Source organism: Lathyrus oleraceus, chromosome 5 (genome assembly GCF_024323335.1).
Source record: "Lathyrus oleraceus cultivar Zhongwan6 chromosome 5, CAAS_Psat_ZW6_1.0, whole genome shotgun sequence".
NCBI classification, from domain to species: domain Eukaryota; kingdom Viridiplantae; phylum Streptophyta; class Magnoliopsida; order Fabales; family Fabaceae; genus Lathyrus; species Lathyrus oleraceus.
The window spans coordinates 300,350,928-300,423,016 of record NC_066583.1 but is presented as its reverse complement, the minus strand read 5'-3'; the positions used below and the strand labels follow the sequence as shown (position 1 = coordinate 300,423,016).

The 72,089-nt window shown below is 34.8% G+C and overlaps 2 protein-coding genes across 4 annotated transcripts; one reads left to right on the top strand and one right to left on the bottom strand.

Annotated features, from left to right (window-relative positions):
• The first annotated feature begins 23,379 nt into the window (after positions 1–23,379).
• Positions 23,380–25,157, top strand: LOC127084116 (uncharacterized). Its single transcript, XM_051024508.1, has 2 exons — positions 23,380–24,368; positions 24,458–25,157. The coding sequence occupies exons 1-2, from the start codon at positions 23,609–23,611 to the stop codon at positions 25,096–25,098; spliced, it is 1,401 nt and encodes a 466-aa protein (XP_050880465.1). The 5' UTR covers positions 23,380–23,608; the 3' UTR covers positions 25,099–25,157.
• An 8,655-nt stretch (positions 25,158–33,812) lies between these two features.
• On the bottom strand, positions 33,813–37,592 carry LOC127084114 (pentatricopeptide repeat-containing protein At4g08210). 3 transcript variants are annotated; one of them, XM_051024507.1, is made up of 3 exons: positions 35,169–37,592; positions 34,773–34,871; positions 33,813–34,330 (listed from the first exon to the last, which is right to left on the bottom strand). In XM_051024507.1, exon 1 carries the CDS (start codon positions 37,343–37,345, stop codon positions 35,276–35,278), a length of 2,070 nt encoding a protein of 689 aa, XP_050880464.1. In that variant the 5' UTR covers positions 37,346–37,592; the 3' UTR covers positions 33,813–34,330; positions 34,773–34,871; positions 35,169–35,275. The 3 variants fall into 3 exon arrangements, with proteins under 3 accessions (XP_050880464.1, XP_050880463.1, XP_050880462.1); XM_051024506.1 differs by having other exon boundaries at positions 33,814–34,330; positions 34,773–34,991; XM_051024505.1 differs by having other exon boundaries at positions 33,814–34,330; positions 34,773–37,592.
• Between the last annotated feature and the right edge of the window lie 34,497 nt (positions 37,593–72,089).

The following is a 72,089-nucleotide window of genomic DNA, read 5'->3' as shown; positions in this document are numbered from 1 at the left end:
TGCTTCGCCTTGATGAGTTGGAGTCGCAAGCGGGTGTTTTCTAGCTCGAGCTCACTTATCTTACTGGTGAGTTTATCGACATCCTCTTGTAAGATGGGCTCAGGCTCAGGCACTAGAGGGAGAGATGTGGATTCGTAGTAGAAAGGCATCTTGACTACTTGGGCCCTCTCTTTTGCCCATTTCACATACGGTTCTCTAGTAATGACGTTCTTCTTGCCAAGCTCCGGACCGCTTCTAACAATCTTGTTCCAGGCTTGCCTTAATTTTCTCACTGCTGGGTTGAGTGGATCAACCGTGTTAATGACGAAAGGGGATAAGTCTTCCTCTTTAGGGGGCCCATTCATCGCGTGCCCAAACTGCCTCATACACAGCACATGATTGTAATTAATACATCCATGTGTGCCGAATAAGGGTACATTCGGAAATCCTCCACACCTGAGAATGATGTTTTGGGTTTTCCACTCCCTTTTATACCACTGGACGGTACTGGACGAGAGTAACGCAAACTTCTGGCACCAAGAGAGATCTTTAGACACGAAGGGACCGGTTAGCGGCATGTGAGTCTTCATCCATATGTGCAACATTGGAGCACAGCATAGGAAAGTTCCACCTTTCTTCTCATGGAGAGTGTGGAAAGTATGGTAGAAGTCTGCCAAGAGAAATGGCACTGGGTTACCGGATAAGAAGATATTCACCGCAGCCTGATCTATGAAGTTGTCGATATTCGGGAATAGAACGATCCCATAAATCAACAAGGCTAACACTGCTATACAAGAATCCCACTTCTTCTCTTTGGAGAACCTCCACGCATGACCTTCCAAGAACTTTCTGGAGAATACTTTGTCAGTTCCCTTCGGGGCCCAACTGGCTGCCAATTCACCTACCTCGATCCCTAACACAGAAGCTAGCTTGGGCATGGCAAATTCTTCTTCGATCTTGGGGAACAGATTATGATCTTTGATGGGGCGGTTTAAAAGCCTTTCAAATTCCTCCAATGCGGGAGCTATCTGGAAGTCAGGAAAGGTAAAACAGCGTATTGGGATATCATAGTACTGAGCCAAGGCAGTGAGGGCCATGTAGTCCACACTCTCGTTCACCAAATCCAGAATGTTCCCATAGGCCGCATAGCATTTGTACTTGGCAGGGGATATCTTGGAGCTCAGAGCTTTCAAGCTATCCAATCTGGGTTCCTTGTACCTGAAGGAGAATGTACTTTTTCTGAGGAGGGAATTCATGATTGCTTTGAAAAGTCCTCGTAGTTTCCTACAATAAACATCAAATACTAAGAGCCTTGCTTTTATTGTCTATGCACATGATGCATGAGTATATGAATGCATGAATGACTTGGTTCATAAGCATGGCCTTCACAAGTTGTACATATAAACAGGTCAGGATCAAAGCCTCAAGATACGGATGGAGGGCAACACTGATTGCTTTCCTCAACTGGGATCTCGCTGGTCGAAGTCTAGGGTTAGATAGGGACCCAAAAATCATTGATTCATTTGGCTGTTTGACGCTTACGGTAAAAGCTTACCGGTCGTCAACTCCCTCAAATGAACCTCTTCTGGGTGAGATATTCGTACCGACCCACACGAGAAAAGCTTCTCGAGGGCCCGAACTACGCGACCATCGACATCGGGTTCTAGACGAGGGTCTCAAAGTCATGGACTTCCTTGACTGTTTGCCGCTTACGGCAAAAGCTTGCCGGTCGTCAACTCCATCAAGAAAACCTCTTTTGAGTGAGATCTTTGTACCGACCCACACGAGAAAAGATTCTCGGGGACCCACACTACGCGACCATCAATCTTAATAGGTTATAGGTTTAATGTTCTACAAAGGTCCTTAGAGTCACGGATCCTAATGAAGACATTGATCGCTTACGCCAAAAGCTTGACGATCGTCAACGTCTTCAAAAGAATCTACTCTAAGCGAGGTTCTCGTATCGACCCTTACGAGAAAAGCTTCTCGGTGGCCCATACTACTCAACCTCTCCTATCTCAAGTTTACGCTCTATACTCGGGTAGAAAGTCTTTCCCACAAGGTTACTTGCAATAAATGTGCCATCCATCGATACCATAGAACCATGGAACCATATAATATATTACAAAATTTAAAGCAAAAGGCGATAAATAAAACAAGCAATATCAAAAGGATAAGCATACACACATACGAGGAATCAACCTAAGTTAGGCTTGACTTGCTTAGAGAGGTGTCCCCAGCAGAGTCGCCAGCTGTCGCTACGCGAAAAATACAGAGTCGCCATCGATTTTTATTTATTCCAAAGGAAAGGGAAAATATCGAGAAAACCCCAAGTATGGTCGTCGCAACCATGAACAGGTTCGGAAGTCGGTTATGCAAGGGGAAGGTATTATCACCCCTCACATCCATGGTACTCCCTGGGAACCATCTAGGATGTTTGCGCTTACATGTGTATTGTTTATCGAATGCTTGCTTTCCAAGGTTTGCGGAGATGAAGGTAGATTTTAAATTAGTGTGCTCGCCAAGGAATGGATCCTCGTGCCTACGTATGCCCACTTGCTGAAGTGAGAAATCAGAGCTTTCGTAGTTCGTGGTTTTGAAATTGTTTGGTCGGTTTTTTCAGTTATGTTTCGGGTTCAAGTATGTAACGTGCAATGACATATGTAATGGGCATTGAAATTGTAGCAAAATTACCCATTATATGCTATGTACAACGATTCCTATGCAAATGAATTGTAAACCCCCCCTTTTTTTAATCAATTTTAAAATCTCTTTCTAGACATGCTTGTATGAGATTGTTATATAGACTTGTGTTTTACTAGATGAATTCATGTAAAAAGGGAACAAAATATCTTTATGAACCCAAAGAATGCCATGGCCTAACATGATAAAAAAAATGGCAAATGGGAGCTTGAGGCTGAGATTGGGATAGGGATTTAGGATGGTCATGGTAGGTTGGTTGACTTTGTTCAAAGTTGACCAAAAGTCAACTGTTGACCAAAGTCAACAATTTGGTCAAAGTTCAATTTTTTTTGCAATTTTCTCATGTAATGGACTTGTTTATGCTTTCTAAGGAAATTTTCTATTCTTGAATGAAATAAGATTGGTATGGAATTCATATGGACATGACTTGAATTAATTGATATTTAGAATGAATTTGAACATGGCTATGAATTAAAATGTGAAAGCGGTATAGGTTTAGAGTGGTTTATGAAAATGATTAGGAATGGTTTTAAAATATGAAGATGATTAAGAAATGGTTTTTGGTTAGAAGGTTGACTTTGGTCAATTGGTTGACCAAAAAGTCAACAGTTGACCAAAAGTCAACTTAGGTAAAAATGTTTGTTTTCTTGTGGAATGGATGTGGGTACGACCGAAAAGCCCAATGTTCTTAAACCAAATAAAACAGTTCAATCCAGGATTCGAAACCCGATCAATCCAAGTCAACCAAATGATATTCGACCAAGCAACAGATTGTGACATCTTGAATGAATGCCCATTGGTCCAAGCATGAAGATCATGGACAAGTAGACTTCTGATGAATTGTTGACCAAGCCAATGAAACTCCAATGAATGACCAGATGGATCTTAACCTTGTAGGCCCCATATTCAATGCCACGTGTGATAACACCCTTGAACCCATGATTTTATGTCCTTTCAAATGCAAGTGGAATGTGTTATGATACAATGGACGTATAGATGAGATGAATGCTTATCAGGATATGCAAATGCTTAGGGTTAGTGACCTAGATGAACTTGTGAATGGTAAGGTGAATTTTGGGGTATGACAATACTCACTTGAATATGCAGCACGATCCTGCCCCTCATGATCCTCCTCATGATCGTCCTGATCCCTCCACTCATGAACCTCCTCACGCGTATGTATTGTGTGGTGGGTGAGGTGTGAGGTACCCTAGGATGCTTGGATGATGAGGGTATGTGTATGGTAGGTGAGGAGTGGGGTCTCCCAAGATGCATGGATGATGAGGGTATGCGTGAAAGGTGTGGGATGCGGGATCCCACAAGATACGTGGATGGTGAGGATATGTGTGAGGGATGTGGGGTGCGAGATCCCCCAGGATACATGGATGGTGAGGGTATGTGTGTGAGATAATGAGGCTATGGATGCATGAAGGATGATGGTACCTGTGTGGGATCTGGAAATCTAGATCCCCCAGTATGTTGGTAGGGAAATCTCGATCCCCTAGTCTACTGGTATGGAAAGCTAGATCCCCCAGATGTTTTAACGAAAGCTGGATTTCTCATATGGGAGGTCCCAAAATATACTTATTTTTTTCCAATTGTGTATGACCCCATATCCTTGAATTTTGTATGCTTTACCATTATCGGTGAATTTTGGTAGTTCACAAACATTGTTCCATACTTTGCCTGGTGACAATCGAGGGGGAGACAAATATGTTACTCGCTCGTCTTTTTTGAAATCATTCTTGTTTCTTCTAGACGTGATGTTCTTGTAGGAATTTGCGATGACAGTCAAACCACGAAATCCCCTCCCCCCTTTTTCCAACGTAAATGCCTTGGTGTATTCCATGCAATGTGGACAATCCATTTTTCCATGTGTACCCTAACCAGACAACATGTTATAATGCAATAATGTCATTAATAGTCCATATCAAGGCAGCTCGCAAAGTAAATTTTTTTTACAAGATTTATCATAAGTCCATTCTCCAATTCATAACCTCTTCAAATAATTCTGGCTTTTGGACTCGACGGTCCTGGAATGAGGCAAGTAAAAAACATGTATTGTTTTTTCATGCACATATCATGAGGGAGATCGTAAGGGGTTACAATAACTGGCCAACAAGAATATCCACTTTTTGACGCTTGGACATATGGAGTAAAACCATCATATCATAATTCAAGCCTCACATTTTTAGGTCCTGCAGCAAAATTAGGATGTATTCGATCAAAGTTCTTTCTTGCCTCTCCATCAGATGGATGTCGCATAATGCATGAACTTGTTATGTTTGTATGATGCCATGTCATTTGACTTGTACTGTGCATTGAAGCAAACATTCTTTTTAACCTTGGTATTATTGAAAGAAAAAACACAGACTTCACTTCTACATGTTTTTGCTTACGGTTAATGGCTTTATTGCGAACTTTATATCTTGGACTCTTACAGAACTTACATTCCTCCAACGCTCCATCATTAGTACCAAATTAATTTTCATAAAATAAAATGCAACCACAAATGCAACACTCAATCTTTCTTACTTCTAAATCCAACTTCGACACCAACCTCCCTGCGTCATAAAAACATGTAGGCAAATTGTTTTTCATAAGAGTCGCGTCTGACGTCATTTTTGCGAAGAATTCCAAACATGGTCAGGAACATTCCAATTTGACTTGGCGATCAATAATCTCACACAAATTGATAACTTTGAGTCTGATGACCCCTCAAACAATGATCTATTCATTATTTCAACAACTGATAAAATCTTTGTGCTTCCATATTCGATAACTATTCCCCATCAAAATCTTCAGGTTCATCATAGGTCACATTCACTCCAAAAGCACCGCCAACCATCTCATCAACAAGATTAGATTGTTCATCATATTCCATATGTGATTGACTACTTGAAACATGTGTATTAGTAGTCTCTTGTACGTTACTCAACAGTTCTTCTACATTATATGTCCAAACCCAATAATTTTCAATGAAACCTCTTTTCTTCAAATGATGTTTTACTTCCTTTGGCTCACTAATTATAGGCCTACATTCACATTTAAGACAAGGACATCTTATTTCTCATTCGCTTCGACAACATTCTTGAGTAAATGCCCACGTGATAAACCTTTTAACTTATTCATCAAATTTTGGTTTAATTTTATGTTGTAACACCCTAAACCCTGAATCTTAATATAAAAGAGGATATTCACAACTTATGATGCTACTCAACACAAAACACGCAACCTCAAAAATATTTTTCAAAAACTTCACAGCGGAATTCAAAATATCTCAAAATATAAAATAATTATGTAAAGCAAATACTCAATGAAAGTAACTTCAAACAATAACTCCAAAAAAATATTACGTCTCGTTTCCTATGTTACAGACCAGATCATAACGACCAACTAAATAACGATAAATATGAAAATAAACGAAGAAAGCTCCAAGGTCATCTTCTAACTCACAAACAACTAATCATGCTGAGTATCTGATTGTTTGTACTCTAGAGGAGCACAGACGCCACAACAACAAAAATGGGTGAGAATACACCTTATAAATTATAATGGTGAAAAATAGCAGTAGGATGGTAAATAGCGACAATCACAAAGGTATCAATCACACAAAACACAATCACAATTAAAATAGTAATACAAATGCTAATTCTACCAACTCCTTCATCAAAATTCATGTGGTATCAAGTTTGTATGGATATCAGAGGAATGTTACTGATTTCTTCCATGGTCTCCGGTCCCTCACCTGAACCGACGATCCCCGCGAAACGGATTTGAGACCCACCTCTAGTCTCTCAACTAGACCAACAATCCCATCAAATGGATCTGAGGTCACTGAATAGACTGAAGTCCCGCCTAACTCCAATATATGCATACATGATCATATTTAAAAGAAAGCACGCAACTCAACAATCATCACAAATCGTCATCAAAATCACCATCCTCAAATTATCATCATCAAAATATTATCATTAAAACATCATCATCAAAATATCATTAACATCATAAACATCCTCAAAACCATCATCACAAAGTTCCACTTTTGAACATATAGGTTGTCAATCATAGGTCGTCACTATAATCCTTTCAGATTACTAATCATCAAACATCGCCAATTAAGGTCGTCACTGTAATCCTCCAGATTACTAATAATAAAAAATCGCCAATTAAGACTGTCACTGTAACCCATCCGGATTACTATACTAAAAGATTTATTTATTTATAATAAAAAAAAGAAAATTTATTTTATTACCCAAAACTCCAACTCATCAAAAATTCTCAGAGAAACTCAAACCCTCTTAATATCTCTTTGTTCTAAAAAATGACTCTAGAGTACCTCAAAGTACCCTAAAGTATCCAAAATGCTACAAAGGTGAAAGTTTCACAGGTGATAACTCTACTAAATCTAAGTGTCAGAAGTTTGACTCAAATTACTCAAAAGTGGCCCTAAGGGTACCAAAAGGTCACCAAATTTAAAAGTTTCTAAAAAATTATCGAAAAATCCTCGAACTCGAAAGTTGCCAAAAATATTTAATTTATAAATTTATTAAATAATTAGTATATTTGAACATATAATTCAATAAATCTTAAAAACAATATTTTTTTAAATAAAAATTAAAGAGAGTATTATTTAGATATTAAGAAAATAATTTGATGTATTAAAATTATTGAAAAGAAGATTAAAAAAATAATAATAAAGAAAGATAATCTTGTAATGTCAATAGTGCTTCAATCTCAGTTCAAGTGTATCCTATATTATGATATCCAACTCTAAACAACTCAAAAGCTTCTCTGACAACTCTATAGTAACTCTAATAAAATAGGATCCTTAAACTCATCAAAAAGGTAACGAAAGGTCACCACACCCAAAATTGCTCAAAACTCTGGACCTAACTCTAAAGTTGTCTCACCTCAAGATAACACAAAATATTATAGACTTATGATAAAATTATAAAACTCTCTAGTTTTAAAGTTCCTTAAGCCGTCTTTCAAACACACTTTTTAAAATTTCAAACGGAGTTACAAAACTCCAGTTTTATTCGTTTCAGTTCAACCATATCACGACAATTCCTGCAAAAATTCTAAAATAGAATGTCTAACTTCAAAATTGCATGAAACATTATATACTCATGATAAAAATATAAAATTATCCAATTTGAAAGATCATTAAGCTCTCCTTCTAACGCAACAGACGACATCCCAAAAGGACTTACGAAACAAGTTACGCGTGAAACATGCAAGACTGCAATTGACTACGCTTCTGGTATAAAAACCAGCAAATTGCTATTGTTGTAGAGCCTCTAAACCCTATTTCTCTACTTAAAAAGGAAGATTATCGCATTAGTTTTTCAATACAACTGACGACATCTCAAGCCGACTTACGAAACTCAAGTTATGTCTGAAATAAGACGGTTAACCCCCTTCTATGTCAACCTGCGATTTTCTTTGTTTTTTCTATTTTTGATTTTGTTTTTGTGAAAAAGATCTAGTTTTTTTTTCGAAAAATTAGATTTCTAACGTTAGAGAAAATAGATAGTGAGTTTTTACGTAAAAGTTTGGAAATACACATGATAAAATTTTGGAAAATATGATCAAATAGGATCGCTCAAAATGACAGACATCTCTATGAAGAACTCTAAGATATGAACACCACATATATGTACAATTCAACAACAATGGCATCACAATCAACAACATATGATATTAAATCAAAAAATAATATCACTACAGTGACCATAGGGGATCTATCTCAAACCTCATTTGGTTTTTAAAGAAACTCAGACAAAATAACTCATTCATCGATTGTTGTCAATAAGATTCTGCTCAAATCTTTTTTAGCCAAACATTTCATGCATCAATACCAAATACGGTGACCATATGAGATTTATCTCAAATCTCAATTGGTCACCCACAATATTAAAACAAATCACAATGATATTCGTCAATCAAAGCCAATAAGGTTTTGCCCAAACCTTATTTAAGGAAAAATAGCATAACCTTTGGTGTCGATGGGAAGGTAAGGACCCCTCACCACCCTGAGTTCCTATTATCACCCATAAATAAGAAAATCTCCCTCTTACCTTAAAATTTAAGCTTTCAAACTCTTGGCCATGACTTCCTTGCTCTCCGTCGTCCAATTCCTTCGCTGCCTCTTTTCTCCCAATTTTCAATCACATGTACTGTCTACCTAAATTCCCCTCAAACTTTCCTATTTATTTTTCCCTAATTTTAGAAATATTGATTATTTCACATTTTGTCCTAACTTAATCAATTTCTCACCATTTCACCTCTTATTCTCAATAATTTTTAGTTTCTACCAAAACTTCTGAAATTCTTATTTTTTAAATTTTAGTTTAATTAAATAAATTTTTTATTTAAATAAATATTTAATAAAATTCTCTAAATTTCTAATTCCTCAAATTATTACCAAATAACTAATTTATCTAATTATTTCTAATAATTCAAATAAATCTCATTTTATTTTTCTGCTATCAAATCTTATATCCCCGATAATTATTAAATTATCAAAATATCTCTAAACACCAAATAACACATAAATAAACATGTCAATAGTTAAATAAAATGTTTAATTAAAAATCGGGTGTTATACATGTCTTCCTAAATACATCATATTGTACATCCAACTACGATAATACCATAATATTTATATTGAATATTTGTACAATCATTATCATTTTAATTACAAATGTGATTTTAATATGTTCACTCATTTCAAGAATTTTGGTAAATCATTAACTACAAAAATATTTTATGTGAAATGTTTTAATAACTATTCTTAATAATATTTTTGTATACATTGTTTTAAACACAAACTTATATTAACTACAAACAACTTTTCATACAAATAAATTTTATACTATTTTATATATAATATATACTCACTTAATATATTAACTACAAATAAATTTTATAACTATTCTTAATATACTAACTACAAATAAGTTTCACACCTTTTTGTTTTTAATAAACTTATATAATATATTTTTTAAGATAATCATATTAGACTGTTTTTGTTTTAAATAAACATATAATATTTTATATTTTTAATAAATAACTGTTATGTTCTATTTAAAAAAACATATATTAAACATATAATATATAATACATATAATATATTAAAAAATAACTATTTTATACTATTTTGTTTTTAATAAACATATAATATAACTATTACATACTATTATTTTTTGAATATTTTTTTTTATTAATTCAAAAAACAGTTCAAAACAAAGCGATCACAAGGATCCAACCAACTACAAAAGACAAAACAATAAGATAAAGAGAACACACTACATCAGCAAGTTGACTATGTGTGTTCTTAATCTATTATTATACCACCTCATATAAATTATGATATTTATAATCTCGTCTACTATTTTTGTATTATCTACATTATTTCCAAAGCATTTGTCATTGCAATATCTCCATATATCATAGCTTGTTTCCGTAACAGCCAGTCGAAGGACAACAACTCTCCAATCCTTTTCTTTACTATGCATCAAGATCCACTTCATCTCTTAATGCCAGACTTTCAGCTCAAGGGTTACTTGGATCCAAGCAAACACTTACTTCCAAATATTCTTCAACCCCACGTACTCAAAAAATAAGTGCTAAATGGTCTCTAACAAAAACAACATATACTGATAGGTGAGCCACAAAGTCATCAAGGCTCGAGCTCTCGCAACATTGCCATACAACAAACTCTTCCAAATCATCAGTTCCGACCTAATGTCTTTCATCTTCAGGTATATTTGTTTCATACTGAATGGATCTATTGTATTGCTTCATTTGGTCCAAAACTTCCTTGTTTTAAATAAACATATGTAATATATTCTATTTTTTATAAATATTTTGTTTTAAAAAATTATTATTCTTTTTAAAAAATATATAATATATTATGTTTTTATTTTTGTTTTTCCATATATAATATATTATGTTTTTAATTATATATTATAAAAATAAAAATAAAAATATAACATATTTTGTTTTTAATAAAAAATAATAATATATTTTATTTTAAAAAAATAATATATTATGTTTATAATAAAAATATAACATATTTTGTTTTTAATGTATTTATATATTTTGTTTTTCATATATCTATATAATATATTCTGTTTTTAATTATATATTATAAAAACAAAAGTAAAAAAACAATATTATTCTGTTTTTTAAAAATTATATAATATATTATTCTGTTTAAAATATATATATATATATATATATATATATATATATATATATATATATATATATATATATATTATATTTTGTTTTGAATTATATTTTGTTTATACATATATAATATATTCTATTAAAATGGATTTAATTGAAATACACTGACAATGTAAAAGGATTTTACACCGTCAGTTAATCCTAGACGTTGGATATTAAAATAAATTTGACTTTTATTTTAAAAACCTATAAAGTAATGCAAACGGGTGATGGTGACGAATCGACAATGTAAATCTTTTTACATTGACAGTGCATAATAATTAATCCCATTTCTAATTATATATTATAAAAATAAAAATATTATATTTTTAGTAAAATATTCTATTTTTAATAAAATATTCTATTTTTAATAAATCTATATTCTATTTTTAATAACAATATAATATATTATGTTTTTAAAAAATAATTTATTTTGTTTTTAATAATATATTATAAAAATAAAATAATTTTCGGATCAATTAACTTAGTAGTTTATATTTTAAAAACCTAATATATTAAAATATGATTAAAATTTGAAAAAATTGAAAAACAACAACCAACAAATAATCTTAAAACTATAACAACAATCAACAACCCAATAATTTTATATATTAAATCCTGGAAAAAATAATATAGCTAAAATACCTCAATGACATATCCTGAAAAATCTTCTTGAGTTTTGATGAATTAAGTCTTGAATCTTGATGAAGGTCTTGAATCTTGAGTAAAAAAAAATCAACAATTTAAAAATGAAAATCAAAAAGAAAATTAACATGAAAAAAAAATCAACATGAAAAATTAAATACTTTTAATTGAAATTGGAAGAAGGTGGAAGAAATGGTTGAAATTGGGGAGAGTTAGAAGGCGGAAAAGTGGAAAGAATAGGAGAATTGAAGAGTCGGAAAGAAGAGGGGAAATGAGGAGAAGAAAGAAAGATACTGATGCGAGGAGAAATGAGTTGGAAAGAAAGATAATGATAACTTGATATTTGGAAAAATATTCTGGTCATTAAATATGCACATCAGTGTCGTGCTAATCACATCGCAAAAGAAAATATATTCGTTGAGTAACGACGTGAATAATATGTCAGAAATGTGGCACAATCATAACGGTTATTTAAGTTGCGATGTGAATATCATGATGTTGAGTAGAGACGTGAATAACACGTCGGAAACATGGCACATCCAGAACAATCATTTAAGTTGCGACGTGAATATCATGTCGCTACTAAAAAATTGTCAATCAACTTGCAACCCTATCAATTAGTTTAGTTAAACCTTCTCTCTGATTTTGTTCTTAATTTGGTTTGCGACGTGATTTACACACCATAAATGAAAATTTCAAAACCCCCTTTTAAAATTTGACATCTTTATTTTTTGTTATATTTTAAATATTATAAATTGATATATTGCGACATGTTTTCTATGTCATAATTTTTTTTCTTCAAAATTTCAAACTTTCTCGATGTGATAACCTAACTTCTCCGGGTGAAAAATACTTCGCAACAACCTTTACTTCCCACATGTTAATTATGCCACAAAATTATATCATTGGGGATAATTTTCTTATAGTGTTAATTTTCTTATCTTGATTTTTAACCCACTCAAATATAAACTACATAAACATTATACGATAATATTTAGACTAATTGATCATATATTTTTGTGTCAACAAACAATAAACTCATACACAATATGACACAATTATTATATTCTATCTATGTTGTATCAAATGAGTCCTTAACATAGATAATAATTTAGAGAGAGAAAATAATAAGTATTCTAATTTACTCCAAAAGGAAAATATTTTAAGCATATAGATTGATTACATTATTATATTGTGGTTGATGTTTGTGTATGAAGAAACTTATATAAACATTTTATAGATCTATAATTAGAAATCAATGAATGAAGAAGAATGTTATAATTTATTTAAAATATTTTTTTTTGGGTTTTGAAATATATATATATATATATATATATATATATATATATATATATATATATATATATATATATATATATGGAAATGAGCCTATTAATTGTTTTCTTTAAATATAGAATCTTTTAGAATTAAGCAAAAATTGATTAAAAATATTAAATTTGCTATTGATTATGATTATTAAACATTTAAAAAAACAGGGAGTTAAAGGTTGTATTATTTATTGCAGAAGAAAAAGATGTATTAGTAAGTAATAAATTAAATTTTAAAAATATAAAGAGTATCTAATTAAAAGGGACAATTTTTTTATTTATTTAAATCATATTCATATTTAGTGTCTAATATTGTCTCAAATGAAATTATTTCTTTTTTAATGGATGAACTTAAATTTCTTTAATGTGATATACAATGTATTTAAAAATACATATAAATTAAAAATGGATTACTTAATTATAATAATCAATAATAATATAAACTTGATATTAAATGATTATACAAAAATAAAAAAGAACCTTGTAAAATAGAGAAAGAAAAAATTTGATATTTAAAAACAACAATTTTGTATCTTAAATAAAAACAATTGTAATTATAATAAAATAGATATTTTCTTGATAGTAATCCATGGAAAAAAGAAAAAATTTAATATTTAAAAATAAGAATTTTATATATTAAATCAAGATAATTGTTAATTAAAATAAAAATGAGTATTTTACTGATAGTGATTATTAAGAAAAAGAAATTTTTTGATATTTAAAAAATAAGAATTTTGTATCTCAAATAAATACAATAGTTAATTAAAGTAAAATAATTTTTTTGTTGATAGTGGCCCGTGAGAAAAATATTTTTTTTTCTTTTGAAAATAAGAATTTTGTGTCTCAAATAAAAGCAATTGTTAATTAAATAAAATAGAAATTTTGCTGATAGTACCATGTGAGAAAAATAGAAATTTTGATATTTAAAAATAAGAATTTTGTGTGTCAAATAAAGACAATTGTTAATTAAAGTAAAATATGTATTTTGATAATTAGTGACCGGTGAGAAAAAGAGAAATTTTGACATTTGAAAATAAGAAATTTGTGTCTCAAATAAAGAAAATTGTTAACTAAAATAAAATAGGTATTTTGTTGATAATGACATGTGAGAAAAAGAAAAATTTTGACATTTGAAAATAATAATTTTTTATAGTGATATGTGAGATAGAAAATTAATTGTGTGTATGGCTATTGAGTATTATTCAATTTCATAAAATGAATTCTTAATTTTACTAAATTTAAAAATAGATGAATTCAAATTTATTAATAATAATAAATAAATAGAATTGATTAAATATATAGTAAAAATAAAACTAAATGTCAACGTTGTATACATTTATACACCAATAAATATTTAATATGATAATCATATACTATAATTAAATTAGGTAGAAAAGATAAAACAATGAAAAGAAAAGAGAAAGAAAAATAAAAGAAAAATAAATTTAATTTGAAAGTAGAATGAGATGGTTAGTGAAAGAGTGAAATTTGAAAAAGTGTCGAATAGAAACTTGACACTTGATAGTATTTGGTTGAAGTAGAATAAATTAATTAGGATAATAGTTTTTTTTACTATTTTAACCTTTTACAAGTGTAAATTTTTTTAAGTAAAAAACATTATTGATAGTTTGAATGTATGTTTTATTAATAGATACTAGTATATATAGTTGATAATTGATTCAATGAAAAATGAAAAATGCAACATTAATAAAAACAATGATAACACAAAAGAACTATTGTGTAAATAGACGAATAATCAAATCTCATAAGTCATAGTATTTGCACTAGTAAAAAGTAGGGGTGGCAAAGTGGGCGGCCTGTCCCGTTTAAACTCGTCCAAAAGAGGAGTTGGGGTGGGACGAATCAACTTAGACATCCGAACTCAAAAGTCAAGTTCGTCCCATTTAACAACGAGTTGGCGAATTGACCCGTCATATCTTTTTACAACTTGATTTATTATAGAATTTACAAAATTGTTAATCATTATCAAAGAGGTCGACAAATTTTAAGAGCAAATAATAAAACTATAACAATTCTTAACATAAATGTCATATTCTTTAACATAAACAAAATAACGTAATTATAATACCAAAAACTTAAAACAAACCTACTAAAACCCAAAAATAATTCATTTAGTTCAAAAAATCCACACACACAACCTATTTAAGGACATCTAGGAACACATGTCAACAAAACAAACTAACACAAGATAAATAAAGACAATCAAGAATCAACAACAAAAAATCTAGGGGTGTATATGGTCCGGTTTGGATTGGGTTTGACCAAACCCAATACCCAATCCATATAGAACACTCCGGTTTTGATGAGGTAAACTAACCACCCGCTATAAAAATGAGTCAGTTTGGATAAATTCACTAATTTTCAAGTTGGATTGGGTAGTGGATTGCCCAAATAAAATTTTCTATTTTATTAATATTAAATGACAAAATGATGAGTCATCATATTTTTTCATAAAAATTATTCAAGGTTTTTATTTTCGTAAAAAAATTAGATAACATATTTTTACTATTTTTTAGCATCATAAAATAATAAATGATACATCAACTAATAAAAATTAGAATAAAATACTGGTAACAAATTAAAGTTACATGACATAAAATCGTATTAGTATCAAAATAACCAAATAGTGAAAATACAAAATTAATTAAAGTCATGATTCACTAACATAGTAAATATTAAAGACATTAAAATTGCAACAACTAAGTTAATATTCATCAAAATAATTAAAATTGTAATAATAAATATTTGATTAGTGGGTCAATGAATTTTTTGAGTTTCGGTCGGTTTTATCCAAAACTCAATTTTTTTAATGGGATTTTTTTTAATGTGGTTATGGAAAAAAGGAATATTAAGGTTTGAAGAAATGAGAGTAGTTTTAAAAGTAGGTCTCTTAGAGACCACATTAGTATTGTTTTAATTTTAAATAAAAAGGTAAATTTCTAACAAAAAGTTCACGGGTACATGGGCCGGTTTGAGTTGGGTTTGGAAAAACTCAATACCCAACTCATATAGTACACTCTGATTTGAGTGAGGTAAAATAACCACCCGCTACACAAATGGGTTGGTTTGAACAAACCCATTAATTTTTAGGGTGAGTTGGGTTGGATAATTGGTTGCCTAAATAATTTTTTTTATTAATATTAAATGACTAAATGATGAGTCATTATATTTTTTTATAAAAATTATTCAACGATTTTTATCTTCTAAAAAAAATTAAATAACATATTTTACTATTTTTTAGCATCATAAAATAATTAATGATATATCAACTAATAAAAAATATCATAAAATACTCGGAACAAATTAAAGTTACATGACATAAAATCCTATTAGTATTAAAATAACCAAATAGTGAAATATTCAAAATTAGTTAAAGTCATGATTTACTAAAATAGTAAATATTAAAGAGACTAAAATTACAACAACTAAGTAGTAATATTCATCAAAATTATTAAAATTGTAATAATAAATGTTTGATTAGTGGGTTAATGAATTTTTTGAGTTTGGGCCGATTTTATCCAAAACTCGTTTTTAATGAGTTTTTTAGTTTTTAAACCCATATCTAACTAATTACCCGACCCAACTCATTTTTATGAATTTTTTGGGGTGGGTTCGACCGAGTTTTGTAGGTTGATCCAACACATGTACACCGCTAAAAAATCAATCTAAAATGTTCCATGACAAACACTTGATCACTTATCATCTATGTCATAAACATATGAAGTTTCAGTTGATATTGTAGCTATTGGATGGAACCTTTCATCATCTCTCTCCTTATCGTCACCCACTATTTAATAATTATCAAGATCAACAACATCAAAATTAGTAGTTTTATCAATGAAATCGTCTCAAAAATGAAACCATCCAAGGAAAATTAAAGCTTTATTATTTAATAATTATCAAGAGAAATAATAAACACATAATTGAGGATTTTAGTGTCAAAAAATAAATGAAATGAGAACTCAAATAGAACAAAATACAAATCAAAATTTTATTATCATAATGAGAAACAAACTCTCATGTGCAAGAATCCGACTCCAATGATAACGAGTAATAGAAAAGAGAAAAAAATGTTTTATCTATGTTTTGCAATAAAGACTTTTTCTATTATGAGTGAAGATGGAGAATGAAGTAGAGTCTCGTTAATGGATTCAAAATTAGGTGATAGTGGTTATGTGAAAAATGAATATTAAAGTTTGAAGAAATTGGGGTAGTTTTAAAAGTAGGTCGGTTAGAGACCACATTAATATTGTTTTAATTTCAAATAAAAAAAATCTAACAAAAAGTTCGCGGGTAAAATCCGCTCCGCTCTACCCTCAGCTCATTTTAAAAGCGGGTTAGACGGACGGACCAACTTAAAACACTGAGTCGAAAACTTCATCACGACCCGTCAAAAATAGTGGATTAAACGAGTGTGTCTGATGAATCCGATCCGTTTTGTCACCTTTAATGAAAAATAGATGATTGTTATCTCACTAAAAGTATACATACCACTAAAAAAAAACAATTGCTTTTCCGATATTGATTTCTACATTTAAAAATTGCAAACAAACTTTAACGACCATACTTGCATCACATGTTAATTTGAAATTTAAATCTTAGCGAAATGCTGAATCCAGCAAAGTATAAAGTTGTTGTCTTAATGTCCCATTAAAAGAAGTAAACCAAAGTTGTGTGAATCATAACCTTAGTGAGTAGTACTACTAATAATCAAGTGTTAAAAGATGGTTGGTTCTTAATTAGATTAACCTTGACACCTCTTCCAACGGCAGACAATGTGATGAATATCTCCAAAAACTTTATGGTACACATATTTGAGAGTTGAGACGATGCATTTTTGTTAGTAAGTACTAGGTGGGGGAATCTTTGTTTTTACGTTAATTAATTTAAAAGTGCAGGGATTTATTTGAATATGATTTTGAGGAAAATGGAATCAAGAAATCAGCCTTTTCCCCGGAGGAGGCACCATTATGGGGTAATTATTACTTGAGTGCCTTGCAAATGGTGCAATGTGTTTAACCCCAAAAACTCTACATCGGGGTTAGAGTAAAGACAAGCCTAATTAATACTACTTCCATGGGTAAGCTAGAGATAGTACTCTATCAAATTAATCACTTCCTCTTACACCTTTACTAATTAAATGGATGCTTTAAAACATTATCTACACGAGCAAAATAGATATGGACTTACACATGGTGCGATTATTTTTAATCATACTATAATGTTCCTGTTTCACAAAACAAGATCCGGATAAATTAGTTTTGATAATAGTCTTTTGTTTGATAATTTCAACACACAAAGAAATTGTTGATGAATGGTAAAAAATTAAAAAAGAAAATAATATATATTAAATTTTTTCAATTCACCATTTTTTACAATAGAAGTAATATATTACCTCAATGATTTTAGACACCGAAGGAAAAATTCCCTAATTTATTTAATTTTTATTTTAAAAAAATATTTTACCTCAGCTTTTTTCTCAACCGAAGGGAAAAGTAAGTCAGTTTTGAGAAAAAGTATATCTTTGTCGTCTATTTATTGAGTATCAACGCTCAAGACACTGTCAACACATTAATCTACAAGAAACATTAGTGATTCGCGTGAAACCGTCACGACAACCATTCAAAACACTAACGTCATACTATATATCTGAATCACAAACATTATGAATCAACAACATTGAAAATGAAAACATTAGGATTGAAAAAAGTGAAACTTAACGGAAAGTGAAAACAGTCTTTGTGATGAATTGCAAGAGAAGAAAATAATATTGATTGAAGGTTTGTGTTCTTTACATAATCTTTTGTCTTTATACATGATAAATTATTTTTCCTATCTAACCTTTGTTAATTTTATATTAGAAATAAATAAATTCGAAACAATAGAAAACAATTGCAATATACGGATATGCAATAAATTCCAGTATTTTCTCTTCACCAAGATTCACAAGGATGATGATAAAGATGTTTCAGAATTCTTATTCAAAATTATAATCATAGATTTAAACAAAAATAATGTAAAGTTATGAAAAATTATATTTAAATGGTGTGAAGTCATTAATGTCATGTTTGCTTGTTCTTCCTTTGAGAATGAACTTACTCCATTGTTTTTCCATGCCACTTATACTTTTTTTGATTTCCTATTCTTTTTGTTATTGACTTTGATCTTATTTTGAATAGTATGACACTCACTTTTGACATGACCTCTTATTCCACATTAAAAACAAGTAACTTTTTTTCCTTGAAGTTGATGTTTCTCTTTGACTAATTTTTACTTTGTCTTTTTCTTTCTTAATTTTTTTTCCGAATTTTTCGATTAGTGCATCATTTTTAGATTAAAATTCTTCTTCTTGATCACTATTATATATATATATATACACACACACATACACACACACATACACACACATATTTCACCTTGGTTAATTTTAACACATTGAGGTAAGATTGTGTGTTTTTTAATAAAATATAATTTTTTTATTGTTGGAGTTCGAATCCATGAGTAGTAGTACACTTTTTCCCTCGGTTGATCCATATATCCGAGGGGAAAAGTGAAAACTTTGTATGACTCCTTTCGTGACCTCGCATTTGGAACCAATGTAAAGTCCCTTTTTGTTGTAGTGTTCTTCATTTCAGTATGTGAATTAGTTAGTTAATGGGTTGAATTTTGGGTTTGCTATAAATATGTTGGATTTTAGCAATTATAAATATGTATCTTTTGCATTATTGTTATCACAACCTTCATAACTTTAGAGATGAAGACATAGAGAACAGTTTGAGAATCTTAGTGATACTCTTATAGGGGCTAGGGTAAATTCCTAATAGTATGTTCTTGGAATTTGAAAAACTTTTGGAGATATCTAAGGGGGTTGGGATACACTTCTAAATACCTTGAGCTTGCGTGACTCATATATAGAGAGTTAGAGAGATTGTGAAAAAAATGGGTAGAATATAGGGTTTGTTCTTGAGAACTCAGGTGACTATTTTCTTGCAATATATTTTTAATAGTTTGTAACAACTTTTAAAAGTATAGTAAATCAGAGAAATAATCTCTCCTTATTAGTAGATTGTTTGATCGAATTGAGTAAATAAGTTATTGTGTTTAGTGTTTTTACTTTATCTTCTTCTGTCAAGTTAAATGGATGTCTTATTGCATAGAGATTTATTTTTCACTGAAGGCCATTTATTTTTGGTGCCATTGTTTTGTATCCTCACACATCAAATTTCTTGGTGTGATTGAACCTTTCAATTTCGCAACAAGTGGCGCCACCGTAGGATAAAGGGATTTTATTTACAAGTGAGCACAACTGGTTCTAAATTATAGATCAAGAGGTTTTCTAGAGACAATGATTTTGGATTGTGGAAAGTGAAGATGCAAGCAATCTTAGCTCAAGAAAAGTGTATTGAAACATTGAAGGTTAAGGCACCAATGCCTGCACGCCTAATGGAAGTAGAGAAGACCAAGATGGTGTATAAGGTCACAAGTGTCATTATTTTGTGTCTTGAGGATAAAGTTCTGAGAGAAGTCGCCAGGGTAAATACTGCGACTTCGATGTGGGAAAACTTGAATTATTTTATATGACCAAGTCTCTGGCTCATAGGTTGTGTCTGAAACAACAATTCAAGTCATTTCAAATGGTATAAAACAAATATAATGGAGCAGTTGACAGAATTTCACAGGACTATTGATGATGTTGAGAATATTGAGATGAAGATTGAAGATGAGGACAAGACTCTACTCTTGTTGAGCTCATTATCCAGATCTTTTGAGTACTTTAAGGTGGTCTTCTTTATGGTAAAGAATGTACTATTACTTTAAATGAAGTCTAAACGGATGTGAGATCCAAAGAACTTTCAAAAGGTGAAAGATTTAAAGATTTATGATAATTGTGAAGGCTTGAGTGTCTTAAGAGGAGGAAGTTAACATAAAGGGATGTCAGAATCAAAGAGGTTTGACAAGTCCAGGGAAAATGCTTAACTTGTCAGAAAATCAGTCATTTCGCGAGGGATTGTCCCGAAAAGAATACAATGACGATTCTGTTCAGATTGTAGTTGTCTTCGGCAAGGATAAATATGAGATTTTTTGTGCATTAGTGATGTCAAATTTGGAGACTGAAGAGGATTGGGTCATGGACTCGGGTTACTCTTATCACATGTTTCCAAGAAAATAATACTTTGAGACTTTGAAGCTAAAGCAAGGTGGAGTAGTTTTCCTTGATAATAATAAGGCTTGCAAGGTTCATAGTATTTGTACAGTCAGACTTAAAATGTTCAATGATCGTGAGTTTCTTCTTCACAATATTAGGTATGTTCAAGAGCTTAGGCAATTTTTTTATCTATATGCATGTTTGACAATCTAGGTTATTTCACTAGAGCTAGACATGGGGTGTTGAAGATTTCGCATTATGAAATGGTCATATCCAAAGAGTCTAAAATATGTGGTTTATATATTTTATAAGATTTCAATATTTTCGTTCATTTATCATCAACTTGTGAAGACTTCCTTGATAAGAACAAAGTGAGTTATTTGAAGTCTTCAAGGTTGTTTTATAGCACTTTAATGAGTTTTGTAGAAGACAATGGATAAAAACGCATGTGACCACTGAGTTATCACCGAATTTATGGGGTAACGCTGGTGCCAAAGCAGCTTACCTGGTTGGTAGGTGTTCATTACAAGAATAGACTTCCAAATACTTATGGAGAATTGAAATAGATAGATTCTAACCTACTATATTTTGAAGGTCGTGAAAGTTTTTCATATTATAGAAATCCAGTTGATTCTTCTTGTATGAGGGCTTATGAGTTGTTGAGAGTGGAACATGGAGGTTGAAGTTCATCAATCACAGGTGTATAACATTAAGTGAGTCCCGTCAGGGGAAGATGAGTAACGACCTAGGGATGAAGCTTTTAGAAACTATAGAGGAGAATACTCAATTTGAGATGGAGGTTCCTACTATGTATACTAATAGTAGTGAAGGAACAATTACACAAGTATCTAACTATCCTTTGACTCGTGATAAGGTAAATATGAAGATTATACCATCTCAAAGGGACGACGAAGAAGGCAATCGTCAGAGTGTCAAACGAAGATGGTCCGGTGGTCGAGGCTCGGGGCGGCGGCGCCATGTCAGAGCTATGGAGGGCGGTTGTCCGACGATAATGGTTCAACTCGATCGATTGCAGTTTCAGTTTTCGATTACCGTGTAAGATTTTCTCGATTCATGTGTTTTGGGCTTCTTCGTTTAGGTATATGGATCCATTTATTAATGAGTTAAGTTTTTAGCTTGTTATTAATATGTTGGATTTATTATGTATCTCTTGCATTCTTGTTATCATCACCTTCAGAACTTTAGAGTTGAAGATATAAATAAGAGTTTGAGAATGCTAGTGGTTATCTTAAAAAGACAAGAGTAAATTCCTATGAGAGTGTTCTTTGAAATTTAGAAACCTTTAGAGATATATAAAGGGGGTTGAAAAACACTTGAAACACTTTGAACTTGTTTGATTCATATATAGAAAGAGTTTGAGAGATTGAGAAACACTTAGGTAGAATATAAAGTTTAGTTTAGGAAACTTGATAGACTATTTTCTTATAACTCAGTAATCTTTTGTAACAATATTTAGAAGTATAGTGAATCGGAGAACTACTCTCTCTCATAAAATAGATAATTTCGTATTTATTGTCTTTACTTTATCCTCTTTTGCCAAATTAAATTAATATTTTATTACAAAGAGTTATCTCTGTTGAAAACAATTTCTTTTCATTATTATTATTTTTTATCCTCACACATCAATTTTTTTGGATGTGATTGAACTTTTCAATTTAAAAAAAAAAAAAAAAATGGGTGATAAGGATGTAAAACTATAAAAATAAGGATGCAATTTTTTTAAAATTCAAAGTGACTCAGTGTACACCTTGAATATATCTGACCTAAGATAGCTTGTTAGCATTAAGTTTTAGAAGACTCTCAACTCAAAATCAAACTGCAAACACACTTATGTCATAGGAGTAGTAAGTTAAGTTTCTATTGTTAGAGACACCCCCCTTCATCTCTTCTCACTCAAGCTAAATCTTAACTACTGAGCTGACTGAGGACATTTAGAAGTTTGCAGCCAACTTAACAAAGGTAACCCAAAAGAACTGTATCAAAAGACTAAACTGTCATTACCCATCAAATTCAAGTACTTTACACATCGTGTGAGAGTTAGGAAACTCATGGGGTTAATAGACTTTATCAGTCTAATATTAACAAAAATGCAATACTTGTAGTATTCTTTTGTACTATAATACTTGTACATATTACAGAAGGAGACACAACATAAAAAGGTGAGGGGGACCTTAGCTCATGTCTCCTTACTTTTCCCACAAAAAATTACAAAAGAAAAAAAACAAATCTAGAGAAATATCAACGGTCAGATACTCATCTTAAAGTATATATCTTCCCCAGAGAAAAACTAAAAGTTTCTCAAAGCTTATAATAATACACTCACTACCAGTAATAATCAAAGAGCTTAGAAGTAAGTAATAACCATAAAGAGACTCCACTCACATTCCCATCTCCCAAAAAACCAAAACCAGAATCATTACCTATCATATTCTAGTTTTCTATTATAAGAAAGCTTCTGCCTCAAATTTCCTGGTCATAGAAACACCATTTGCAAGGTGAAACAAGTTCCATCTTTGTATTTTTTACGATGAGCAAATCCAAACCTCAAAGAAAGCCTACTACTATTACTAATCATGTAAGCCAGAAAGAAAACCAAAAGCCTCAGAAAACTGAGAAACAACCCTCTTGGGCAGTTGTTAGAGGCTTTTTGGCTTGTAAGAATGTTGAAATCCAAAAACAGCAACAGCAGAAGGAAGCAAAACAGCAACCACAACCTCAACCACAACCTCAACATGTAGCAGAAACAAAACAACCTAAGAAGAAACAGGAACCGAGAAAGCTGAAAGAGGAAAGAGTCTCAGAAGACAACAACAAGAAATGCAAGAAAATGAAATGTTCAGGTTCACTGTGCAACAACACTGGAATGATGTCCAAGCCAGAAACAACAATAACAACGACAACATCAGCAGCAGCCGCCACATCAACAACAAGAACAACTACAGATATTCACAAGAAAAAGGCATCACTTGGTGGCTCCAAAACCAACCTGGCTTCAAGTTCTAGCAGATCCATGAAAGCTCCTCTTAATGAACTTAATGGAAGAACCGCTTCAGCTTTGTCGTCTTCTTCGCAATCAGCAGCATCTTCTAACTCATCCGGCGCTGGTTCTTTTAGAGGAATGCCGTTTAGGAGACTCTCCGGTTGTTACGAGTGTCGAATGGTTGTTGACCCTGTCCTTGGTTTCACCAGAGACTCTTCTCTTAGAAGCTCCATTTGTTCTTGTCCTGATTGTGGTGAAGTCATGAAAACTGAAAGCCTTGAACATCATCAAGCTGTCAAACATGCAGGTATATCTATATGTTAGACACACTAGTAACTGTGATTTGTAGTGTGTGAAAATCAATCTCTTATTTTTGTCATTGTTTGTGCATATTAGTTTCTGAGCTGGGTCCAGAAGATACAAGCAAGAACATAGTGGAAATCATATTTCATTCAAGCTGGCTAAAGAAGCAATCTCCGGTCTGCAAAATCGACCGCATCCTTAAAGTCCACAACACACAGAAAACCATAACAAAATTCGAAGAGTACAGAGACTCAATCAAAGCGAAAGCAACCAATCTCTCGAAAAAACACCCCCGCTGCATAGCAGACGGAAACGAGTTACTAAGGTTTCACTGCACGACCTTTGTTTGTTCTTTAGGCCTAAACGGTTCCTCGAATCTCTGCAACTCAACACCGCAATGCAACGTCTGCAGCATAATAAAACACGGGTTTAAGTTGAGTAGTGGAGGGGAAGGGATATTGACGACAGCGACGAGTGGCAAAGCACACGACAAAGCCAGTAGTGTTTTAGATGTTTCAGGTTATGCGGGCAATGATGAGAAGAGAGCAATGTTAGTTTGTCGGGTGATAGCAGGGAGAGTGAAGAAGAACACGGAAGGTGGTAGTAATGGTATGGAAGAGTATGATTCGGTGAGTGCTGGTGATGTTGGTGCTTATTCAAATTTGGATGAGTTGTATGTCTACAACCCTCGAGCTATTTTGCCTTGCTTTGTTGTAATCTATAGAGGCTTTTAAATTTGATGATGAATCATGCATGTATGTTGGATTTAGAGATAAAATTTCTGTGAATGTCACTTGATGGTGTTTTTATGTTTTTATTTGTAGTGTCTGTCTTGTAGCAAAATTTGGATCTTTATGGTTTTTTTGGGAAGTAGAACTACATTTTTATATGCATTTGATTTGATGGTATCATAGTCTCAGTCCCTCAAAAATCAATGGAGACACTTAATCTAAGATTGTATAGCTGAAACTTTTGTTTCCATTCAAACAAAGGATGAAGCATATGTTTATGTGTATATACATACTATTTTAATTAAGTCCACCTTCCTCACGGTCCGGTGTGTGAACTAGATTTGTGTGGTGCGTTTCCATGGAATCCGGGACAAGTCATGCTTCTAATTGACTCTTGTTTTGTACTCATTCTATATCTGTAATCCAAAATTTAGACCAACTAAGCATGGGTTTATTTTAACACGAAAATTGCGGTGAATATCAAAACACAAGTAGAAAGAAAGCACTTATAATTGTTTATCTTTTACTTACAAACACAAGCTTTAGTATAAATAAGAAGCCACGTTAGCATATAATGCCACCATTTAGGTCTTGTTCATCATAGCTAACTAAAGAAAGCGCGAAAAGAGAGTGGGAAAAAGGAATTTTGGCGTGGGAGTTACGCGGCAAATTTTTGGACTGTGTGCAAGGCTAGTTATACTGAAAAGCGTGAAGGAATCACAAGATGGCATGTCATGGTTGTGAAGATGGAAACAAAAAGGAAAGATACTACAGTAGGAGGTCAGAGTAAAGACAGAGTAGAAGAGCAATGATAGAAAAGTATAAATGAAGCATGAGAAATGAGAGTGGAAAATTCTATGGATTGAATTTAAGAAACTGTCACTAGCACTACTAGCATGAATGAGATGGTGACGTTGCACAACAATCACTAGGCCTTATGGAGGCATGCAGCTAAGACTGATTATAATGTTAACGTGGGATCCACCGTCCTGGTAGTGGGGCCCACCCACACAAGATGTTGTGTTTGTAAACTGGCTTGCCAAGAACACACATAGCTTGCTCTTTCTAATTTAGGTGTCCCCAAACCATGGCTTTAAAACAGTAAGGTTTTCGTTTAACTTGTTGCTGACACTATATGGCTGGAAAAGATCAAAGATAATCTTCCAAGAAACAGCTCCATTTTAGGCCAAGGTTAGTAATACATAACGTCAAAGTTCCTGCAAAAGTGACCACTTTTTTTCTCAACTTTTCGTACAAATGGAATGACTGTCAGAGTACAGAAACATAATGATGAAAACATAATAAATTATCTGTGGTTTTGAAATATTGTTGCATGTCAAACCAGGAGCGGTGTTTTATCACTGCTTTCCTCTGACGGTGTAATCAAGTTTCCCTTCTAATAATATAAAAGTGGTAAACATACTCAAGGAGTTTGCGACCATCCAACCATGATTCTGTGTTACCTAGTGGAGGCTCAACCTGTTATCACCTTGGATTAGCATGGAATCAGAAAAAACAAAATGTATGTTAATTCACAGTATAGAAAGAAAAAAATACCTGTACTCTTACCCCTACTCGTATGAATACCAATTTCAATACTCGTAAGTCCCAAATTCTCAAGTAACTTGTACCCACACATGTTCAAGTAATTGCGCTTTAACTACAAGAAATTAACGGCGCGATTCAATTTTAAAACATTCAAATATATTTAAAATCTATTCATAAAATATTATCACGAGAAGCATAATTTTTAGTAGCTAAAACAATAGGAACCACACAGACAAATATCTCTCAAATTTGTTGAAACATATGGAACAATTAAGGTTTCAAGAAGAAGGAGAAAAAAGAGAGAGGAGAGAATTAGAAAACTTATTTGATAACTTGTAAAGCTATTAAACTGTTAATTGTGTAAAACTATACAATGTCATACCTGTTTATAGGCGATCAAGGCCCAAAGCCAAAACATACAACCCAAGTCCAAAATATATAAAGTTATATTTTTTCCTTCGACACAACAACTATATTTTGTATTCGTTGACTCCTACTTCGACTAGATCAAACACACCTCAGTTAAATACAACTTATTCTACAAAATAATGAATTACAATTTCTAACACACCACCTAATTCATGTTTTCGAGATTTCTCATCCCAATGTTTCTCTTCAACTCATCGAACCTGACTTTCTTAAGGGGTTTTGTGAGTATGTCAATTAGTTTCCATTTTGTCTTGCAATGCTCAAGTTCAAACTTTTCTTTATTAACTTGATTCCTAAGAAAATGATACCTCATTTCTATGTACTTACTTCAATCATGACATATTGGATGAATCACCAGGTCGATAGCTGACTTGTTGTCGACAAACAACTTCGTTTTCTTAGGTTCTATTATCTTGAGCTCTTCGAGCAACATCTCTATCCATGCTACTTGACATGTTGCATATGATGCAACCACGCACTCAGCTTCACAAGATGACAAAGCCACAATGCTTTGGTTCCTTGAGCTCCAAGAGATTAGGGCACCTCCAATCTGAATATGTAGTCCGCAATACTCTTTTTCTCATCTTGATCTCCACTGAAATCTGAATCAATGTAACCATATACCTCTGCATATGTGTTGGTATTCTTCTGCCTCACCTTCAACACACCATGATCAATCGTATCTTTGATGTATCTCAGCACTCTATTGACTACAATGAGATGACACTCTAAGGTTTCTCCATGAATCTGCTCAAAAATCCGACACGTTGACAAATGTTGGGTCTGGTATATCAAAGATACCTCAAGGATCCAATGATTTGTTTGTACAATGTTGCACTTACAAACTCATCATTTGTTTCCTTTTTCAACTTTGCTCCAGTCTCCAATGGTGTGTCGGCTGCATTATAGTTGCTCATTTTGAACCTCTTCAAGATGTCTCGAGCATACTTTGTCTGGTGCAGAAACACTCATTCATTTGTGTCTTTAAACTCCATCCCTAAGAAATATGACAAGTTCCCTACGTCAGACATTTCAAACTCCTGCATCAGTTTCGACTTGACTTCTTTTATTTCCGTTTCATCTGCACCTGTAATCAACAAATCATCCACATACAAGCATATGCTAACTCGACTAAGCCGTCTTGCATTTGACGTACACTCCATGTTCTGAGACACATTTTGAGAAACCTGTTTCGATCAGGAAGCTATCTATTCTCTTATTCCAAACCCTTGGGGCTTTACTTCAAACCATAGTGTTGAAATACAAGAGACTAAGACATTTGAATAAACCATGTTTTGAAAAGCACTACAGAGACTTTATTATATATAGAGAGATTACAACTAATTATATGATATAGTCGATGTGGGATTATTCGATATACAAATATTCTTAACACTATTTACAAATATCAACACTCCCTCTGAAGCTTGATCATATAAGTCAACTACACCAAGCTTGTTACATATATAATTAGTTTTGAGGTTTCGCAGAGATTTTGTAAACACGTCTGCCAATTGATCATTAGAGTTGACAAAATTTGTGACGATGTCACCCGATTCGATTTTCTCTCTGACAAAGTGACAATCTATCTCAATATGTTTGATCCTCTCATGGAAGACTGGATTTGAAGCAATGTGCAATACAGCTTAATTATCACAAATAAGTGTCATTGGTCTTTCTTTTTCAATTCGAAGTTCCTTGAGCAACTGTTTTAACCAAATAAGTTCACATGTTGCCATTGCCATGACCCTATACTCTGCCTCGACGCTTGATCTTGCAACTACGTTTTGTTTCTTACTTTTCCTGAATATAAGGTTTCCTCCAACAAGTACACAATACCCAGAGATGGATCGTCTATCAATGGGTGACCCTACCCAATCAGCATCAGAGTATCCAACTATCTGAGTATGCCCTTTATTTTCATACGCTAGACCTTTTCCTGGAGCACATTTGATGTATCTCAGAATCCGGATAACAGCATCCATGTGTTTCTGACAAGGGAAATTTAAGAACTGACTTACCACACTAACTGCAAAAGAAATGTTTGGACGAGTGACTGTGAGATAATTCAACTTTCCAACCAATCTCATATACCTTCTCGAGTCAGATAGAAGCTCCCCCTGATTGGGCAGTAGTTTGACACTTGGATCCATAGGAGTATCAACTGGTTTAACATTCAACAAACCTGTTTCTTCCAAAATATCCATAGCATATTTCCGCTAAGAAATCACCAAACCATCTTTAGATTGGGCTACCTCAATACCCAAGAAATAGCGAAGTTTACCAAGATCTTTTGTCTGAAATTGATTCGAGAGCTGTTGTTTTAACTGGAGTATACTCTGTTGATCACTACCAGTTATGACAATATCATCTACATACACAATAAGATAAATACACCCTTGGACTGAGTGACGATAAAAAACAGAATGGTCAACTGCACTACGGACCATACCAAATTGTTGTACTACAGTGCTGAATCTTCCAAACCAAGCTCCCGGAGATTGCTTAAGACCATAAAGGGACCTGTGTAACCTACACACCATTGCTTGCCTCCACTCAGGGTGAGATAATGCTTCACCTGGTGTTTTAGGAATAGAAGCAGAAGACAAAGAAGACAAACAAGAATACTGCAAAGGGGAAAGACGATGATAACATAAATCAATATAATATGGAGAAGGATTTCGTGTTTGAAGTATAGCTTTTCGAAGGACATTCGGAAGATCGGACTCAAGTTGCAGTATCAGATCCGGTGATGGCGGAGACATCAAAGGAGAGTCTGTAATGACCTCAGGGACATGGACGATAGACGTTGGGTGGCGACGCTGATATGTTTGAAGTGGTCGAGAAGTGTGTGTGTGTGTGTGTGGGGGGGGGGGTCAGGGGCCCTATACTGATGGGGGATAATGGTAGGCGGGACATCAATAACTTTCGGGAAAGGTGTGGGAGTACTTTCTTGAATGGGGGTGACCATGTTAAGAAATATGGTGGGCGTAACTCAACCCTACAAAACCGGTTGGTAGAGTGAGGATTACCCCCACTTATAAACACATGTTCAGGCCATATATTATCCAATGTCGGACTCTTAACACACCCCCTCACGCTCAGGACTAGGCAACTGGAGCGTGGAAATAAATGGTGGGTGACCTGATAGCGGAAACCATAATAGGTGGTCCACCGGATCTTAAACCAGGCTCTGATACCATGTTGAAATACAAGAGACTAAGACATTTGAATAAACCGTGTATTTTGAAAAGCACTAAGGAGACTTTATTATATATAAAGATATTACAACTAATTATATGATATAGTCGATGTGGGACTATTCAAAGCCTTCCTCAATCTATATACCTTCTACTCTTGCCCTTTGATTTCGAATCCTGGTGGTTGAGTGACATAAACTTCTTCTTCCAAAGGTCCATTAAAAATGTTGACTTTACATCTAGTTGATGTTTCTTTCATCCTTTGTATGTTGTAGTCTATACAACAATTATGATGGTTTCCAACCTTACCTCAGGTGCAGAAACTTCGTCGAAATCAATATCAGGTTTTTGCAGCAAACCTCCAGCCACCAGTCTTGCTTTGTGTTTAGCAATCTCACTATTTGGCCTTAACTTCAACTTGTAGACCCACTTCACATCAATTGGCTTTTTGATTGCTTTTTCGAAAAGTTTCCAAGTATTGTTCTTCTCGATTGCCCTGAGTTCTTCTTGCATGGCTGCTAACCAATCTGAATCATTCATGGCTTGATACAAATCTATTAGTTATGATTCAACCAGCATCATGACTTCTTCTATTAAGTCACCATCTGCATCGACTGCTTGATATGAGAATCTCTCATATCCAGCTACCCTTGTCGACTCAGTTCTTCCTCTAGTCGATCTCCTAACATTCTGCTCAGATGGTTATTCGTTTCGATTGGTTGTGACTTCAGTCTCTTGGTCTTCATCAAGCACAATTGTGATTGTTTCTTGTTCCTGTCGAACTGACCCTTGACTCCAATCTCATCCTTTGATTTCATTCACTAGAAAATCTCGACTAATCACAAGTTTATCATCATTTGGTGAATACAGTTTGTACGCACTAGTTGAATGATAACCTATGAGCACCATAGCCTGACTTCGATCATCTAGTTTCTTCCTAAATTGTTCAGGTACATGTCTGAAGCACATTGATCCAAAGACTCTAAGATGACTAACATTTGACTTATGTTCTGTCCAAGCCTCATAAGGTGTCTTCTCGACTATCTTCTTCATTGGACATCTGTTTAGAATGTATACTGCAGTCGAAGTTGCTTCATCCCAAAATCTCTTTGGTGCTTCTTTAGCTTTCAACATGTTCCTAGTCATGTTCAGTATACTTCTATTTCTCCTCTCAGCTATACCATTATGCTGATGTGTATACGGTGCAATGACCTCATGCTCTATACCAAGTGCAAAATCTTGCAAATTCTCTAGAGGTGTATTCACCCCCACCACTAGTTCTCAGTATCTTTAACTTGCATCCACTTTGTTTCTCGACATGCAATTTAAATTTCTTAAACTGTGTGAATACCTCACTCTTCCTTTCTATAAGGTAAATCCACATATATTTATGGAATTCATCTATGAAGGCTAGGAAATAACAGTTACCTTCATTGGACCTTACATTAAAAGGTTCACACACGCCAGAGTGAACAAGCTCCAACTTTTCACTCGACTTCATGGACAAGTCATGTTTGAATTCCTTCCTAGCCTGCTTTGCTTTGCACAATTCCTCACATATTTGGCTTGGTTCTTTCACTTGAGGTAAGCCATACACCATCTTCTTCTGGTTGAGCATACCTAGACCTTTGAAGTTTAAGTGTTCATACATGTGATGCCATAACCAATTCTTGTCTTCGATAACAGTCGAAGCAAGACACTGATGATCAACCATGTTGATCTCAATCTTGAAGGTTTTGTTATCTGCCAATGGTGCCTTCAGGATCATCCTTCCTTCACCATTATACACCTTTATCAAATTTTCTTCCAACTTCATGTTATACCCTTTAGAAAATAATTGATCTATGTTTATCAAGTCACTTGTCATAGAAGGTACATACAATATGTCAGTAATGTTGGCTCTTCGACCTTTCCTTCTCATCACAACTATGTTTCCTTTTCTCTCTGATGTAACATGTCAGCCATATGCAAACTTGATCATCTTCTTGAGTGATTCATCTAACTTGGCAAACCGATTTTTATTTCCAGTCACCTGGTTACTGCATCCTGAATCCAGATACCACATATTGGTTTGCTCATTATTCGACTAAGTATTTGCCATGAGTAGAATATCATCAGAGTCACTTTCTCCAACATGTGCCTATTGCACTTCGTCATCATCTTTTGCTATAGATTCCTTCTTTGTTAGTTAGGTTCTTGGACTCTTCAATAGAGACTACAATGTAATCAAAATTTGCAGTCAGAGATCTCAACAAATTCTCAATCTTCTGCAAATCGTTGATTGATTCACCACACGCCTTCATCTGGTCTATTTGCGATACCAAACGCGTAAAGAATTCTGAAACTGACACATCTTCTTTCATTTGAGTTATCTCTAGTACGAAATGTGGTTGGGCCTAACTCAACCATGCAAAGCCGGTTGGTAGAGTGAGGGCTGCCTTCACTTATAAACACATGTCAAAAACTATATATTATCCGATGTGGGACTCTTAACACACACCCTCGCGCTCAGAACTAGACAACTGGAGCGCGGAAATAAATGGTGGGTGACCCGATAGCGAAAACCATAGTAGGTGGCCCACCGGATTTTAAACGAGACTCTTGATACCATGTTAAGAAATGTTGTTGGGCCTAACTCAACCCTACAAAAGCGGCTTGTAAGGTGAGGATTTTTCCCACTTATAAAGACATGTTCAGGCCATATATTTTTCGATGTGGGACTCTTAACACTTTTAAGGTGAGGATTTCCCCCATTTATAAAGACATGTTCATGTCATATATTTTCCGATGTGGGACTCTTAACACACACCCTCACGCTCAGGACTAGACAACTGGAGCGTGGAAATAAATGGTGGGTGGCCCAATAACGGAAGCCATAGTAGGTGACCCACTGGATCCTAAACAAGGCTCTGATACAATGTTAAGAAATGTGGTTGGACCTAACTCATCCCTACAAAACCGGATGGTAGAGTGAGGATTGTCCCCACTTATAAATACATGTTCAAACTATATATTATCCGAGGTGGGACTCTTAACAATCTCAAATTGCTTTCTCAGCGTCTGCAACTTCACCCTCTTCAATTTTTCATCTCCACCGTACAAGTTCTATAACTTGTCTCACGCTCTTTTTGTTGTTTCTTCTTCAATGATCTTCTCAAACACGTTAGGATCCACTCATTGATGGATCAAGAACAAAGTTTTTCCATCTTTCTTTTTTCGTTCTTTGTACGCAACTTGCTGAATATCTTTCGCATTCTCTTCCAATGCAGGTACTCCATCATTCACGATTTCAGCCACATCTTGAAATCTGAAGATGACCTTCATCTGTGCAACCCACCTCTCGTAGTTCTCCCCTTTGAAAATCGATAGATTCGTTGGAAATTACGTTGATGTTGTGTTTTCATTTGCCATTACAGATTCTTTCTGAATCGTAACCGGACTCGTTGATACCAATTTGTTGGAAGAAATAGAACAATTAGAGTTTTAAGAAGAATGAAGAAGAGGAAAAGAGATATGAGAGAATTAGAAAACCTATTTGAAAACTTGTAAGGCTTTAAACTGTTAATTGTGGAAAACTATACAACGTCATGCCTATTTATAGGCGATCAAGGCCCAAGGGCAAAATATACAACCCAAACCCAAAATATACAAAGTTATATTTTGGCTTGAACATTACAGCTATATGTTGTATTCGACTCTGTCGAATACAGATGACTCCTACTTCGACTAGATCGGACACACCTCAGTCGAATACAACTTATTCTACAAAACAATGAATTACAACTTCTAACACACCACCTAATTCTTATTTTCGAGACTTCTAATCCCAATGCTTCTCTTCAACTCATCGAACCTGACTTTCTTCAGGAATTTGGTGAGTACGTCAGCTAGTTTTCATTCTGTCTTGCAATGCTCAAGTTCAAGCTTTACTTTGTTAACTTGATCCCTAAGAAAATGATACCTCATTTCTATGTGCTTACTTCGACCATGATATACTGGATGATTCGCCAGGTCGATAGCTGATTTGTTGAACCCCAGTGTGTGTTTTTCCATGGTTCCTGTAAAGCTACAAATTGTGACTTCGGTCTTGACGCACATTTAACAATTTATGGCTGAGAAAAGAGACTCAGAACAACTTTTAATAAAGCAGAACAAGTATGTGGCATATGGCTAATCGTGTTGTGAATAATATCAGTGTTGTTAATTGCGGATCGCAGAAAATAACAGTTTGTTCCGCTAATCAGCAGTGCCATAGTCTCTATTTCATAATACTTTGCACTAAATAGCGAATAGCGGAATAATAGAGATTTGTTCAATTTTCTCTATCCAATAGTGCTATGGGCTACAGTGCTGCAATAACCGCTATTTAACACCAATGGTTAACGTGAAACTATTTAATTAAAAAAAGAACTGGTAAAAATCACAAGTGTAACGTGAAACTATTTAATTAAAAAGAGAACTGGTAAAAATCACAAGTGGTACAAGTACAATTGAGTTTACCTCTTCAACTTTTGATGGGTGATGCGAAAATTTGGATGTGTGAAACTGAAACCTCGTGGGAATAGCAGGTATGTATTACAAGCTATTTGGATTGAACTACTGCATTCAGATCAAACAAGCTTATCAGGCAAGATTTAGGCCCTTTGTGCGCATCATGAAACAAATTGCAATTCATGTGGACAAGCATTATCCGCATGACCAGCAATGGTGATACAAGACCTGATTACAGTATTTGATAAATTAGTTTCAGACTTTCAGTACACCACTAATAAAACCGTGTTTAGCATGTCCCAGAATCAAGGTGTTCCATGAAGTAGAACCTTTACATAGGATTTCACAGAAAACTTATGCATATGTTCAGTAGTAATGAGATGATTGATAGTTCTGTGCTATTACCAAAACATGAAGACTTCCTTCCAGAATTCAAATAAGCTAGAATAATCTTCGACTCGTCTGGAAATATCTTATGCATGAGGATTGAGCTATACGCCAAACCAGCATTCTCAACTTGAGATCTCAATCCAGCTTTTTCCAGCTCCTTTTTTGCCTATTTTTTTGACAGCTTCTCTGACTTTGCTTAAACTATCCCACATTCCAAGAGATGCATAAACATTTGACAGCATTATGTATACAGAAACATCTTCTGGCGAGGTAGCAAGGAGATGCTCAGCAACAATGTTTGCAAGATGTCGGTTCTTGTAAGTTCCACAGGCACCAAGCAAGGAAGACCATAAAGTTTTGTCGGGCTTAAATGGCATTTCACTAATCAATTTTCCTGCTTCTTCAAAACGTCCAGCTTGACCAAGTATATCGACCATACAATTGTAATGTTCTTGGCATGGTATCAATCCATGTTTTGTTTCAATAGAATTAAACACAGCCCATGCCTCTTCAACTAGGCCAGCATGCCTACAAGCAGTAAGAACACCTAGAATGGTGATTTTGTTTGGCTTTGTACCAGATTCTATCATCTTAAGCAGAAGACCAATTGCCTCGTTAGCTCTTCCATTTTGTGCACATCCCACAATTATACCTGTCCAACTCATGGTATCGATTTCTGACAGACAACCAAACAAAGCTAAGCCATCCTCGATGTCACCACATTTTGCATACATATCAATTAAAGCAGTTGTAATTACTCTCTCTGATTCATACCCCTTCTTAATACATAAAGTGTGAACTTGCTTGCCACGTTGGTGAGATGCCATACTTGAACAGGCTTTCAGAACAATTGAGATGACAAAATGGTCAACCTGAAGACCCAAATGAATCATATCCATGAAAAGGGAAAAAGCTAACTTATCTGAACCGAAGCTAGCGCAACCGGCAATCAAACTAGACCAAGCCACAACATCTTTATCCGGCAACCTCTCAAACAGTCTTAATGCATTGTCAATATTGCCCCGTTTTGAATACAGATCAATAAGAATGCTCCCCACAACAAAATCTAACTCATAGCCACTAGTGATGACCAATCCGTGTACTTCAGAAGCCAAATTTGAGTTATCGAAGTAAATGCATATCTTTAAAGCAATACTAAAGGTATGAAAATCAAAGAGTACACCAGAATGATGCATATGAGAAATCATACTGAGAGCCTTAGCATAATCTCCATTGGCAACGTACCCAGAAAGCATAGAATTCCAAAGCGCCAAGCTTTCAGAAACCGGAGAGCTCCCAAAGAATTGATCAAAAATCGTCACTGCTTCACCCAAAAACTTGCAATTTGAATACATATCAATCAATGTCGATATACAATAGCAGCTAGACTCAAGCCCCAACTTAATAATATAACAATGAATCTGCCTCCCTAGCATTAACTCACCACCAAGACCACAAGCTTTGAGAGCATTTGGTAATGTGAATTCATCCAGTTTAAGGCCTTTCACGTGCATCATAGAAACAAATTGCAATGCATGGGTACTATCATTATCTACAAGGCCAGCAATAATACTATTCCAAGATACAATATCCGCTTCCGGCATTTTATCAAAAAGTTTCATCGCATCGCCTATTAAACCTAGTTTAGCATGTCCCAGAATGAGAGTATTCCACGACGTAGCATTTTTATACGGGATTTCATAGAAAACTTGTTGAGCTTCCCTCAAACTCCCACATTTGACATACATGTCCAAGAGGGCATTCATCAGAACAGTATCAACATCCAACTTAGATTGAAATATATACTGATGAACCAACTTACCCAATTCAACATTCCCCACTAGGCCACACGTTTTGAGAACCGCGGAGTACATGAACTGATTGGGCTGTTCTGTTTTGGATTCTAACATCTCGTTATAGAGCATTAGAGCTTCGCGGGGCCTGCCAGAATTGGTGAATGCAGAGACCATTGTTGTCCAAGAAATTATGTTTCTATGAGGCATTTCGTCGAACAGGTTACGTGCATCATTGAAACTGTAACACTTGGCATAAACAGAGATCATGTTATTTAAGAGAAAAACGTGATTAAAATGGCCGGATTTAATTATGTAAGAATGGATTGATTTAGCATTTTGAATTGCTCGTAAGCGTAAGCAACAACGCAAAGCGAATTGGATTTGGTTTAAATCCATTACTAGAGAGAATTTTAAGTATAACTTCTCGGTCTTTTATTGACCTTTGTTGCTTAAAAATTACTTGGGGTAGAGAAGTTAACAAGAAAAAAAAAATCAAAGTAGTTCATCCCCTCCATTTAAGTGTATCCTTGTATCTCTATATGGAGCTATTAGAATGGTGTAGACTGGTGTTTCATCTTGCATACCTACTTACACCCAAAAAATAATCTTACCCAATTGAATTTAGAAGCTTGGTTATATATTTCAGGTTTAGTAGTAATGAAGAAAGACAAAAATGTTTATGAACATGAGAACATTTATTATTTTATTATAAGTAATATTTTAAAAATCCGGTTGAAGGGGATAAATCAAGAATCAAAGGTTATCAGTTTGATTTTATTGTTGGATCGGATAAGCTATTGAATCAGTGACAATCAGCTAGAATCGTTCAAATTGATAAAAATTATAGAACAAATGGTTTTGAAAAATCAACAAAACTACGCCCTTTTGATAAGTTAAAAAAATATAAGTAGATTTTATTTAAATCTTATTCCAAATAATTTTTTAGAATTAAAATTAAATTTATTAGATTGTACAGTTATTTTATTATTTAGTTTATATTGTAATTATAATTTATTCAAAATTAATTTTAATTTGTGTTTTATACTATTTGGGTGTAATTTGTGTGTAATGATTATGTTTATAATTTGATGGTAAAGAATGAACTTGAAATTATGATATTTTAAATTTTTGTATGTTTTGTGAGTTTTTTTTTACTGATTTAATAATCATATAGTTTTGTTATAGAAATTAATTTATTCAATTGAATTATCCTATTTAATATGCGAGTTGATTAATAATTTAGTGGTTCGATCAATAAATTAATGATTCAGTCAATCCAACTTTTAAAATCTCCGTTATAAGACAAAAAAATTGGAAAAAAAAGTTAACAATTATACTATAAATATTATTAAAATGGAGAGGAGGGTACTACATTGAAAGATAATTAATTAGGAGGTATTATAATACTAATTGATTTTTTTAAGGAAGATTACAAATAGGGTAAACAATAGTTCGACCATAGATAAGATTGAGTTCATACATGGGGTTGAGAGTATGATTAAAGTCGAAAGTCGGGTTTGGTTAATACTACTAGGTTCGTCCATGATAGAGACAATGATTATTGGATTAAAAAAATTGTTTATCTCACCTTAAATGTTGGAAAAATACCTTAAATAAATTTTAAAATGCCTTTTGAATTTCAGAAGTAAATTTTTGGATGCACAATGACAATTACTAGCAAGTGTATTAGTGTTGTAGTCGAAGTAATAAAATAAATTCGTCTCCACATGGACCGCAAATTTAGAATGAAAAAGTATTGTGCAATGTAAGTAATAAGTTTTTCAGAATTAGTTGTTTGAAAACACAAGAGATAAGTTTTAATAACAATGATGCTAAAGGTGGTAAGATCTCATTATCATAATTTCATATTTCTACTTGATTGATGAAACATTCGTTAACAGACATGCAATGACTACGAACCTACATGACATACTAACTCTACCACTACACTCAACCCCTTGGCATGCAACTCACTATTCTAGGCATCAGTTCCCCGATCCATATGGTTAATTATACAGTCAAACTAGGCAATATAGCATGTTAGTCCCTAATTCACAATTCCTAATTATCCTATCCCTAGTCAATTAGAGAGTTTAACAGTTATAGTAGTTCAAATAAATAGTCCCAGGATCAGTAATCATTACTTATCAAAATTAAATTGAATGTCATAACAAACAATAGGCAATGATCATAATCTATAACCTAATAATAATAAAGAGTCAAAACAATTACATTAACGTCATCCAATCATATGTCCCAATCAAATACAAATAGATTCATAATCAAATAAGACCTAACCTAAGAGAAATCTAGTGACTCATGTTGAAATTAATCAATACTATAAACGTATATTTGAAGATCATGAAGAATCACCGAAGAAAAAGCTCTCCAAAAGCTCCAATTTTGCCCAAATAAGTCACTTTTCTCTCTTGGGAATCATACCTTTTTTTCTCCTCCACTTTTTCCTTTTAAATTTCTCAAAAGTGTGTCAGGAAAATGTCCTACCGTGGCCACGCTGAAGAGCAGCGCGGGTGCATTGAGCAATGATGGGAGAAATGCGGGTGCGCAAATTCTAGAAGCTTCAACGTGTTTTTGCTCTTTTTCTAAACCAATTTTCACACTAAGTCCTTTTTTTCACCCTTTGTGACTTTTTCATGTTTTTTTCACACTTTTGCTTCTAAGTTGCTCGTTTTCAGTCTGATTTGTCTGATTTTTCTTGCTAAATGGCGCGTGATGACTTCTCGGCAAGTGTACCGATAATGTCGCAGTAATAAATAAGATCGAACGCATAGAGACTGCTATTTAACAAGACAGATTTGTGCAATACGTAGAAAACAGTAAATTGAAGGGTTTTCAAGTTTGAATGCAAAAATAAAATAAAGTTCTTTGGACAGGATTTCGAAAGCGGTCAGGTTATATATAGAATCTCTTATTTCTCTATTGTTGATGTTCGATGCCTTACATGAATAATCTTGTCACTATAATACTACAACGAATTAACAAAATTGCCATAACCAATCTCTTGCGATATAGCTCACTAATCATTACTCGAAGTTTCCTATCCCTGGTCACACTAGTGTGAGCAGGATTAAGCTATGCAACATAGCGTTAATTCAATATCCAATACTCAGGATTTTCTATCTCTAGTCAACCAGCGTAAGCATGACAATTGCCCTAGGTCCAACACATAGACTAATGACCAGTATTCCCTATGTGCCTAAAATCAGATTAAAAGAGTATCTCACATAAAAACATTATGAACAAGAAGTAATTGAATAGAATTATATATCAAAGTATTCATGCCAAGTCAAATTAACATAACAGGTTCATCAAACACAACATAACCTAGTGGAGTTAAGCTACTCATAATTCAAAATACAATACCAAAAACAATTAAGAAGAATTGGATCTGAGATCCATTTAATGACTGGCCTCCAATGGCTTCAAATACTCTCAAAATCACCTTTGATGCTATAAAAATCATACTTGTTATACCAAAATTCGCAACCCTTGAAAAAGAGCAAAAAATCCTCTTAAAAAGCCTTCAGAATGGATCAGAACACGTTAGAAAATCCCAAATAAATGGACCATAGCGTGAATAATGCAACATTTATATCTCTATCGCATGTGCGATGCTACACGTGATTATTCAAGTGGTTGCATGCTTTTGCTTCCTTTTTCACCTGATTTTTCATTAAGTCCAATTTCTTTACACTTAGCTATTTTTTCCTCATTCTTTGGTCTTTCTTCTTCATTTTTTCTCCTCTTTAAATTGTTTTGATCAATCTCTTCGACCAAATTCATCCAATGACACACTATCTGTAGATGTTTAATTGGCTGCATTGTATGGTAAAACACTAGCTGGATTCTAATGTCTTGACTGATGTCATGACATGCTGTGGAGATGTTTGTTTGACTGCATTGTATGTTAGAATATCTAGCTGTACTCTGATGTCTTGGCTGATGTCATGACATACTTGAGTAGTATACTGCAGGTTTAGCTAATACAGGATTTATTGAATGTCAAACTGGATGTTATGACATTCATCCCTGTCAGCAGATACTGAGGAATAGAACAATTGGTGTTCTGCTATAACTCAATATTTATTTTCAGTCTGTTTATCAAGGAAATAACAGACCTGGCATAAGGCCTACTGTCTGAATGTCAAACTGGATGTTATGACATTCATCATTGACAGCATATACTGATCAATAGGCAGATTGGTTTTCTGCTACATTTCAGTATGCAGCCCAGTCTGCTTATCAAGAGGATAACAAACTTGATGTAAGGCTCTATGTGTAAATGTCAAATTGGATGTTTTGACATTTATTAATGTACGCTGATACTGAAGTATGGACATATTGGTTCTGTACAGTACAACAAATTTGTACAGTCTATTTTCAGGAAGATAACGGACTTAGCATATGGTCTATGCTTTGGATGTCAAACTAAATGTTGTGACATTCACTCCAGACAACATATGCTAAATTGTAGGTTGTTTAGTTTTTCTGTTCCAGCATTTTTCTCAGGCTATTCTTCAGGAAGTCAACAACTGAGCTAAAATCCAGGAAACCAACAACTAAGCTGCATTTAATGAACCTAACAAATAGCCTATTTGTTAGTAACCTAGATGTGGAATTTAGGGGAACTCGCGTGACCTTAAATTCAGGAAATACAAGTACAAGGCCCAAGTGCTGCAATATAAAAGGATGGCAATCCTTCTTTCAAAACTAGGGGTTTAGGCGTGAAGATTTTATTTGTCCATTATACTTCACTGTTGTATTTTTGTGTGTCTTGTATTAGACATATCTTGTAAGCCAAGCTATTATCACTGAGATGATTGCATTGGTATAGGGTGTTCATTGAGTTGTAAGTGTTGTGTCACTCTAAGCTTTTAAGCGTGAGTGCCGTGTATCTTGATTAAAGTCATTAAGCACAATCAAGAGTTGTTTGAAGTGTGACTTCAAAATTGTCTTTAATCTTAATTAAAGGTTGTAATCATTGAGGTGATTGAGGGGGAGTGAGTAGGAACTCTGATCTTAGTGTAAGATTGAAATTGCATTGGGTAGGTATTAAGTGATAGGGTTAAACAGTTGGTTTAAGGTCTGAATTAATACTACTAATAGTGGATTTCCTCCCTGGCTTGGTAGCCCCCAGACGTAGGTCATGTTGGACCGAACTGGGTAAACAATTCCTTGTGTTATTTACTGCACTTACTTTTTAAGTTCTGCATAATTCTTGTCTGCGCAGAATTGGATGTCATAATAACCCGTGTGACATCGAAAGTCTGTTAACTAGAATTTCAATTGGCATCAGAGCAGGCACCCTGCCTGTTAATTTCTGGGTGAGATCTAGGGAAGTTACTTTCTAGTACCATGGACAAGGATATAGGACACTCAAATAGACCACCCATGCTGGATGGTTCTAACTATGATGACTGGAAGCCTCGTATGATAGCCTTCTTAAGGTCTCTAGATAGCAAAGTCTGGAGAGCTGTCAACAAAGGATGGGAACATCCAACGAAGACAGGTAACGATGAAGTCAGTATGCAAATTCCTGAAGAAGAGTGGGACAAGGAGCAAGAGGCATTAGCCCTTGGAAATTCTAAGGCCTTGAATGCATTGTTCAATGGAATAAGCAAGAACATCTTCAGACTGGTACACCACTGTGAGCTGGCCAAGGAAGTGTGGGATACCCTCAAGATAACTCATGAAGGTACCTCCAAGGTGAAGATGTCTAAACTTCAGATGCTGACCACCAAGTTTGAAAATCTGAGGATGAAAGAGGGTGAGACTATTCATGACTTTCATATGAATATTCTTGAAATTGCAAACACCTCTGGTGGCTTAGGTGAGAAAATGGCTGAAGAGAAACTTGTAAGAAAGATTCTCAGGTCTTTACCTAAGAGATTTGCTATGAAGGTCACAGCCATAGAAGAGGCTCAAGATATCAGCAATATGAAGGTGGATGAGCTCATTGGTTCTCTCCAAACCTTTGAAATGGGCTTGTGTGAGAATGTTGAAAAGAAGAACAAAAGCGTAGCTTTTGTATCAAATACTGAAGATGAGTCAGAAGCAGGATATACTGGAGGTGATGAAAGCATATCAGAAGCCATAGCCATGCTTGGGAGACAGTTCAACAAGTTCGTGAAGAAGATTGATAAAAAAAGTAGACAAAATGTCAAGAACATCTCGTCTATCATCAAGAAAAGATCAACTTCTGAAGAAAAGTTCAACCAAGGCAAGGGAATCCAGTGTCATGGATGTGAAGGTTATGGACACATTAGAGCTGAATGTCCTACTTACCTCAAGATGCAAAAGAAGGGGCTATCTGTCACATGGTCTGAGGGAGATTCTGAGAGTGAATCTGAAGGAGAATCTGCTAAACATGTCACTGCACTAACTAGTGTTTGTGCCACTGATGATGACTCAAGTGCAGATGAATTGACCTTTGATGAACTTGCTGCATCATATAAGGAGCTATGTGTCACCAGTGCAGAAGTGCGAGTACAAGGAGAAAAGCAGAAGAAGCTCATCAAGGAGCTGGAGGATGAGAAACAGAAGCATCTGACAGTCATAGATGGTCTAACTGGTGAGATAACCTTGCTGACCTCCAAGCTGGATCAAATGACGAAATCCATCAGAATGCTAAATAAAGGAACAAATTCCTTGGAAGAGATCCTAAAGGTGGGACAGAAGTCTGGAACCATGTCTGGTTTAGGCTATGTGAAAAAATCCTCAGCTGAACTCAAACGCTCAAAGGCTAAAGTTCAGAAATTCAAGCGGATGTCACACCCAATGTCTCAACATCAGGGAACCAGGATGAGTAACCATCAAAAGAAGAAATTTCAGCGATGGAGATGTCATCACTGTGGTAGGTTTGGCCATATAAAAGTCTTCTGCTATAGGCTGCATGGTTATCCTAACCAAGCCCCTCATGTCAGACCTAAGCATAAGGCATACAGGCATACTGCCACCATCAAGAAACGAAAATGGTATGCTAGGTTAGCTCACACAGCTCTAAGGGCATCTATCAGAGAAGACTGGTACTTTGACAGTGGCTGCTCAAGACATATGACTGGTATAGAGAATTTATTGGTGGATATACAACCTCACACTACCATTTATGTGACCTTTGGTGATGGTGCTAAAGGAAAAATAAAAGGTGTGGGTAAGTTGGACTGCTCCGGAGTTCCAGAACTGAATAATGTGCTGTTAGTAAAAGGGCTAACTGCTAACCTCATCAGCATAAGCCAGCTGTGTGATTAAGGGTTCTATGTTCAGTTTACTAAGGAGCTATGTATTGTGACAAATGGAGACAATCAGGAAGTTATGAGAGGATCCAGATCCAAAGATAACTGCTATCTGTGGGAACCTAAAGTCTCAAACTTTTCCATAATTTTCTCCTCAGCCAAGGAAGAACAGGAGGTGAAGCTGTGGCATAGACGTCTTGGTCATCTCCACTTACGGGGAATGAAGAAGATCATATCTAAGGAAGCAGTCAGAGGAATCCCAAAGCTGCTTATTGATGAAGGAAGAGTCTGTGGAGAATGCCAGGTCGGCAAGCAAACCAAGATGTCACACCCTAAGCTGGGACATCCTACAACCTCCAAAACTCTAGAACTTCTGCACATGGACTTAATGGGACCTATGCAGGTTGAGAGTTTGGGTGGAAAGAGGTATGCCTATGTGGTTGTTGATGACCATTCCAGATACACTTGGATAAGCTTCATCAGAGAAAAGTCAGATGCATTTGATGTCTTCAAATAACTGTGCATCAGACTTCAAAGGGAAAAGGACAGTTGTGTTGTCCGAATTAGGAGTGACCATGGGACGGAGTTTAAGAATTCCAGGTTTGATGAGTTTTGCTCGTCTGAAGGGATAAGTCATGAGTTTTCCTCTCCTATAACTCCTTAGCAAAATGGAATAGTTGAAAGAAAAAATAGAGCTATTCAAGAATCTGCCAGGGCAATGATTCATGCAAAGAAGCTTCCTATGCACTTTTGGGCCGAAGCGATGAATACAGCTTGCTATGTTCACAATAGAGTTACCTTGAGAAAAGGAACCTCCTCCACTCTGTATGAAATATGGAAAGGCAGAAAGCCCACTTTGAAGTACTTTCATATCTTTGGAAGTAAATGTTACATTCTCACAGATCGTGAACAGAGAAGGAAAATGGATCCCAAAAGTGATGAGGGTATATTCCTAGGATACTCAACTAACAGCAGAGCTTACAGAGTGTTCAACTACAGGACCAATGTCCTGATGGAATCCATAAATGTCATTGTGGATGATAAAGAGGAAGGAATCGATGTCATAGAGGATGTTGGAACATTCCTTGATACTTCAACAAACATACCAGTCAAGTCTGAAGAAGTACAGGAGACTCCTCCTGAATGTGAGGTAGATGCACCCACCAAAATGCCATCTATCCGAATTCAGAAAGACCACCCTAAGGATCTTATCATAGGGGATCCCAATAGTGGTGTGACTACCAGGTCAAGGGAAATCAGCTCAAATTCCTGCTTTGTATCTAAGGTTGAACCAAGAAATGTGAAAGAAGCCCTGACTGATGAATATTGGATCAATGCCATGCAAGATGAACTGGAGCAGTTTAAAAGGAATGAAGTATGGGAGCTAGTTCCACGACCTGAAGGGACTAACATCATTGGTACCAAGTGGATTTACAAGAACAAGTCTGATGAGAAAGGAGTAATCACTAGGAATAAAGCAAGACTAGTGGCTCAAGGATATACTCAAGTTGAAGGGGTTGATTTTGATGAGACGTTTGCACCTGTTGCTAGACTTGAGTCAATCAGATTGCTGTTAGGTGTGGCCTGCATTCTGAAGTTCAAATTGTTCCAAATGGATGTGAAGAGTGCATTTTAAATGGCTACTTAAATGAAGAAGTCTATGTGGAACAACCTAAAGGGTTCTGTGATCCTAACCAACCTAAACATGTGTACAAGTTGAGGAAAGCCTTGTATGGGTTAAAATAAGCACCTAGAGCTTGGTATGAAAGGTTGACTGAATTTCTGACCTCTCATGGGTACAGAAAGGGTGGGATAGATAAGACCTTGTTTGTGAAGGATACAGATGGCAAGATCATGATTGCCCAAATTTATGTGGATGGCATTATCTTTGGTGGAATGTCAGAGCAAATGGTGAAACATTTTGTTCACCAGATGCAATCTAAGTTTGAAATGAGTCTGGTTGGGGAACTGACTTATTTTCTTGGAATGCAAGTTAACCAAATGGAGGATTCTATGTTTCTCTCCCAAAGCAAATATGCCAAAAACATAGTTAAAAAGTTTGGTATGGATAATGCTAGGCACAAAAGAACTCCTGCACTTACGCATTTAAAGTTAACCAAAGATGATGGAGGTCCCAGTGTTGATCAATGCTTGTATAGAAGCATGATAGGCAGTCTACTATATCTAACTGCAAGTAGACCTGATATTTCCTATGCAGTTGGAGTGTGTGCTAGATACCAAGCAGAGCCCAAAGTGAGCCACTTGAATCAAGTCAAGAGGATTCTCAAGTATATCAATGGGACTTGTGACTATGGTATGCTATACTCTCATGGCTCTGAGCATGTCCTATCTGGGCATTGTGATTCTGGTTGGGCTGGGAGTGCTGATGACAAAAAAAGCACATCAGGAGGATGTTTCTTCTTGGGAAACAATCTCATATCATGGTTCAGCAAGAAGCAGAACTGTGTATCTCTGTCCACTGCAGAGGCTGAATACATAGCGGCTGGAAGCAGTTGTTCCCAACTGGTGTGGATGAAACAGATGCTTACTGAGTACAATGTCTCTCAAAATGTCATGACATTGTTCTGTGATAATCTCAGTGCCATCAATATTTCCAAGAACCCCATCCAACACAGCAGGACCAAACATATTGACATTACACATCACTTCATCAGAGATCTGGTGGAAGACAAAGTGATTACCTTGGAACATGTAGCCACTGAACTACAACTGGCTGACATATTTACAAAGGCTCTGGATGCTACTCAGTTTGAAAATTTAAGGGGCAAACTGGGAATATGCCTCTCTGAGGACTTATAGCAACCAATGATGTTTGGGATGTATTGTTTAATATCTCAACCTATTAAACAATTGAAAGTGTGCTATGACTGGACAACCGTTCACAGCTATGTTACTTACTGCAAGTGTAGTAACAAGATATTAAGGGGATATCCTAACATAGGCCGGCCTATGTGCCCGCTGGACTTCAAGAAAGTGCTCATGCATGAGTGGTTCAAGATGTCAGACTCAAAGTCATGGCATCTGATATGGGTGTACCTGTTGTAGAGCAAGAATGTGTAACTACTTGGTCAAAGCTGTGAAGCAAGATCAAGTGGGTGATGTCTTGATCAAAGCTGTAACGCAAGATCAAGAGGGGGTATTCTTGATTGAAACTGTGAAGTAAAATCAAGTCTGTAATTCTGTCATTTGTATGTGTAATTCTGTTTATGTTATGTTGGTCTATAATTTAAAGTGTTGCTTTGGCAACATTTTTGACAAAAAGGGGGAGTAACACCTGTGATGCCCCAGGACAACAGATTGTTTTGTTAAACAGATATTCAAGACAGAAATTCAAGATCCTTTACTCCAGAGATTGTGCTGCAGCTGATGTTCCACTTCTATGAGTGTGAGTGTGTTTATGTGTGCTGCAATTAGAAGTTTTTATTTAACTTCTGTATGTGTGCTGCAATTAGAAGTTTTTATTTAACTTCTGTATGAGTGCTGCTATGTGAAGTTTTATTTAACTTCCATCTGTGTGAGTGTGCTGCTACTCTGAGTGTATTAGCTAGGTTAATTTCCTGCTAAATGTGTGATTTCCGCTGCTATGGACTCTGTTGTGAGACCAAAGTGTTTTAGCCAAAAATTTGCCAAAGGGGGAGTTTGTAGATGTTTAATTGGCTGCATTGTATGGTAAAACACTAGCTGGATTCTAATGTCTTGACTGATGTCATGACATGCTGTGGAGATGTTTGTTTGACTGCATTGTATGTTAGAATATCTAGCTGTACTCTGATGTCTTGGCTGATGTCATGACATACTTGAGTAGTATACTGCAGGTTTAGCTAATACAGGATTTATTGAATGTCAAACTGGATGTTATGACATTCATCCCTGTCAGCAGATACTGAGGAATAGAACAATTGGTGTTCTGCTATAACTCAATATTTATTTTCAGTCTGTTTATCAAGGAAATAACAGACCTGGCATAAGGCCTACTGTCTGAATGTCAAACTGGATGTTATGACATTCATCATTGACAACATATACTGATCAATAGGCAGATTGGTTTTCTGCTACATTTCAGTATGCAGCCCAGTCTGCTTATCAAGAGGATAACAAACCTGATGTAAGGCTCTATGTGTAAATGTCAAATTGGATGTTTTGACATTTATTAATGTACGCTGATACTGAAGTATGGACATATTGGTTCTATACAGTACAACAAATTTGTACAGTCTGTTTTCAGGAAGATAACGGACTTAGCATATGGTCTATGCTTTGGATGTCAAACTAAATGTTGTGACATTCACTCCAGACAACATATGCTAAATTGTAGGTTGTTTAGTTTTTCTGTTCCAGCATTTTTCTCAGGCTATTCTTCAGGAAGTCAACAACTGAGCTAAAATCCAGGAAACCAACAACTAAGCTGCATTTAATGAACCTAACAAATAGCCTATTTGTTAGTAACCTAGATGTGGAATTTAGGGGAACTCGCGTGACCTTAAATTCAGGAAATACAAGTACAAGGCCCAAGTGCTGCAATATAAAAGGATGGCAATCCTTCTTTCAAAACTAGGGGTTTAGGCGTGAAGATTTTATTTGTCCATTATACTTCACTGTTGTATTTTTGTGTGTCTTGTATTAGACATATCTTGTAAGCCAAGCTATTATCACTGAGATGATTGCATTGGTATAGGATGTTCATTGAGTTGTAAGTGTTGTGTCACTCTAAGCTTTTAAGCGTGAGTGCCGTGTATCTTGATTAAAGTCGTTAAGCACAATCAAGAGTTGTTTGAAGTGTGACTTCAAAATTGTCTTTAATCTTAATTAAAGGTTGTAATCATTGAGGTGATTGAGGGGGAGTGAGTAGGAACTCTGATCTTAGTGTAAGATTGAAATTGCATTGGGTAGGTATTAAGTGATAGGGTTAAACAGTTGGTTTAAGGTCTGAATTAATACTACTAATAGTGGATTTCCTCCCTGGCTTGGTAGCCCCCAGACGTAGGTCATGTTGGACCGAACTGGGTAAACAATTCCTTGTGTTATTTACTGCACTTACTTTTTAAGTTCTGCATAATTCTTGTCTGCGCAGAATTGGATGTCATAATAACCCGTGTGACATCGAAAGTCTGTTAACTAGAATTTCAATTGGCATCAGAGCAGGCACCCTGCCTGTTAATTTCTGGGTGAGATCTAGGGAAGTTACTTTCTAGTACCATGGACAAGGATATAGGACACTCAAATAGACCACCCATGCTGGATGGTTCTAACTATGATGACTGGAAGCCTCGTATGATAGCCTTCTTAAGGTCTCTAGATAGCAAAGTCTGGAGAGCTGTCAACAAAGGATGGGAACATCCAACGAAGACAGGTAACGATGAAGTCAGTATGCAAATTCCTGAAGAAGAGTGGGACAAGGAGCAAGAGGCATTAGCCCTTGGAAATTCTAAGGCCTTGAATGCATTGTTCAATGGAATAAGCAAGAACATCTTCAGACTGGTACACCACTGTGAGCTGGCCAAGGAAGTGTGGGATACCCTCAAGATAACTCATGAAGGTACCTCCAAGGTGAAGATGTCTAAACTTCAGATGCTGACCACCAAGTTTGAAAATCTGAGGATGAAAGAGGGTGAGACTATTCATGACTTTCATATGAATATTCTTGAAATTGCAAACACCTCTGGTGGCTTAGGTGAGAAAATGGCTGAAGAGAAACTTGTAAGAAAGATTCTCAGGTCTTTACCTAAGAGATTTGCTATGAAGGTCACAGCCATAGAAGAGGCTCAAGATATCAGCAATATGAAGGTGGATGAGCTCATTGGTTCTCTCCAAACCTTTGAAATGGGCTTGTGTGAGAATGTTGAAAAGAAGAACAAAAGCGTAGCTTTTGTATCAAATACTGAAGATGAGTCAGAAGCAGGATATACTGGAGGTGATGAAAGCATATCAGAAGCCATAGCCATGCTTGGGAGACAGTTCAACAAGTTCGTGAAGAAGATTGATAAAAAAAGTAGACAAAATGTCAAGAACATCTCGTCTATCATCAAGAAAAGATCAACTTCTGAAGAAAAGTTCAACCAAGGCAAGGGAATCCAGTGTCATGGATGTGAAGGTTATGGACACATTAGAGCTGAATGTCCTACTTACCTCAAGATGCAAAAGAAGGGGCTATCTGTCACATGGTCTGAGGGAGATTCTGAGAGTGAATCTGAAGGAGAATCTGCTAAACATGTCACTGCACTAACTAGTGTTTGTGCCACTGATGATGACTCAAGTGCAGATGAATTGACCTTTGATGAACTTGCTGCATCATATAAGGAGCTATGTGTCACCAGTGCAGAAGTGCGAGTACAAGGAGAAAAGCAGAAGAAGCTCATCAAGGAGCTGGAGGATGAGAAACAGAAGCATCTGACAGTCATAGATGGTCTAACTGGTGAGATAACCTTGCTGACCTCCAAGCTGGATCAAATGACGAAATCCATCAGAATGCTAAATAAAGGAACAAATTCCTTGGAAGAGATCCTAAAGGTGGGACAGAAGTCTGGAACCATGTCTGGTTTAGGCTATGTGAAAAAATCCTCAGCTGAACTCAAACGCTCAAAGGCTAAAGTTCAGAAATTCAAGCGGATGTCACACCCAATGTCTCAACATCAGGGAACCAGGATGAGTAACCATCAAAAGAAGAAATTTCAGCGATGGAGATGTCATCACTGTGGTAGGTTTGGCCATATAAAAGTCTTCTGCTACAGGCTGCATGGTTATCCTAACCAAGCCCCTCATGTCAGACCTAAGCATAAGGCATACAGGCATACTGCCACCATCAAGAAACGAAAATGGTATGCTAGGTTAGCTCACACAGCTCTAAGGGCATCTATCAGAGAAGACTGGTACTTTGACAGTGGCTGCTCAAGACATATGACTGGTATAGAGAATTTATTGGTGGATATACAACCTCACACTACCATTTATGTGACCTTTGGTGATGGTGCTAAAGGAAAAATAAAAGGTGTGGGTAAGTTGGACTGCTCCGGAGTTCCAGAACTGAATAATGTGCTGTTAGTAAAAGGGCTAACTGCTAACCTCATCAGCATAAGCCAGCTGTGTGATTAAGGGTTCTATGTTCAGTTTACTAAGGAGCTATGTATTGTGACAAATGGAGACAATCAGGAAGTTATGAGAGGATCCAGATCCAAAGATAACTGCTATCTGTGGGAACCTAAAGTCTCAAACTTTTCCATAATTTTCTCCTCAGCCAAGGAAGAACAGGAGGTGAAGCTGTGGCATAGACGTCTTGGTCATCTCCACTTACGGGGAATGAAGAAGATCATATCTAAGGAAGCAGTCAGAGGAATCCCAAAGCTGCTTATTGATGAAGGAAGAGTCTGTGGAGAATGCCAGGTCGGCAAGCAAACCAAGATGTCACACCCTAAGCTGGGACATCCTACAACCTCCAAAACTCTAGAACTTCTGCACATGGACTTAATGGGACCTATGCAGGTTGAGAGTTTGGGTGGAAAGAGGTATGCCTATGTGGTTGTTGATGACCATTCCAGATACACTTGGATAAGCTTCATCAGAGAAAAGTCAGATGCATTTGATGTCTTCAAATAACTGTGCATCAGACTTCAAAGGGAAAAGGACAGTTGTGTTGTCCGAATTAGGAGTGACCATGGGACGGAGTTTAAGAATTCCAGGTTTGATGAGTTTTGCTCGTCTGAAGGGATAAGTCATGAGTTTTCCTCTCCTATAACTCCTTAGCAAAATGGAATAGTTGAAAGAAAAAATAGAGCTATTCAAGAATCTGCCAGGGCAATGATTCATGCAAAGAAGCTTCCTATGCACTTTTGGGCCGAAGCGATGAATACAGCTTGCTATGTTCACAATAGAGTTACCTTGAGAAAAGGAACCTCCTCCACTCTGTATGAAATATGGAAAGGCAGAAAGCCCACTTTGAAGTACTTTCATATCTTTGGAAGTAAATGTTACATTCTCACAGATCGTGAACAGAGAAGGAAAATGGATCCCAAAAGTGATGAGGGTATATTCCTAGGATACTCAACTAACAGCAGAGCTTACAGAGTGTTCAACTACAGGACCAATGTCCTGATGGAATCCATAAATGTCATTGTGGATGATAAAGAGGAAGGAATCGATGTCATAGAGGATGTTGGAACATTCCTTGATACTTCAACAAACATACCAGTCAAGTCTGAAGAAGTACAGGAGACTCCTCCTGAATGTGAGGTAGATGCACCCACCAAAATGCCATCTATCCGAATTCAGAAAGACCACCCTAAGGATCTTATCATAGGGGATCCCAATAGTGGTGTGACTACCAGGTCAAGGGAAATCAGCTCAAATTCCTGCTTTGTATCTAAGGTTGAACCAAGAAATGTGAAAGAAGCCCTGACTGATGAATATTGGATCAATGCCATGCAAGATGAACTGGAGCAGTTTAAAAGGAATGAAGTATGGGAGCTAGTTCCACGACCTGAAGGGACTAACATCATTGGTACCAAGTGGATTTACAAGAACAAGTCTGATGAGAAAGGAGTAATCACTAGGAATAAAGCAAGACTAGTGGCTCAAGGATATACTCAAGTTGAAGGGGTTGATTTTGATGAGACGTTTGCACCTGTTGCTAGACTTGAGTCAATCAGATTGCTGTTAGGTGTGGCCTGCATTCTGAAGTTCAAATTGTTCCAAATGGATGTGAAGAGTGCATTTTAAATGGCTACTTAAATGAAGAAGTCTATGTGGAACAACCTAAAGGGTTCTGTGATCCTAACCAACCTAAACATGTGTACAAGTTGAGGAAAGCCTTGTATGGGTTAAAATAAGCACCTAGAGCTTGGTATGAAAGGTTGACTGAATTTCTGACCTCTCATGGGTACAGAAAGGGTGGGATAGATAAGACCTTGTTTGTGAAGGATACAGATGGCAAGATCATGATTGCCCAAATTTATGTGGATGGCATTATCTTTGGTGGAATGTCAGAGCAAATGGTGAAACATTTTGTTCACCAGATGCAATCTAAGTTTGAAATGAGTCTGGTTGGGGAACTGACTTATTTTCTTGGAATGCAAGTTAACCAAATGGAGGATTCTATGTTTCTCTCCCAAAGCAAATATGCCAAAAACATAGTTAAAAAGTTTGGTATGGATAATGCTAGGCACAAAAGAACTCCTGCACTTACGCATTTAAAGTTAACCAAAGATGATGGAGGTCCCAGTGTTGATCAATGCTTGTATAGAAGCATGATAGGCAGTCTACTATATCTAACTGCAAGTAGACCTGATATTTCCTATGCAGTTGGAGTGTGTGCTAGATACCAAGCAGAGCCCAAAGTGAGCCACTTGAATCAAGTCAAGAGGATTCTCAAGTATATCAATGGGACTTGTGACTATGGTATGCTATACTCTCATGGCTCTGAGCATGTCCTATCTGGGCATTGTGATTCTGGTTGGGCTGGGAGTGCTGATGACAAAAAAAGCACATCAGGAGGATGTTTCTTCTTGGGAAACAATCTCATATCATGGTTCAGCAAGAAGCAGAACTGTGTATCTCTGTCCACTGCAGAGGCTGAATACATAGCGGCTGGAAGCAGTTGTTCCCAACTGGTGTGGATGAAACAGATGCTTACTGAGTACAATGTCTCTCAAAATGTCATGACATTGTTCTGTGATAATCTCAGTGCCATCAATATTTCCAAGAACCCCATCCAACACAGCAGGACCAAACATATTGACATTACACATCACTTCATCAGAGATCTGGTGGAAGACAAAGTGATTACCTTGGAACATGTAGCCACTGAACTACAACTGGCTGACATATTTACAAAGGCTCTGGATGCTACTCAGTTTGAAAATTTAAGGGGCAAACTGGGAATATGCCTCTCTGAGGACTTATAGCAACCAATGATGTTTGGGATGTATTGTTTAATATCTCAACCTATTAAACAATTGAAAGTGTGCTATGACTGGACAACCGTTCACAGCTATGTTACTTACTGCAAGTGTAGTAACAAGATATTAAGGGGATATCCTAACATAGGCCGGCCTATGTGCCCGCTGGACTTCAAGAAAGTGCTCATGCATGAGTGGTTCAAGATGTCAGACTCAAAGTCATGGCATCTGATATGGGTGTACCTGTTGTAGAGCAAGAATGTGTAACTACTTGGTCAAAGCTGTGAAGCAAGATCAAGTGGGTGATGTCTTGATCAAAGCTGTAACGCAAGATCAAGAGGGGGTATTCTTGATTGAAACTGTGAAGTAAAATCAAGTCTGTAATTCTGTCATTTGTATGTGTAATTCTGTTTATGTTATGTTGGTCTATAATTTAAAGTGTTGCTTTGGCAACATTTTTGACAAAAAGGGGGAGTAACACCTGTGATGCCCCAGGACAACAGATTGTTTTGTTAAACAGATATTCAAGACAGAAATTCAAGATCCTTTACTCCAGAGATTGTGCTGCAGCTGATGTTCCACTTCTATGAGTGTGAGTGTGTTTATGTGTGCTGCAATTAGAAGTTTTTATTTAACTTCTGCATGTGTGCTGCAATTAGAAGTTTTTATTTAACTTCTGTATGAGTGCTGCTATGTGAAGTTTTATTTAACTTCCATCTGTGTGAGTGTGCTGCTACTCTGAGTGTATTAGCTAGGTTAATTTCCTGCTAAATGTGTGATTTCCGCTGCTATGGACTCTGTTGTGAGACCAAAGTGTTTTAGCCAAAAATTTGCCAAAGGGGGAGTTTGTAGATGTTTAATTGGCTGCATTGTATGGTAAAACACTAGCTGGATTCTAATGTCTTGACTGATGTCATGACATGCTGTGGAGATGTTTGTTTGACTGCATTGTATGTTAGAATATCTAGCTGTACTCTGATGTCTTGGCTGATGTCATGACATACTTGAGTAGTATACTGCAGGTTTAGCTAATACAGGATTTATTGAATGTCAAACTGGATGTTATGACATTCATCCCTGTCAGCAGATACTGAGGAATAGAACAATTGGTGTTCTGCTATAACTCAATATTTATTTTCAGTCTGTTTATCAAGGAAATAACAGACCTGGCATAAGGCCTACTGTCTGAATGTCAAACTGGATGTTATGACATTCATCATTGACAACATATACTGATCAATAGGCAGATTGGTTTTCTGCTACATTTCAGTATGCAGCCCAGTCTGCTTATCAAGAGGATAACAAACCTGATGTAAGGCTCTATGTGTAAATGTCAAATTGGATGTTTTGACATTTATTAATGTACGCTGATACTGAAGTATGGACATATTGGTTCTGTACAGTACAACAAATTTGTACAGTCTGTTTTCAGGAAGATAACGGACTTAGCATATGGTCTATGCTTTGGATGTCAAACTAAATGTTGTGACATTCACTCCAGACAACATATGCTAAATTGTAGGTTGTTTAGTTTTTCTGTTCCAGCATTTTTCTCAGGCTATTCTTCAGGAAGTCAACAACTGAGCTAAAATCCAGGAAACCAACAACTAAGCTGCATTTAATGAACCTAACAAATAGCCTATTTGTTAGTAACCTAGATGTGGAATTTAGGGGAACTCGCGTGACCTTAAATTCAGGAAATACAAGTACAAGGCCCAAGTGCTGCAATATAAAAGGATGGCAATCCTTCTTTCAAAACTAGGGGTTTAGGCGTGAAGATTTTATTTGTCCATTATACTTCACTGTTGTATTTTTGTGTGTCTTGTATTAGACATATCTTGTAAGCCAAGCTATTATCACTGAGATGATTGCATTGGTATAGGGTGTTCATTGAGTTGTAAGTGTTGTGTCACTCTAAGCTTTTAAGCGTGAGTGTCGTGTATCTTGATTAAAGCCGTTAAGCACAATCAAGAGTTGTTTGAAGTGTGACTTCAAAATTGTCTTTAATCTTAATTAAAGGTTGTAATCATTGAGGTGATTGAGGGGGAGTGAGTAGGAACTCTGATCTTAGTGTAAGATTGAAATTGCATTGGGTAGGTATTAAGTGATAGGGTTAAACAGTTGGTTTAAGGTCTGAATTAATACTACTAATAGTGGATTTCCTCCCTGGCTTGGTAGCCCCCAGACGTAGGTCATGTTGGACCGAACTGGGTAAACAATTCCTTGTGTTATTTACTGCACTTACTTTTTAAGTTCTGCATAATTCTTGTCTGCGCAGAATTGAATGTCATAACAACCCGTGTGACATCGAAAGTTTATTAACTAGAATTTCACTATCATCAATTTTCAATGAGAGCATGTCATCACAACCCCAAACTTGTTCTATTGCTTGTCCTTAAGTAACTTGTCTGCACACTGGAACTTTGTCAGAAATAAATCACAACCATTACCAATTGAATGTTAATTTACGTTTTGTGATTGAGACATATGTTCCTTACTTTATTCCAATTAATTCAGACTAGTTCTTCCATCACCAATACTCAACATATCTCTCAACTTACCATTGTGCACTCAATTGCAAGGGTGTTCACCCAATCAACATACAAGAGTAGAAAATAAATGAATTTGTAAGTTATCTGCAAAATCAGTCAGATCATATTTAAACACACACATTTCAAGACTCTTAAGCTTTTAATGTGGTTTATATCAGGGTAGGATAATTTTGGGATGATAGGCTTAAACCTTAGAGTTAGGTACCTCTTTGTCCTTCTGTTATCTTTTTTCTTTCAAATGTCACTCTTTATTTAATCTTTGGTACTAAAGAGTTTCTTATTTTTGGTCCTATTCTTTTCTTTCTTCTTTCTCTTCTTTTCTTTTTGAAAATGTCATGTTTTTGGCATTTTATTCTTCTCTTTCTTTTCCTTTTTCTTTTTATTTGACCAATTTCTCTAGTACCCATAACCCCAAACTTAAATGTTGCTAACTCCCAAGAGCAATCCCAAACTTAGTGATTAGCATATACTAGAAACTAAATCTATCTACCTAACTTCAAAGAGGGAGAATTAAACTCTCATAGGAAGTAGGGTATACTCTTTATATTTGTTCGGGGGTGTTTAACCACTCCAAGATTTATCACTCTTATTTCTTTGTTTGTCCACCTCCCTGTGAGATGTGTTGTCATCATAAAAAATAGGGAGAATGTAGATCGATGTGCTTGCAGGTATAAAGACTATAACTATATATTGATTTTCTTTGGCTGTTGACAACAGTCTTAAGATAAGTATTCACCATTCTCTACTAGAAATAACGCCTTTAATGTCGCACACTAAAGAGATGTAACCTCGGCTACCGAGGCAATGTAACGAAGGATATTATGAAAAGTGTACACTTTACCTCTCAGTTTAAAAAAAACTATAGGTATGTGATAAGGTCATGGGTTCTATACCCAGGGAGACCTTTTTGGTATTCTAAAATGACGAAAACACCTTTTCACCTCGGTTTTGTAATTTCACCGACGAATATACCATATATTCACCTCGGCTATCTAGTAATATCGAGGGGTTAAACAATTTTTGATTCTATTAAATCTAATGTGGGTTTTTATTTCACTAAAACCTATACTGAACATATAACTTCTCAAAATTGATTAGGAAAATAATTATATGAACAACTATGTTATATTTGAAGAACAACTTACATTGATTATGATTTTAAAGCATCTTGCAACTCATCATTCTTCTCACGCTGCTTTATGGTTAAAATCTTTCCAATGTTTCAAGTTCTTTATTCAACAGTTGCTTTTTCTACTAATTCATTCTTGAAAGCATAAAATTTGATGTTTTGAAAAATGAACAAATATGGAAGAAAGTTGAACGAAAACTATAAGTATTGGAGATATTTTAACAATAAAACAATGTGGGATGAATGATGAGTTGCAAAATGCTGGAAGTCATTAATCAATGTAATAAGTTTCAGATACAACATAATTCTGCATATGAGTATTTCCTAAATCAATTTACTATGTTTTGTTCAAAGAGGGGTTAGTGAAACAAACAATCGACATTATATATAATAAGCTCAACTAGACAGAACAAGATGAGAGTTGCACAAAGAATCACAAAAAACATAATCTCAATGTCAATATCAACAAGAAAAACAATAAGAAAAAAACAACAACATCAAACACAATATCAAGAACAACAACATCAATAAACAACAACGATATCAATAATAACAACATCAATAAACAACCTCTAGGGTTTAGGGTCTCAAAAACAAGAACAACGACATCGACAAAAACAACAACATAAGCAACAACGAAAACTCCATGGTTTTGGATCTCAACACCACCATCACCACAACAACAACAACAACAACAATAACAACAACAACAAGAAGAAGAAGAATATGACAACAATATTAGTAGTGATGTTTGACGTACTAGACCTATGAAAAAGAAGTAAAAGAAAATGATTTGGATCTCTGAAGAAGAAACGAGATCACTAAATACATAACATCTTCGTATTGAAGATGATATATGTTTATAGCTCTCATTGTTTAGGGCTCCTCGTTAGGGTTCTATTTGTGTCGTTAAGACAAATGAAACTGAATGCTACAAGCTAAAACTATATATATTATACAAACTGAACTCACCTCTGTTGGAAAGAAAACTAAAGTGAAAAGTAGCATACTTTTAAATTAAAAATAAAATATTCAAGCATATTTACCTCGATTTGAAAGAAAATCGAGGTGAAAAGTAGCGTACTTTTAAATTAAAAATAAAGTATTCAAGAATGTGCCACTTTATTGAGATAAAACATAAATTAAGGCTGATGGGATTCAAAAGATGTACACTGAATACAAATATATTGTATATCTTTTTTTATATAAAAAAAACAAGGTGCATCCATGAATTATACTTTGGTTTTTCAATACGTGAGGTGAAATCATCGTCATGAAATGTATTATTTGTAGTAGTGATTCTTGCTGAACAAGGACATGTTGATTGAAGTGATGGTGCTTAAAGATTAACCAAGTGATGATGCTTGATATATTAATCAAGTGATGGTTCTTGATATATTGATTCAAGTGATGGAACTTGAAGATTAATCAAGTGATGATTCTTGATACGGTGCTCAAGTGATGGTGTTTGGAATGTTGATCAAGTGATTGTACTTTATGTGTTGACCAAGTGATGGTGCTTGATGCTTAAATCTTAAGATGTATTGATCAAGATATGTTGATCAAATGAATCGTGAAGATCATATGATGTAGTTATCAAATGGATTAGCTTTAATATAAAATTGTGAAGATCAAGTTATGGTGATCATTGGATGTTTAGTTGTATAGATCAATTAATGTTGATCAACTTGTGGTGATCAAGTGATTTGAGATTAATAAATCAACGGCTATTAGTGGAGACAACATCTTATGTCAAACGAAGTTCAATGAAGTCAGCGAAGATCTCTAATTAAGCATTTTTCCTGATGATGGAGTTTATCCTAAAGAGTCATCTCAAGCCTCATCAGAAGAAGATTCAAGTTTCAAGATAAGCCCTAAAGTCAAAGATAAAGTGGAAAGGAACTATAAGCTTCAGATTTGTGAAAGAAATGAAGTGTAAAAGTTGGCATGTCTATGTCGAGTGATCAGTGTATGTAAAGGTATAGGACGGACTCTCGATTTTACTAAGGCAAACCATGCAAACAGTTAAAACCATTTGAAAAACCTCTCTTGATTTTAAAAAATCACCTAAAAATGTTTTAAAAGCCTAGCCAAAGTATTAAGGAACTATCTGATCAATTAAAATCATATATTAGAAAGGGATCATTGATTAAGTCTTCGGCATAATCGATTATGTCACTTTTTAATGCCTAAAATCGATTGGAGAAGTCTCTTAAAGATTGACAACATCTAAAATCAAAACATTCAATTTTAGGGATCCATAACCGATTATGCACTTAACATACTCAATTTTGAGGCTTAATTAACCCATGGATTATTTTCTAATTTACACCACATTTTTTCCTAGAGATAAAGTGCTTCTCTATCATTTTAAATCATCTAGAAAATGGTATTAGATCATTCTTTCTCACTCTTGCTTTTTTACAAATCTCTCATTTCTCACTTTAGTTTTGCTTTAGTGCTTTGAGAGTGAGTCTAAGCCTTGTGAGGATCATTGTTTCGGGTATGAGGTAAATTTGTAAATTGTTCAAGAGTGTATTATCTCTTGTGCAATATTTTCCTTGTAAGAAGGTGTTTGGTTGTGTTCTAATCCATTTAAATATTTCTTTTTGCACTATTGTAAATAATAAGTTATATGACAAAGCATTCACCTCAGCCAACAAAAAAAAATAAGGTATGAACCATAGACGCATCACATTTTAATTTTATTGAAAGATACCATATATTCCCTCGGTTGAGCTGACAACCGAGGGGAAAAGTATTCAAGGGACACACCTTTGAATCTCAACATTTTCATTTTAGGACCTTTTATTTTATTTTTTAAAACTTTTTTATTACTGTCGCACCTCGAAAAAGTGAGAACATGACTTAGTGAAGCGCAATCGCACGCTCGCATGATGGATTGAATAGAGTCGCAATCGAACTTTATTTTATTCCTAAAAAGGAAAGAGGAAATATCGATAAAACCCAAGAAAGAACGACAATGATTATGGTCTTCGCAACCAAATCAGGATTCGAGAGTCGATTACGCAAGAGGAAGGTATTAGCACCTTTCACGTCCGTTGTACTCAACGAGAACCATTATGTTAATTATGCGCATCAGTGTTAGCTTAGAAATATTAGGCTTCTCAAGTTATTATGAGGGAAATAATAATATGATCAAAAGAAAAGAGATGTTTTTAGATTTTTTGCAACGAAGAGGACTAAACCTAAGTTTTTTTTATTAATGGGCCTGACAAGATTTCACAATCCTGCTCCTAGTATCTCAGTAGAGAACTCAAGACAAACATAAAAATGGTGAAAAATAATAAACAAAATGGTAATAATAATTAAAAAAAAGTAAAAAGTGAGTGTACAAGGGTCAAACTCATGTCCTAGTTGGAAGAACCGGACACCTCTACCATTGGATCATGGGTGATTAGTCATAAACTCAATGAACCCATGGGTCAAACTCATGTCCTAGTTGGAAGAACCGGACACCTCTACCATTGGATCATGGGTGATTAGTCATAATCTCAATGAACCCATGGATATATAATATAAATTTACAAAAAAATGGTAAGTATTAAAAAAACAAGAAAAACAAGGAAATGTTGGTACCAAAGATTGAACTCATGACCTTGTGGGAAACACCTAATACCTGTATGACTTGCCCATTAGTGGTTAGTTATTATTATATTGTGTCCACCATTATATTTATAAAAAAAGTTGTTGAAACTAATTAAAACAAATAACAACAACAATGCAATAACGATTTTTTTCGAGAACACAAATCTTGTTCACCTTCTTTCTCAAAACACATGAACCACTAATATTTACGACCTTCAAAATTTATTTACAACTCTCAACAGAATGTTCAACACAAAACATACAATACTATCTACACCAAAACAAATCTCATGCACACGGTACAATTGAAATAGAGCTAAAATATAAAATAAGAACACCATATTAACACACTATCAACATGTATGTAAAAGCTCAAGGTAAATTCAAAAATATATATATTCATATAAAACTTAAAAAAATAAAGAGTATATTGATATCTAAAACATTATATATAAATATATATACTTAGACTCAAATATATATGTATTATCAAAATTAAAAAAATTAAAAGTACGTATATATTGTAAAAACTCCAAGCACTATATTATATACGTAAGTCCCAAAACACCAATATGGATGGGTATACAACTAAGAAACAATTAAGTAAATATATATTATAAAATTAAATTAAGAGATCATATAAATGATACATAAAACTAATGAAACAAAAAGAACAGTATATATATATATATATATATATATATATATATATATATATATATATATATATATATATATATATATATATATATATATATATATATATATATATATATATATATATATATATATATATATATATATATATATATATATATATATATATATATATATATATATATATATATATATATATATATATATATATATATATATATATATATATATATATATATATATATATATATATATATATATATATATATATATATATATATATATGTGTGTGTGTGTGTGTGAGAAATGATATATACGTCAGTACTAAGGGTATCACAATAGCAAACAATGCAAAAAATGGAAATAAAAGAAAGTTATTTTGAATATTGTTCACTATCTTTTTAACAAAACAAAAGTAGGATGACCAAGAATAACATCAAACTAGTTCCGACAGTAACACATCTCATTCACTCAAACTAACAATATCATTCATAGTTCTTATGTGAAAATAGTGGTAAACAACAAAACACGGAAGATTCAAATAGAAATCACGAGATTAGAGCGATACTTTCACCTTCAGTTTCCGGTGGATAAAGTAGCGGTGATGCAACTCATGTGTGATGTTGTTGTTTTTGAGTCAATGTCGTGTATGGCGGTAGTGGTCCGGTGTAACTATGAGGGAGTTTTACGGAGATATATGGTTGTGTCTAGGGATGAAAATGGGTAGGGTTTGGGCTGGGTACTATAGTACTCATCCCCATATCTGTGATTTGAAAAAATCCTCGTGCCCGAGCCCATACCCGCTTGGGTGTCAAAGTTAGCACCCGTACCCGTGCCCTATAGATATGTAAGTACCCCTGACCCGCATTTTTATTAAAAGTAAATAGATCAATTATAAAATATCATATGATTTTAAGTTTTTAAAAATATTAAAAGGTTTTCAAACAATTTATTATTGAAATAAACGAACACTTATATTAAATACATATTGGTTTAATATTGATATACATTTTATAATTGATGGATATACATTTTTATATAATAATATAAATTAAAACATATAAATATAAATAAAAATACATAAATATATAGTGTGCGGATATGGGACGGGATGGATACCAAGGTCTCCATACTCGCTTATTTTTTTGGATAATTACCCGAGCCCATGCCCGTACCCATTTTTGTGGGTTTTTACCCTATCCGTTATGAGTAAATTTGCAGGTGCCCATTGGGGATTGGTCAAGTTGTCATCCCTAGTTGTGTTTAAGGAGGTCGACGAAGAGAGTTTTACAGAGGATAAAGTGGAGTTTTTCAGAGGAAAATGAGTTTTCTCAATGAAGAAATATGGAGGAGAAAACATGAAGTATGGGATAGTATGTCAAATGAGATGGAGATCTTAAAAAGTGAACGGTGCACTGTAGTTGCTATTGGTTCAATCCTTTATTTTTTTCAATTTTTGTTTGACCCGAAGAAAAAAAAACGTCGCGGATTGAAAAATGGAAATCTCCTTCTTTCAACACTTACTAACTTATATATTAGGGTTTTCTATTTTTATTAAATATCCAACATGCCCTTAATGAGTGAAAATAGTGTAAAAATAGTTATAAACAAATTAAACCAAATAAAATTACACTAATCTAAATAATCAAAATTAACTCGAAACAAAAACATAGAAAATTATATTTACTTATTTCGAACATTTTGACAAATAAACAAAAATAAACGGACTCAAAATGAATAAAAGTTGAGCGCAAAAATGCTATAAAAAAACTGAAGGTACCAAAATAATCAGTGCAAAATAAATGACTCGGAAACATGCAGGCTTTTGTCAAATTTTGAAATATAAAACGCCTGGTTAAAATGCTCAGACGAATCAAAATATGATCAAAAAATTAGCAAAAAATAAATCGAGCGCACCAGGTTAAAATACGTGAAACGTAGATTAATAAAATTGATGTCTACAAGTTTGATTTGGAAATTTTTCGCCCGCTGATTTGACGTATATTTGAAAATTGATTCAACCGGTTTGCATGTAGATCCAAAAATTTATTTCGACTGATATTATAGGCACTATGCGGTATGAAATGCATGTTATGATATGCAGAGATGCAAGATTATGATGAATGTGTTAAATTGGTGATTCAGGGTCAAAATCGGGGTATGACAGTTGTCCCTATTTAAGTATCTTCAACTAAATAATATGAAGCAGGACACTCTTCATATGATCATAGTGAGAGATAGTTAAATACTAAAAAGACCCGAATTTTGATCCTGAAATGCAAATGATATGATATAATATGAGATGCTATGAATGTATGAATGACTCTCTTTGTTTTTGATTTGCTGGGAATATGATCAGACATAAGATAAACCCTAGCAGAATGTTTTATGATGAATGCAGAATGAAACAAAGATTTGTAGGGAATGATGGAGACATATGGTAAAGGTGGCCCACAGAAAACAAAAAATGAGGGTAGAAATTCATTGGGGGATAACAATTCTGCTGGAGGAAAGACAATTGGGAAATATGCAAAGAGATTTTAACAACAGGTTCATAGTGATATGACAAAACCAGAATATTCAAAGAGTTTCAATAATAGGTTCAAACATGACCTGACAATGCTGGGTAATATCAAAAGGTTCCATCAACAGGTTTAAACATGACCTAGCAATACTGGAAAACATACAAAAAATTTCATCAACAGGCTCATGCATGACCTGACAACATTGGAAAATTCAAAGTGTTTCAACAACAGGTTCAGACATGACCTGACAAAACTAGAAAATCAAGGAAAGTTTAATCAATAGGCTCATACATGACTACAACATTGGGATATTCAAAGAAAGTTTCACCCACATGTTCAGACATGACCTGACAACACTTCGGAAAAATCAAAGGGAGTTTTATCAACAGGTTCATACATGACTTGACGACACTGGAAAATTCAAAGAAAGTATATCCACAGGTTCATGCATGACCTGAAAATTTTGGAGGTTTCAAAGAGATTTTATTAACAGGTTCATATGTGACCCAACAAAATTAGAAAACCCAAATAATACTTCAACAATAGGTTCATATATGACTTGATAATATTAGAAAACATACAAAGCAAGTTTCATCAACAGGTTCATACATGACCTGAAACTTTAGAATACATCGGATAATTCTAGAGATTTCTAACAAGAAATTCATCAGATCAAAGATTTTGGAGATTTCTAACAGGGAATTTATGCAAAACAAAGATAAACGAAAGTCTTCTTATAAGTAGATCATCCATGCAAAAGGCTACGATGATTCTTTACGAAGAAATCAAACAAAACCAACATCATTGGAGTTTTCTAACACGGAAACCTCCAAGCTTCTGGGAATTCCTCAAAATGATGAGTTTTACGGAACCATCAAGAAATACATGGTAATCAAACTCTCTGTACGTGCCAACAATAATTGGAATTTGACCGTAAGCAATAAATTACAACCATCTTTTAATGGATTTTGCCAACAACAATTAGACTTTGACCGTAAGCAATAGATTACAACCAGCTTTTAACGGATTTTTCCAACAATAATTGGACTTGATTGAAGCCATTAGTAAAAAAATTACCGGCTATAACAGAGTTTGCCTGCGAAAAACGAACTATGGTTTAAGGACACCAAACAAAATTATACTTTGAGGTGAATTGCCAAACGAGAACTGGACTTGAAGGGTAGATTACTAGACGAAAACTAGTGTTTTGTATTTTGTTTTTTTGTCAGACGAGAACTGACTTTCAAATAGCATACCGGACAAGAACTGACTTTTTCTGATTCATTTTCATATAAGAACTGATTTTTTCTATGATTTATTGTCAGACGAGAACTGACTTTTTTTATGATTTATTGTCAGACGAGAACTGACTTTAAACTGGTTTACCAGACGGGAACTGGTTTTGAACAGAAAACTAACGACCGGACGAGAACTGGAGTTAGAAATAAGCCACAAGACGGAAACTGGTTTAAAGAAAAGGCTATCAGACGAGAACTGGTTTTAAAATTGTCTGTCAGATGAGAACTGACTTTCAAATGGTCTATCAGACGAGAACTGGTCTTTGATGTTTGTTTTTGCATGCTATAGGCACATGCTCGACGAATAAGATGATATGCATGATTAACACTAGAGAGAAGTGACATGATTAATGCATGAGAATGATTTATGCAATGAATCGAAGGTTTCCAAAATGCCATTGGGTGGGTAATGGATGAAATGTCTCTTTTGCAACAAAGCTTCTTTTGAAAGGCAAATGGTTATTTTATGGGGTGATAATATGATTCCCTGACACTCGTCTTGAACTTAATAGTTGCTGACGCAAGGCATAAGCTTCAGTAACTTGAAGGCAAGGAGATGACTTGCCCCTCTGTGGCTTATCTAGCCCTAGTATGTTGGGTCTTTGAAGAGGTTTTCCTTGACAGAAGATTCGAAACAGCTTGTCATGACCTTGAGGTGGATGGCCCCAATGTTTGAACCTTTTAAGCGGTGGTACGCCCCTGATTAACCAATTCTTAGAATGGGAGGCTTCTGATTGACCAACTTTGGAGAGATGGACTCATTTATCTCTTTGTGGTGTCTCACCCTAGTATGAGTCTTAAAGTGATTTGATTTTGACTAGTCGACTCTTAGGGTGATTGGCATGAGATTGGTTGATTCTCAAAGTGACTTTCCCCTGGATGGACTTCTTGCACTTGATCAATTTCCTCAACTGACTGCATATTATTGAGATTCCTTTTATGCTAAATGCTTACTTGCAGTTAAAATAGTTCATTCAAGAATGGTAACTTTAATGCAGTTCTTACGCAAAATAAAAAATTTATTGAATTAATTCGGTGAAAGACAATGAACGAGTCAATGGTTAGAATACAATATTGATCTAGTCATTCACAGTGTGCAAGGTGATGCGATCAGAATAAATGATTAGCAAAGATCTTTTGCAGTCAGGCTAACGCAACCTTGTTGTAGTATGCTTTCAGAATAACCCTGCCTCAATTAGGTCTTTTAAGGGTTGTAACGTGATCTGGTTCACCGTTTTTTGAAACAAAGGATATAAGGCTCAAATTTTAGTTTTAATCCACCCATTCTTCTTGATGATCTCTAGTTCCTACATTCAGCTAATTGACACACGCATTCAACTTCCAAGAGGATTCAATTTTGTAAGATAAGAATTCAAGATGAGATTTTCTTTAATATGGCAGTCACCTTATTTTGATTTTGTTTTTGTTGAGGATTTTGGTGACCTCTTTTGATTGATTTTTATCCTTAATTTTTCTAGACCGCTTCTTTGGAGCTTTTGGTCCATCGGGATGCCCTGCTTTTTGCCTAAGTTACTCTTTTTTGTGTTCAACTTAGCGTGCTTTTCTTTCTTTTTAATTCTTTTTTGAAAGATTGTGACTGCCGTGTTATTGGTTGGTGAGGATCGACCATTGTAATTTCTTTTGGTTTTTTCACGACTTCTTCAACACTTATGAGGTGTGTAAAGAGGAGTATATGGTTGAACCTCTTTGAAGGGTGTTTTCTCTTGCAATTTGAATGCAAAGTCAGGTTAACTGAATGAACTACCCTACCTGGGTTAAAATCAAGGGTTTTAATTTAGAAAGAAACACCAACTTCTAGGCTCAAAGTGGTTGACTAGGGATTAACTTCTTATCTCTTCAGTGTTTGGGGATTTGAAACAATGCCTTACATCATCGATAAAGTTCTACTTGAAAGCATATTATAACAATTGTAGGTGTTTCGTTTTCATCCTCCTCCTTCCAATATTTACTTAAACATAAGTTTGATAAAAAGGTGAATGGGAGAAGATTTGATATTGCTTTTTTTTTTGGATAAATGAAGGAAAAATAGTAAGAGTGAATACGAATAAATTGATTCAAAATGCATGAACACTTCATTAATATTACCATTAAGAACAACAATATTTAAAAACAAGTGGCATCTAACAGACAAAAGAAAAAAATACAAATGCAAAATGATAACAATGCCCCATGAGTGCCAGCGTTGAGGATGACTTCATGTATGATCCACTAACTTTAGGAGATTCCCCTTGAGGTCTTTGCACTTATCAGGGCGAGAGGTTGGTGTTCACCACCAGGTTTCCTTCTCGAAAGGCTATGTACTTCTTATCAATCAACTGTTGTACTTTAGCTTTGAAGACTTTGCAGTCCTTGTTCGAATGCCCTCTTGATATTTCATGATATCCTAATTGCATATCTGGATGATACCCAAGTGGGTATGGTTGTGGCAACGATTTCAGAGGTTTAGGATCCACCAACGAGCTTTGAATTAGAGCTTGCATAATATGCCTGTATGACATGGGAATTGGATCAAGAGGCGCATTCCTTCTTCCTAGGTTGTTACGAGGCCTATGTTGGCTCTAATATCCTCGACCTTGGGCTTGCAGATTTGAATAAGGAGTGATCTAAGGTTGATGGTATGGTGCTCTAGGAATTGCTGGTTGCCTATAAGGATAGCATGGTGCTCGAAATGATGACCACTAAAAAGATGAAGGACTATAAGGTTTTGACGGTGCACCATGAGAATACTCAACATCTTCCATGACTGCATTGATTACATCATCTTATTCCACTTGGGAACTGATGAGGGGTTCTGTCTCACTAGCTTGGCTGCTTGAGGCGTCTTGGGTTCTTCCACTTTTGAGGCTGCTCTCGATGCGTTCTCCAACTTTCACCAGGTCAGAGAAGCTTGATGACACAATGCCTACCATTCTTTTGAAGTATGAGATTTGCAAGGTATCCATAAACATGTCAACTAATTCTTTCTCTAAGAGTGGTGGTTGTACTTGGGCTACAAATTCTCTCCATCGTTGCGCATATCCCCTGAATGATTCGTTGCTCTTTTGAGATAAGTTTTGCAGTTGCCTCCAATCTGGAGCTATGTCCAAGTTATAGTTGTACTGCTTCAAAAAGGCGCCGACTAAGTTTTCCCATGACTGAATATGGCTTCTTTCTAGTTTCATGTACCAACTCAATGATGCCACACAAGTAAACAAACAAAGGCACACAAACGACCTAACTAGGCTTGACTCACTTAGGGAAATCTTCATATCTCCAACAGAGTCGCCATTTGTCACACCTCGAAAAAGTGAGAACACGACTTAGTGAAGCACAATCGCACGCTCGCATATGGGCTGAACAGAGTCGCCACCGAACTTTATTTATTCTTAAAAAGGAAAGGGGAAATATCGATAAAACCCAAGAAAGAACTACAATGATTATGGTCTTCGAAATCAAATCAGGATTCGGGAGTCGATTATGCAAGGGGGAGGTATTAACACCCCTCACGTCTGTTGTACTCAATGGGAACCATTAGGTTAATTGTGCTCATCAGTGTTAGCTTAGAAATGTTATGCTTCTCAAGTTATTATGAGAGAAAGAATAATATGATCAAAAGAAAAGAGAAGATGTTTTTGGATTTTTTGCAACAAAGGGGACTAAACCTAAGTTTTTATATTAATGGGCCTGACAAGATTTTGCAATCCTGCTCCTATGTATCTCAATAGAGAACTCAAGGCACATGTAGATCTGGGTAGAAAATGTTTGTTTGTGGTTCGATTTTAGCGAAAGCTACATTGTATTAATCGATGAAGAACATTGTTTTATCTAAAACGAGTGGTGAATGGACATTTGCGTCACATCGAATGGATTTACAAATCAATATTCGGAAAAACGTCACTTATCTCAACTCAACAATTATGGATAAAGCATTGCTTTGCATCAACTTAAGACAAAAATGTCTTTCATTTTTGAAAAGGTTTTAAAGATCACACGGCGACAAGAAAAAGGAGTTTGATTGATTGAAAGTCTTTTTTGGTTGGAAAGACGAGTATTTATGACTTGCAAGCTTTTACGACTTGGGTCTAATACTCGGGACTATGCCTGGACCTTTCACCTGGGTAATATTTTTCTTTCAATGTTATTAAGAAAAGGGTTTGAATATTTACAAGTGTTTTGAAGGAAGACGAACACGTATGGCTTGCAAGCTCTTACTACTTGAGCCTAGCACTCAGGACTATGATTGGACCTTTCACCCAGGTAATCTTTTTCTTTCAATTTTAATTAAAAAAATGGTTTAAAAATAAATTAAAAATGATTAATGTACAAAGGTTTAAAATGATTGAAAATTAAGTTGATATTGCTTAAGAGCTCATGGTAAGAAGGCCCAAGAGTAAGCCATGTGAAGAAAATAACAAACACACAAGTTATATTTACAACACACTCAAAAATTAAATCAAAAGAAATAAAATAGGGATGTGCATGGATCAAAATCGTGATGCGAGGATGCGAATCAAAGTCGCATAACGCAAAGACGTGCGAGGCAATTGGAAATTGAGAAGCAAACAAAACCCCTAGGTAATGTACTCAAAAGTCGGTTTGGGCATATTGACAATAATCGAAATGTCATATGCGATGAATCAAAACTCGACGAAATATTATCACTATATCGATAAAATAATCATGGAATAACAACATGAAGAGTGTTGTATCCATAGATTAAAGCTCAATGTTTAATCAAGAAAAGAAATCAGAGAAACAGTAAAAAAATCAACAAGTATAAAAAAAATAGGACTAAACATAAAAATGGTGAAAAATAGTAAACAAAATGGTAATAATAATAATAAAAAGCAAAAAGTGAGTGTACAATGGTCAAACTCATGTCCTAGTGGGAAGAAGCGGACACCTCCACCCTAGGTCATTGGTGATTAGTCATAAACTCAATAAACCCATTGATATATAATATAAATTCACAAGAAAATAGAAAGTATAAAAAAAATAAGAAAATGCTAGCACCAAGGATTAAACCCATGACCTTGTGGGAAGCATCAAATACCTCTACAACTTGGCCATGGGTGATTAGTTATTATTATATTGCGTCCACTATTATATGTATAAAAAAAAGTAACGATTCTTTTTCAAAAACACAAATCCTGTTCACCTTCTTTCTCAAAACACATGAACCACTAATATTTACAACCTTCAAAATTTATTTACAACTCTCAATAGAATGTTCAGCACAAAACATGTAATACTATCTACACCAAAACAAATCTCATGCACACCGTGTAATTGAAATAGAGCTAAAATATAAAATAAGAACACCATATTAACACACTATCAACATGTATGTAAAAACTCATGATAAACCCAAAAATATATATTCATATAAAACTTAAAAAAATAAAGAGTATATTCATATCTAAAACATTATATATATATATATATATATATATATATATATATATATATATATATATATATATATATATATATATATATATATATATATATATATATATATATATATATATGAATTCAAATCGAAAATGGTACATATACAAAGCTTAACTTGAATAAAAACTATATACATTAAAAAACTAAAAATAAAATGAGTATAATATGTAAAGCTTCATGTCAAAAAATGATATATACATGAGAAATAAGGGTATTACAGTAGCAAACAATGCAAAAAGTGGGAATAAAAGAAAGTTATTTTGAATATTGTTCACTACTTTTTAACAAAACAAAAGCAGGATGGCCAAGAATAACATCAAACCAGTTCCGACACTAACACATTCCATTCACTCAAACCAACGATATCATTCATAGTTCTTATGTGAAAATAGTGGTAAACAACAAAACATGGAAGATTCAAATAGAAATCACAAGATTAGAGCGATACCTTCACCTTCAGTTTTCGGTGGATAAAGAAACAGTGATGCAACTCGTGTGTGATATTGTTGTTCTGAGTCAATGTCGTGTATGGCGGTGGTGGTCCGGTGTAACTATGCAGGAGTTTTCCTGAGATATACGAAGAGAGTTTTACAAAGGATAAAGTTTGGAGATTTTAAGAGAAAAATGAGTTTTCTCAATGAAGAAATATGGAGGAGAAAACATGAAGTATGAGATCGTATGTCAAATGAGATGGAGATCTTGGAAAGTGAACGACGCACTGTAGCTGCTATTGGTTCAATCCTTTATTTTTTTCA

Coding starts and splice junctions, on each gene's coding strand:
- LOC127084116 (XM_051024508.1), top strand. CDS start 23,609: ATGAGCAAATCCAAACCTCAAAGAAAGCCTACTACTATTACTAATCAT. Junction 24,369..24,457: donor TCAAGCTGTCAAACATGCAG/GTATATCTATAT, acceptor TGTGCATATTAG/TTTCTGAGCTGGGTCCAGAA.
- LOC127084114 (XM_051024507.1), bottom strand. CDS start 37,345: ATGGATTTAAACCAAATCCAATTCGCTTTGCGTTGTTGCTTACGCTTA.